Below are 62597 nucleotides of genomic sequence, written 5' to 3'. Positions count from 1 at the left end.
TTCATGATCAATTGATTTGTTTTTGGTGTGCATAAAACCCTAATTCCATTTCTGCAAATGACTACATGCTCATTTTTTTGGGGGCATATGAAATGATCATCATTTCAAATGTGACAGGTTTTCGAGATAAGCCCATCCTTGTATGTAGTAGAGTTAAGGAAATCCTATGGAGATTCTTCTGTATATAGACAGGTTCGCCCTCTCACACTGTGTCTCCCTCTTAGTCTCTCGTAGCTTTCGTCTTTGCAAAACCAGATACTGATGTTTATATGCCTGTCTCCTATGATATGATGCAGTTGTGCGAGAAGTTATCAAATGATTTGGGGGTTCCGCCAAGGACCGGAGCGCTCGTAAGTGGATAGGCCTCTGAGAACGGAACTATTAGAAGCCATCCCTTGTATATGTCTTTTCTAGTTTTCTCTCTTGAGAGGTAGCGTAGCCAAGTAGATGAATTAAAGTGTCCATAGCTATGTAGTACGTTATCATGTTGTCAGTTGTAAGCTAGCGATGTGCATTTATACTGTAAAATGGGCTGCAGTTCAAACATTATATTCAAGGAAAAACATTTATTACACCTTTTCTTAGCAAATTTTTCGCCAAATTTATGATATGTAGATCGTAGAGGATTACTTTGAGCAGTCGGTCTGGCGGTGAATAACGGAAATTTTTTGATGTTATATAAAAAATTTTGGTAATAAATATTTAAGTTTTGCTTTAGCTTTTACTCTTGGACGGCATGTTCTTTCTGATCCCCCTGTTGCTGTGTAAAATCTAAGCTGGTAATAAGTTAGGCTCTGTTATGCCTAATTTGCCTTGACCTTGCCCTCTCTGATTGGGCTTTTCTGTAACCCCAAGTGGACTTTTTGTCCCTCACCTGGATTTATCGGGGCTGTCTTTGTAATGATGCCCAAAAGTAGAAGTTCTGCCCAAGTCTGGTCTTATAATCAGATCTCCTGCTTAATTTTTTCACCCATGAAACCAAACTTCATTCAAATGACAAAGCAGGTCAAATTTATTAGGATGTTCAAGTGTGAGTGATTTAAGTTGATGTGACGAGTTACACATCGAATGGCGCTATGATTGATATGTAATATATATATAAAGAAGACTGACGACGCATAAATTTAAATATTAAATTTTGAGTTAAGATATGATATCTTTTCAATATTAATCTGAAAATGGGATTGGCTCTGCTTTCGTCAAGTGACTTCACACTCCAAAAGAAATGGCTCTTTACAGCAAGACTTATAGGATCACTATAATCGAGTATTCAAAATTATTTATTGCGATAATCTTACTCTTCAAGTGTCGAAATCATTGTAATGTCACTTTTGACTAATGGAGAACAAATTGATCATTAATTCTAAATTAACTTTTTAAGTTTATTTTTGTTACTTATTTTTTTTAAATTTTTTAATTTCTTAAAGAGTATTTAAGGGATTGAATAACAATATCTATATAACCAATAATAAATAATACATCGACACATAGAACCTATGATAATATTAGTAGTTGAACATTAATACAAATAAACAAACTTTTTCCCTACTTGATAAATACCTCGTTGGAAAATTGTGTGACACTCTAATCATGACATGTTTCAGTTAAAAAATAGAGGTATCAATTACTTTACATTGTTTTGACCAAAAGGGGGAAAAAAAAAAACTTTACATTGTTGAACCTTGTACTAGCTACTCCTGAATGAATATTTTCAGAGCAAAAATATTATTTAGCCTAAAGTTAATTAATTAACAATCAACGTCAATGTTTATTAGTTACGAGGCAATATTGTAATGATTTTAATATTTGGAAACTTACTTAAATAAATAATTTAGAAAACCCAATTTTTATTGTAAAATAATTTTTTTGCCAACCGTAAAATAATTTAGATACACTTTAATCCTTAGTTATGTTTCATGAAAATTGTAACTTGCTATAAACTTCATGTGAATTGTTATCATTAATATATTGGTAAAGACCATCTGATTTTTGGCATGAATATACTGGCATCCTCAATAGACATACACATATATACTCAATGACATTGAAGACTGATATATATACAGATATATAATATTGATGCTTTATAAATTACAACTAATGATATGTATTTTAATAACACAAATTAATTATCCAATATCTCCTGTGCAATTTTGATTCGCTACTCTTCCTTCATTTCAGTGGTCCATCCGAGGCAAGCTGAAGCTGTCGCCAAATCGGTGAGTTAGGATTTCCTACCTAGTATTTTGGCTAAGAAGCCAGTCGTCGTTTGAGAATTTAGGTGCTTTTTATTTCTAAATCTAATTAATTAGCTAGTTTACTGCCAAGTATAATGGGAGGACCATATTTTCCACATCAATCTTGATATGCCTGATTTTTATTCATAGTAGGAACGAGTGATATGCCTACTTATGGAGATTTTCGATATCACGAGTGAGAAACCGAAGTGCAGAAGCTCAGACCACTAGTCTCAATCGGAAACCGAGAATGATTTCGCTTCACATGCAGGTCCTTCAGCCTAGCTCAGTGAACCATTGCTTGCCAACCCGCTATGGAGTTGAGTCATGCTCATCCATGGCTGAACTCAAGCAACATCATTCCTTCTTCATTAAACTCGGCCTCTCAACTAACAACGATGCCATGGGACGCATAATCAAGTTTTGCTCTTTGTCTTCAAATGGAAATTTCCCCTATGCTGTCCGAGTTTTCTGCACAACTCCAAACCCAGATGTGTTCATCTACAATACCATAATGAAAGGTTATTTGCAGAACCATCTGCCCAGAAATTGCATTCTCTTGTATTCATTGATGCTAGAAGAATCTCTGGTACCCAATAGTTTTACATTCCCATCTGTTATAAGAGCTTGCTGTGTTGATAATGCTATTAAGGAAGGAAAACAAGTGCATGCCCATGTTGTGAAGTTCGGGTTTGGAGCAGATAGTGTCTCCCAGAACAATCTAATTTATATGTACGCGAATTTTAAATCCTTGGATGAAGCTAGAATGGTGTTTGACAAAATGCCTGTTCGAGATGTGGTGTCTTGGACTACTTTGATTACTGGGTATTCTCAATGGGGATTCACTGACGATGCCTTCAATGTGTTTGAACTTATGCCGGAAAGAATTCTGTGTCTTGGAATGCGATGATTGCTTCTTGTGTTCAAAGCAATCGTTTCCAGGAAGCATTTGCTTTGTTTAATAAGATGGAGGAGGAAAAAGTGGAGTTGAATAAGTTTGTCGCCGCTAGTATATTAACTGCTTGTACAGGACTAGGAGCTTTAGAGCAGGGGAAGTGGATACATAAACATATTGAGAAAACTGGGATCGAATTAGACACAAAACTTGCTTCAACGATCATTGACATGTACTGTAAGTGTGGTTGTCCGGAGAAGGCATTTGAAGTTTTCAGTAAATTACCTGAGAAGGGAGTTTCTTCATGGAACTCCATGATTGGAGGGCTTGCAATGCATGGGAAAGGAGAAGATGCAATCAAACTTTTTAGGGATATGGAGAAGGAAATGATTCCCCCTGACTACATAACCTTTGTGAATCTTCTTAGTGCCTGTGCTCATTCAGGACTGGTTGAAGAGGGGCAATACTTCTTCCATTACATGATTAATGTCCACGATATTGAACCCAAGAAAGAGCATTATGGCTGCATGGTTGATCTGCTTGCCAGGGCTGGAATGCTAGAAGAAGCAAGAAACATCATAGATAATATGCCAATGAGTCCTGATGCAAGCATATTAGGTGCCCTTCTTGGAGCTTGTAAAATCCATCATAATGTCGAGTTAGGGCAAAAGATAGGCAAGATGGTTATTGATCTAGAACCTGGAAATAGTGGGCGATATGTGACATTAGCTAACATATATGCCAATGCTGGAAGATGGGAAGATGTTGCTAACATAAGAAAGTTAATGAATGATAGGGGAGTGAAGAAGGAACCAGGTTTCTCCATTATTGAAATGGATGGAGTTATGAATGAGTTCATTGCAGGTGAAATGGCTCATCCTCGTCCGGATCATGTTCAAGCGCAAGCGATATACGCCAAAGCCGAAGAAATGTTGGAATCGATCAGGTTGGCTGGCTACGTTCCTTGCACTGATGCTGTATTGCATGATCTTGTTGAGGAAGAAAGAGAGAATCCCTTGTTCTATCACAGTGAGAAACTTGCAGTCGCTTATGGCTTGTTAAGGACTAAACAAGGTGAAACTCTCCGTATCACCAAGAATTTGAGAATTTGTAGAGATTGTCACCAAGCAATTAAGCTAATCTCCAAGGTTTTTGATCGTGGTATAATAATAAGAGACAGGAACCGGTTCCACCATTTTAGCAACGGAGACTGTTCTTGCAGAGACTATTGGTAACTGCTTGAAGGGATGTGTTGATAGAACTCCTGTATGTCTAGTTTTATGCCTCACTTAAAAGCGGCATGCATAAAGCATAATATGATATATTTATATTACCACATAATATTCTGGCCAAAAGAAATATACTACCACATAATGTAATATCTTCATATTAGCACCTAAGTGCCACAAGCATATTGGTGCATAATTGTTTTTTGGTCAGAGATCTGGCAATACTTTCCAATTGATAATTAGAGACTAATGCTCTCATGATAGATAAATCACCCAAACGAGTTCTGTCTTTTCTAAGAAAATTTTTTCTATACATAAGGCTTGATTCATACTCAGGACGTCATATTTAAGAAACTCAACAATTAGCATGTATCAAGATTTATTTGTTATTTGTGCACAATCTCATTTTGTTTGTAAACTAAATATCAATATATATTTAGTAATAAATTCAACTAAATGTTAATGTGTACTTAATTATAAATTACTATGATATTATTTCAATAGTAGAGAAGAAGAATAAGACCGGTTTATTTATCAATAAAAAATTTGTCCCATGTAAGGTGATTTCTATTTGTAAAATCGGTGAATTATGTAACACTGACTTAGCTCTTACATGGGTTAGTAAGCTTTTCTTTATGAGTAATATTTGATATTTTTCATGAGGAAAAAAGTTCAACTTCTTCTAAAAGAATAAATGGCCCTTTGAGTTTATTAATTAAATTTTCTTTAGACTCGCTGAGTCAACTCAACCAAATTTCCCATTTAAGTAAATCCAATACTAATCGGTAACAACCTCACCAATATGGGTTCTAAAAAGAATCCTGTTTTATGAACATTTTAAAGCCTTTTATTTAGCCAAAAACATGGTGACTTTGGTTTTTTTTTAAAAATATGGAATAACATAAAATAGACCCATGGAATATGTTGTAATTTATTTTGCATAAAATTTATATTATTATTAACTCTGAAAATATTTAAAAGCTAAATAATGATTAAGTATTAGTAAGGAATAAGGATCTCAATTAATTCCCATAAAAAGTACTCAATCTTGTGAAAAATTAAAATTAAAATGAGAAAATGGGATAACACGGCCGGGTCGAGTTGACTCTTGAGCCTCCTCACCCAGCCATCCACTCGCGACTCACGATTCCCAGGCGATTTCGGCTCCTCCTCCGTCTCCGATCAAACTCCGATCATACATACGCCCCTGAAGTTTTCTTCTTCCTCACGAGAAAGCTTCCGATTCCTCAGAATGTTGCTCTCTGAATTCGGAGAAACCTTCAAGTTCTTTGAAACCTTCGGATATATTAGCCTTCACCGTTAGCTGCTCCTATTTTTGTGATTCTTTTTCCATCCCGTCCTGTTCAGATCACGGCCAATATGTTATCTCAGATCGGTAGGATGAAAGGCTATTGCTCGTCATTTTCTGTGGTGATGACACAGATTATAAATTTAATTTAATTCAATGATTTCTTGCTCTTCTCATTTAATGAGTAAATTTCCAGATCATAAATTTCTTTTTCTTCTTCTTCGAACTTTATTCCTCACAATACCGAGATCATCATGAAAGTCAGTTTTTTTTTTTTTTTTGGGGGGCTCTTTTTTCCTCCTTCAAGTTTGAATTTTTAGTTTTCATTTGTTCTCCTGATTATGCCAGAAATATTAGTAGCTGGCTAGCTGCTGACAATTTGAGCTTGAAATTCATGGATTTTTCATTTTCTGAGTTTAGTGGGATGTATGGATTAGCTTGATTAGCTGGAGAACACACGCTTTGGAAAATAAACAATTGTGAATTTTGTTGCTTTTGGTTTGGGTTAATCAGATGCTAATTGCTAGCATCAAACTAACAGAGCTCCAGCAAAGATGTGAAGGAAGAAAACAAAATAAAAATTGTTTGTTCCTCTCTGAAACAGGTAGTAATCTCTCAGATGATTGTGTCATAAGTTTCATGAGTATTGAACCTTGAACTTCTCGTTCAGTTTAATTATTTATTCAATGTTTCAATAATCTATTTCTCTCTAAAGGCTGAAGTTACATTTGGCGCTTGTTCAAATATCCTCTTTAAAAGATGAAAATACTCAGCAACTGCGGAATAAAACTTAAATGGGCCTCAGGAAGAAGGGGTGCTTATACATGGATATGGCCAACTTTTCAGCTCAGTCATCACAGTTGTAATGATTTTTTAAACCTAACCTTTTTGCTGTTCGCTGGCATGTTTCAAAACTTGTCTCTTGCTTATCATCAAAAGAATTGTTTCAAACTGCCTCTCTATACAGCTGTTAATTCATCTCAATGATATAGGCTGTTTTTCCCTATTTAAACGTCTTCCATCTATTGTCTTTATGATTTCTGGCGTGGTTTATGCGTTTTTAATTTTCTGGTTATACTATTTACAGCTCTGAGATCAGTGCAGCAGTTTGCCTGCTCAAATGCATACCATGATCACTGGAACAGGGAAGGCTCTTAGATTGCTGGATATGTTATAATTGTGGGACTTTTATGTTCCTTGGATTCAGCATTCTTTCAGATGTGAGCAGAGGATTTATGTTTTGGGTAAGTATTTGAACTAATGGCTCCAATTCGCTCCACTGGGTTTGTCGATCCTGGTTGGGATCATGGTGTTGCTCAAGATGAGCGAAAGAAGAAGGTCAGATGCAATTACTGTGGGAAAATAGTTAGTGGTGGCATATACAGATTAAAGCAACATCTAGCACGAGTTTCTGGGGAAGTAACTTACTGTGAAAAGGCTCCAGAAGAAGTCTACCTAAAAATGAAGGAAAACCTTGAAGGATGCCGTTCCAATAAGAAACAAAAACAAGTTGAGGCACAAGCATATCTGAAATTCCATTCTAATGATGAGGAAGATGAGGAAGAGCGAGTTGGTTATAGAAACAAAGGGAAGCAATTGATGGTTGATAGAAATGTTTCGGTAAATTTGACTCCTCTTAGATCATTAGGATATGTTGACCCAGGGTGGGAGCATGGCACTGCTCAGGATGAGAGAAAGAAGAAAGTGAAGTGCAATTATTGTGAAAAAGTTGTCAGTGGAGGTATAAATCGGTTTAAACAACATCTGGCAAGGATTCCTGGAGAAGTAGCACCTTGTAAACATGCCCCCGAGGAGGTTTATCTTAAAATAAAAGAGAATATGAAATGGCATCGCACTGGAAGGAGGCATCGACGACCTGAGGCCAAGGACTTTCCAGCTTTCTATTCAAAGTCAGATAATGAAGAGGAAGAAGATGATCAAGTTGATGATGCTCTGCATCATCTGTCCAAGGAAACTATGGTAGATGTTGATAAGAGATTGTCTAAAGATTTAAGAAAGAACTTCAAGGGATTCTCATCTAGTAGTGGTCCTGAACCAGTATTAAGAAGATCAAGATTGGATTCTGTTTATCTGAAAATGCCTAAGAATCAGACGCCTCAAACTTACAAACCACTAAAAGTTAAGACAGGCCCCACTAAAAAATCACGCAAGGAGGTCATTTCCACAATTTGCAAGTTCTTTTATCATGCAGGGGTTCCTTTACAGGCTGCAAACTCCATATACTTTCACAAAATGCTGGAAGTAATTGGTCAATATGGCCAAGGACTGATATGCTCTCCAAGCCAACTTATTTCTGGTCGGTTTCTTCAGGAGGAAATCAATACAATTAAGAATTACCTAGTTGAATACAAGGCTTCTTGGGCGTTTACTGGTTGTTCTATAATGGCAGATAGTTGGAGAGATACTCAGGGTAGGACTTTAATTAACTTTCTGGTTTCTTGCCCTCATGGTGTTTACTTTGTTTCTTCAGTTGATGCCACTAATGTTGTAGAAGATGCATCAAATCTATTTAGGCTTCTAGATGAAGTGGTGGAAGAAATAGGCGAGGAGAATGTAGTGCAGGTATTTTGCTCCTTTTTAATCTTGTGGCATCCTCCTTCATCCTCAATGTCATCTAGTAGCAGTTATTTATCCTTGTTTTTCTTATTCCCCTTTTTGATATAGGTAATTACTGAAAATACCCCCAGCTATAAAGCTGCTGGGAAAATGCTTGAAGAGAGGAGAAGGAACTTATTCTGGACCCCGTGTGCCACCTACTCTATTGATAGGATGCTTGAAGATTTTATGAAGATAAAATGTGTTGGAGAGTGCATGGAAAAGGGCCAAAAAATTACGAAGCTCATATACAATCAAATATGGTTGTTAAATCTCATGAAGAATGAATTTACTCAGGGACAGGAGCTTCTGAAGCCAGCTGGCACCCGATATGCCTCTAGCTTTGCTACATTACAAAGCTTGCTGGATCATCGGGTTGGTCTGAGACGAATGTTCACATCAAACAAATGGATTTCATCTAGGTTCTCCAGCACAATCGAAGGAAAAGAGGTGGAAAAAATTATCTTGAATGTTACTTTCTGGAAGAAAATGCAATACGTCAGGAAGTCAGTAGACCCAATAATGCAAGTACTCCAAAAGCTTTACAGTGGCGAAAGCTTGTCAATGCCATACATATACAATGACATGTACAGGGCTAAACTTGCAATCAAAGCCCTTCACGGTGATGATGCTCGTAAATATGAACCATTTTGGAAGGTGATAGACAACCACGGGAACTCTCTTTTCTATCACCCTCTTTATTTGGCTGCATACTTCTTAAATCCATCATACCGATATCGTACAGATTTTGTGGCGGTATGTGAGAGTGTTGAATATTTCCTATGACAGCAAATCTTTTCTTCAATTTTTCAACTGAAGTAAATTATTATTATTATTTTTTTATATGACTAGCATTCTGAGGTAGTACGTGGACTTAATGAATGCATTGTGCGGCTGGAGCCAGATAATATGAGACGGATTTCAGCATCAATGCAGGTAAGATATCCTTGGTGATATTTTTGTATGATGACAAAATTAATAGGAGCTTCCTTACTATCATTCTTTTCCCCAGATTTCTGATTATAATTCTGCGAAGGCTGATCTTGGAACTGAATTGGCAATTAGCACTAGAACAGAGCTTGAACCAGGTAAGCTGCTACTTTTCCTTCTAAAAGTTTCTTGTGCAGATTCCTTTATACGCATGGATGGATATGCTTGATTATTTCCATTAGATTAACTTTGAGTTGATTTGTTCTTCTTTTCTACATCCCCAGCTGCTTGGTGGCAACAACATGGAATAAGTTGCTTAGAACTGCAAAGAATAGCTGTGCGCATACTAAGTCAGACATGTTCATCCTTTGGGTGTGAGCATGATTGGAGTATATATGATCAGATATATAGTAAAAGGTGTAATCGTTTATCACAGAAGAAACTGAATGATCTCATCTATGTTCACTACAACTTGCGACTTAGAGAATGCCAATTAAGAAAAAGGTGCAAGGACTCGAGCTCTGTCTCTCTTGACACTGCTCTGCAAGAGACTCTGCTTGAGGACTGGATATTTGATGCGGACCTACAGAGTGCAAGTGGTGATAAGGTACCCAGTTTGAACAGTTTTATATAACTTTCTCAAGTTCTTGTGTTTTTGGGGGGTGGAAGTGAACTTGCTTGGGTGTTAATAAAGCTTTAATCAGAGGCCCATTGCATAATTCCTGCTTTAAAAAAGTGCCAAGTGAAGTCATACCATGCTTTGTGGCATACCATGTGTTAACTTTGCATTGTTGCTGTCATTCATGCAACTTGGAATAAGTTTTTGTGTTCAAAATACCTGACCATCAAGGTTTCATTTCTCCTCAGCAGTGAAGCTTCTGGCATTAATAGTGTATTGAATTCTTTGCCTTCATTTTAGGTCATCGGTTTTGGAGGCGAACAAGACGATGAATGCGAAAATGATTCGATTGATTATGAAGATGGAGCTGCAAGGCCTGTGAAGGAATGCCTTGAGCTGGTTGCCATAGGGGATGTAGAATCATTGGATGTAGATCATGCTAACATGGATGCTGCCACCGACGATGAATCTGATCTGAATTATTTTGATGATGATCTGAGCGAGTAATCAGGTTACATGTATCATTGGTTATTAGCACCTACAAATATGCTGTGAAGAAAAATATGAACGCCTTTCTCCTCATAAGCCATGTATTGAATATCTATTTTTATCTATTGAGAGCAAAATCAGTTACAGATGGAATCTGTCCTCTTTGCTTTATCCCTTTCTGGCTCAAACTACCTCCTTGCAGAAGTCATGGTGTCTGAAGAAGGCTGACAACACGCCACAAGTGTAATAATAAAGATTAAGATTAAGGAGGTGTTTGGGTGATTAAGAAATATGAAATAAATATATGAAAGGAGTTTTGTCTGAAAGAATTTTTTAACAGTGCTTTTGTTAGAATCCAAACACCCCTTAAATCTTTATGAGATATATACTCAAAACCAATTTATACATTGTCATCAACTTGTGACTTTATGACTCGTGATTAAAATATCTCAACTCAACGTCGTATATATTAGGACGAATCACAGAGTAACAAATTATTAATTTCATTTTCTATGCTTTATGGTGTGCTCCGCAAAATAAAAAGAAATATTAAAAGATACAAAATTCCTTTTTGTTAACACTATCAGCTACATAAAACTAGCGAGAAATTCTGATTCAAGTCTCATCAAGTTTTTTAAAAAAAAAAAATAGCGAAAATGAATTTCCATCCGAAAGAATGCTATACAACAAGGAATCTGGAAATAACAAAAAAATCACCAGATTCAACCAAGAGGGAGGAGAGAAGACTTCAGCATCTTGAGTCCTGGGCAAAATCCCATCCAATTTTAAACGAGAATTTGCTTAAATATGTTTTGTTTTTAATCTCAACTCAAATTTCATAATTAGGTGAGCCCATTCTCTCATCCAATGTAAAAGTGTGTGTTTAATCACCCTTGTTAAATCTTCCTTTCCAGTGCTAGTAAGTTTCTAAAAATAAAATTAGACTCTTATTTAATCGAATCAAATTGGGCGGAAGTAATCCTATTTGCTTGTAAATGATTAGCTGAAACGCAGTGCAGTCCTTCTAAAATGGGCCCATTGGATCTTTTAATCAGCCCAAACCTAAGCCCATATCTTTTTATAAGCTCGGATGTTGCAGAATTTGGAAGAATTGCTTGTGCCGTAGTTTTCTTCACCTAAGTCGTCCGCCGGACAGGATGCCGGAGAGCGACCCAGTGGTTGGCCTCTCGTGGCAACCTAAGTTGCCTATTCTATCTTCTTCTTCGAAGGCAGCAAATGTTTCTCAGAGCAAATCTCAACCCGAGGCCAGTAGTAGCGCTATCTGGAAACCCAACTCCGAGCTTGTTGATGGCCTCTTCGTTCCGCCCAGCGACCCCAAAAAATTGAATAAGTTACTCAGAAAGCAAGTTAAAGACACAGCGGGAAAAAATTGGTATACTTCCATTCCGACTACATATTATGTTCTAAATCCTTCTGTATTACTTTGTTATTCCTTTTTTAATCATTGTGATTCATATTTCCTCTTTTGCTTAGGCTTAACTTGGTTATATATACTTGTGATTTGAGACGGAAATTATCGTGTTTTCCTTTTCTTGTTTTCCCCTTTCGTATCTTTGTCAGGTTCGATATGCCTGCTCAAACCATGACCCCCGAGTTGGAGAAAGATCTGAAGCTATTGAAGGTTCTGTTATTTTTAATTTTTGATATCTTCTTTTCTTTTTGATCTGATGTATGGTAGATGTTATGTTATTATAGCCTTCATACTTTTTAAAAGGAATGGTATATGTTGATGGTTACAGTTGAGGGGTGCCATTGATCCCAAACGGCACTACAAGAAGGGTGATTCAAAATCAAAAACGTTACCCAAATATTTCCAGGCAAGTCAATGTTTGCACTAAATAGATAGCCGCAGAATTTATATAACTCGTGGCATCAATGTTATATAACTTGTGCGTTTATATCATTTGAACATTATCAGGTGGGAACAGTTGTGGAGTCTTCAGAGGACTTCTTCTCAGCAAGATTGACAAAGAAGGAGAGAAAGGCAACACTTGCTGATGAGCTGCTTTCTGATCCTGCCTTTTCAGCTTACAGGTAAGCTACACAATGTCTATTTGTCTTCATGGAATGATCTTGCAAGACTTATTGTCTTCATTTTGTATGCATGCTGCGGTGAGTTTACACATGGATATATCAAGATTCACAGCTATAATTTAAATATCAGAATCCATTTGGGAAAATGCAAGTGACACTCGTGTGATCAAAAGTTTGTCAGTTAGAGGGGGAATGGGTATGTAAAATTATATTTTTGTAGATGCTCCACTGCAACATTCAACACGCACTGAACAGTGTCTTGTACCATTATAAGGCCCTGTTTGCCATCACAATTAAAATCACTTATAAGCAGATTTTACGCAAGTCGAGACAAAATTTTTCTCACATATTTACTTCGTATTCTATAAATAACAATTAAAAAGTTACTTATAAGTTATTGCAAACGGACCCTAAGTTGGATTGCTGAAGGTGCGGCTGTTAAGCCTTTAAAATGGTGTGAGCATGTGGGCACTTCTGGTAACGTGTTTTTTTTTTGAAGAAAGCACCATACAATGCTATGGCATTAAATGAATGATACATCTGAAGAGTTGATTGTTGATAGGGTAAAATGGCATCATTGCAATTAATGTAGCCAAACTCGGTAAAATAAGGCTTGTCTTAGTCATTGTTTCAGTCTCCTTTTTTTGGGTTCCATCTCCCATTACACTCGCACCTTTTGTTGTACAAAGGTAGCGTTCTTGGTGTTTTTCCCCTTTTTTTTTGGGCTTATGATTTTTCTCCCTTTTGGTCTTTCTCGGTTTAAGAGGAGTGGAGGGCAAGTCTTTACGCACGGAATGGGTTATTTGTTTCACATTTAAAAGAAAAAATTCTCTTGCATCACGCTTGATGATGGATAATGGTTAGGCACATGGATAACATTTCTACTTTGTTTGCATGGTGCCCAAGTATACCACCTCTTGTATTTTTTGTCCGAAATAAAAAAGAAAGAGGCCTCTCTTAGATAAAGTTCAGATAATTAGCTGGTTAAACATTTGAAGATAAGTACTTAAAGACGGAGTTGCGCATTCAAAGGGTAGGCTTTCTCTTATGCTTGCTTGGTTATTTACTCTTTGGTTGTTTATCATTTACTTTAGGAAGCGGAAGGTTCGAGAGATTGAAGATGAAAAGCGACCAGGTGGAAATAACAAGTGGAAGATAAAGGGTCAGAATACACGCGTGCGTGCCAAGGAAAGAAGGGTCAAGAAAAGAAGGGATTAATGAATTGCCACCATTTCGAAATTAGACATTAAATGTTTCAATGGCATTAAAAAGAACACCATGGTGCTCTTATCATGAAGCAGCACGAAAGGATCTTAGCTCTTGAGATTTTGTGCCCCTCCTGGGATGGTTAAAAAGTCAAAGGTAGGGACATGAATAGCAAAGCATTCCTTCTTGTACGTAGATACAATAGTATTTTGGCCTCTTCAAGGTAGATGCAATAGTTACTGACTGCTATGAAAAATATCATAACTTATCTGGTATATCGAATTTATTTAAACTAGGCCTACGATGCCTGCCGTTTCTTTGGTATTATTTTGTCTTGCTTAATGTTTTCTCAAAAGCACTGTTATGTTTTATTTTAGAACTAGGAGAAGGGCAAGCCGCAGGGTATTCCGTTGTCCTTCTTTGCCCCCGTTGGCATCCCTATGTTACATTATTTTAACAACGGAGTTTTGTTTACCATTGAAATCTGAATTAGCTGGCCAAAAACGTATATATATCAGGATCCTACATAATTTTATTGAAGTTTAGTTCGTCGGTATTTAGATAGCATATAACTAAGATGACATCAAGGTGTTTTTTTTCTCTCTCTTTCTTTTCTTTTTTTCCGGTTGCATAACACAGTAACCATTGCACGTGTAACTGGGGCTGATCGAATTTTCTCTCTCTCCAAACTACTGGAAACAACTTCAGAGAAATGAATACTTTCAATCACTACAAATTAAATCATATTAAATTGTCCTTTCCATCCGCCTCCGGTTGATCACAATCGCTTGGGTGTTTGGGGTTGCTGGACCCACGCTTTTAAAATTTTCAGTATCGGACTAATTAATTGATAGGTTCCAAACATCGCATCTTTCCCCCGAATTCTGTTTCTGAAAAATATCCTAATCCCAACAACCTTTTGTTTCTGAAAACTAGCAATCATATCAACGCCAAATACGACAGAAATTCTATTTCCGATAGAAATTGGGCAACTGCCAAAAGCTCGATGTAACGGGAACGAGAGAATCATTTCTCATGCATAATCGTCGAGCATTGTATAATGTCATATCTACAAGAAAATTACCGATTAGAAGAATGGAAGATTGACAGTAAATTTGTTATTTTCTGGAGTCACAATCCTTTTATCTTGCAAAGTGCTTCCTCCAGTAACTTGTGGTAACTTGGAGTTAGGAGGAACCAGAATAATTACTTTCAGGGCAAAGGTTCCTGAGAACCACCCAAACGAGATAAATGCAGATACGCATCGGTCCCTGCGAATAGACAACCAGAACAGTATTAGAACTCTCAATTGTTGAAGCAAGCACAAATGAGCACTTATATGTCTATCTTATCTTTGGCTCTTGGGGCACATCCATCGGATCTGTCTCAATTTTCCCAAGAAAAACGACTAATGCATGACTGACTAACACAAGGAATAGAAAAACTTTGCATTGAATATGATACTTGCTGTCATACTAATAAAAGTCCTGAGGTTAATAGAATTATGCTATTACTCATGCTTATACCCAACTACCGAGCTGTATTGCTAAAATAAGCAATTAAACAACTTTCATAAGGTCCATGGGATCATTTACAATACGTCAAATTAATGGCATCAGATCTAATGGCCAACAGTCCAACACAGGAGGTGCATATTTGCTGCGAGAACTGAGTAGAAACTACAATAGTTGGACATAGCTGTATCGTATTTAATTGCAATCAGATCAGATCTCAATATGTACCGTATCCCCCAATTTATTATCCAGTGAATACATAAAAAGTTGCGATACAGAACTATAGCAGAATACTGAAAGGAAATCTGAATGAAATATATTGCAGAAGACAACTAGAAATAATTTTGCTGATTTACTTACCATATCCTTCCATAGAGATGATTTGAAGATCACCCCCAAAGTACCGAGCATACAAGCGGCTAATAGGAAGACCATATCCATATCCAGCCATTGTCACAGCATTAGCTGTTCCAATATCTGAATGCTCATCCAATGGGTTTCTAGCAGTACTGTAGAGATATGTAAAAATTTTGGGAAGGCCACTTCTTGGAATTCCACCTCCCTCATCTGAAACCTACAATACCAACCACACCACCTTAACGAGGCAATTTCATGCTGGCACGTTAAACCATCCTTTACAAAAGGCCAAAAGCGGATGATTGTGCTTATTAAGATATGGACACAAAGTACCTTTATGGTAACATCCTCTTCCCCATCAGCCACTATTATTCTGATGGGAGGGGCAACTTTGTCAGAATCCATAAATCGCTCTTGGACAGCACGCAGTGAGTTCTTAACCAGCTCGAATACCATAAGATGCAAGTGAGCGGGAACATACCTGTTAAAAAGACATGAACAAACTATAAAGAAAAGGAACAGAAACAACTTCTTAGCTACAAGTCAGAATGGTATAACCACTCTAAAGTAAGAACCGAACCAAAACGAGAAAAAAAGAAGGGGAAAGAGACATAAGGTTGGAAAAGGAAATGACAAAAAATAACATCAAAATCAAAATAAATGGCTTCAGGAAGGTAAGAACTAAGAATCAAGTTACTCACGGAAAAGTAAAACCAGGATCCCCATAAATCTGAACATCTGGGGCACTGCCATATTCACGATAACATATAACACGAGCATCTTCACTAGCAGTCCTTGCCACCTCCATCGGAGACATTTTTGTATGAATATAACCTACAACATGCGGAGCAGGATTGGGATTGTGCAACTCAACGTGCTGCCCTATATCCCACGACGCACAGATTGAGTTTAGTGGTTAGACCGACAACTTAAATCACTAGACTCAAAGAAGCCAGGTAAAGTGTTGTGTGAACTCACCAATAAGCATACGGATTCCAATTCTTGACATGTAGAAGCGATCAAGGAACTGCTGAATATCATCAAGATCTTCATAAACTATCTTTGGATCCATGCCTTTCTTTAACTGTTGAATGCCTAATGCCATTGTGGGCACCACATTGTTGTGTCTCACCTTGATGGCCTTAATCATTTCAGTGAATTCTTTCTCATCATTCATATTCTTGATCTCAGGAAAAGTTCTGAGATCACGGAAGGAATCTAAGTACCAATCTCGGACCTAAAAACAAAAAATTTAGCACATAGTTCAAAGATCAACTGGCTTTTTTTTTTTTGGGGGGGGGGGGGGTTCCATATAAAAGGAAAACAAGTTTTGCACCACATGCCTACTTTTATTGAATGAAAGTTGGTAAACTTCCGGAAACCACGACTTTAAAAGCTAGAGGGTTAAAGACCAATGAAAATTATTAAAAATCAAAGGAATAGTAACATTCCATTTTTGTCAGTATAAGCATTCAGTCATAGTAGAATGAAACAAACGTGAATTCATATAGAATAATAATTTATACTGTTCTAAGCAAAGAGTATTATGCAGCTTGCCCAGCTTATCTCGAGGATATAAAACCTTTGATTTCAAATTTTAAATGGACATTTAAGATCTGCAACTCATAAAGTTCCATCCAAGTCAAAAACCGTAATCAGCAAAATAATAATAATAAGGTTCAGCAAAGTTTCCCATCTAGCCCATGTTAAAGGCACTCGAGTTCCTTGAAACCAAGTTGAACTTCACATACTCAATTATTCACATGTCAATTGCAAAGACCAGGAAACTATATTACATTATTAACTAAAATACGAATTAATTTTTTTATTGAAAATATCACTTCCGCAAATTCGCAGATAGTTAATCTCTCAATTCTCACGACTCAGTCAGTAAAGAAAAATAAGACCAATAAATTAGTAAAATGAACTACACAAACAGAATTACCTCGTAAGCAAGGGGAAGGGGTTCTGATTAATGAAATTCACAAGAAAACGGAACATTCAATGTAGGAAGAGAGAAGAAATAAAGAGACAGAACAAGCAGTAACCTTCAGGACAGCAGGTTTTTCAGATAATCCATATGGAAGCCTCTCGAGCTCAATAGCTCTTCTAGCAATCCTAATGGGAAGCTCCTTGTGAAGGAACTGAGCGGAAATCAGCAAATTCCTATCAGTGGGTTTGGACCCAAATTCCATCATATACCTCAAGCTCACCCCCGTCTGCTTCAAACAACTCCATCTGTGAACGTCCTCGATCAATCCCTTGGAAAAGGATTGGCAGGCCTTCTTAGCCGCCATCGCTCAGTTCTGTAGCCAAGAACAAGAACAGAAAGGTCCAGTTTGGGTAACGATAACGAATCGGAGCAGCAACAATCAGCATGCAAGCCAAGTACTACAGAATGCAAAAATGACATAGATAAACACGAAAGAATCCCCAATTGCGAGGAAAGGAGAAAGAGAAAGAGTCCCCTCCCGCAGAGGGAGAAATTGACAGGTGACGAAGATGAGTCCTCAAAAAGAAACTATGGTTAGATTTTAACCATACACGGACAAATTGAAATTTCCTTATTCCGGAGATCAGTATTAATTGATGATCGATGATGATGGTTTATGAAGCCGGAAAAACTGTAAGGCTCTGTTGCAAAAAATGTTCCAATTCCAAGTCTTCTAATTTCAAAATGCCTAATTCCCAATCCCCCTTTTCAAGAGGGATCCCTGTAAAAATCAGCACAGCGGCCCGGCTCACCACGTGATCATTCAGATTCTTGAGGATGACATGATTTGACAAGTGGTTCCAAAAGGAGTAGTACACGTGTCAAGGAAGGAGGCTATTTCGGGTCTTTCACCCCCCCCAACACCCGGGTTACGTCGTTTCGGATTTTAACCCGTCGGGAAATGATCGCCGGAGCCTGACAAAAGAAGAAGGGTGTGTTTGGCAAGCATCCCAAACCATGGTTTGAGAAAAATGTTAGCCAAACACCCTTAAAAAAATCAAAACCATGGTTTGGGTTCAAAACCATGGTTTTGGAAAAAGCAGAAATTTTTTACTATTGGAGAAAAAAGTGAGAGTGTGAGAGCCTATATGATATGTATCTTGTTTTTTTTTATAAACATATTTTTTATAAACATATTTAATCTTATATCTTATAATATATATACATATTAATTATTTATTAATTATATTATCTTATATATTATTAATATATGTTAATAAAAATATATTATTAACAATTTTATTCCTTCAAATTAAAATATATCATAAAATATATTTTTTCTATAATTATTATATTAATTTATACCAATTTGTATATATAAAAAGTACTTCTAATAATGACTATCCAAACACTCACACTTTTCAAAATCACTTTTTTACAAAATCTATTCTTTCCAAAATCTATTTTTTTCAGAATCTATTCTCCAGAAGCTATTCTTCAAACCATGATTTGATTTCATCCAAACACATCCTAAATGACTAGAGGACTCGGCCCAGTTAGGGCCCACTTTATTATTGAAAATAACTTCCTCATCTTATTACAATTTACAACCAAGATTTAATTAGATAATTAATTATGAATAATATAAATAAGTAGACTCAAAGTCGTACCGAATTACGTATTTAATGTGATTAGAGTGCTATGATTTTTTTTTTGCTGTCAACCTTTAAAACCAAGTGACGTGACCTACGGTGTCCAGTTCCCCACAAGCAACTACGGAGATAACGTAAAAAGTAAACGTGGTACGCTTCTGAAGATAAGTCTTACCCCCACACGGAACATAAAATAGTACAATAACCCATGCACATAAGCTCATATGAAAATCATAATAATGAAACAGTACAAAATTGAGATGAGTTTTAGTGACGAAGGGCGTGTATTTTTTTTTATTTTTTATGTCAAACACTTGTGTGACATAAAAGAGTCATTGGTCACCCAAGCGTGGAGGGGAACATGAAAAGTGGTCCAGAACAGAAGAAAGGGTTGGTACGCGTCCCTAGGCATTAATTTTTTGGTATGTTCTGATAATTTTATTTTGAATCGGGCACTTGACATTTTTATCTTCTTTTCAAATAGTGGAGGGGAGACGCGTAGTGCTGTGGCGTGCGTATTTACATGATGGTGTCCCAAGTTACCAAGTATGTGTATGGGCGTGTGGTGTCTATAACACTCAATTCAAATATCTTATCTGCAAAAGACCCCACTTCTTTTCCAAAATGTGAATCCCACCCAGGGCCCTCGTCTCTGTTCACATGCATTTATGAAGCACCGCCCCAATTTCTGTTCTTATCAAACAAGATCCAAACTAACTAAAATGTTTGCCGTTTGATGCTGAGAGGTAGTGGTAATAATTATGGAATTAAAAGGAGTAGTACCAGAGTAGGACAAAATGGTTGTAGATGGCAAAGGTCCGAAAACCACGTGTGTGTTTAATTGAACCATAAATGCAATTACATCCCGATCATCAATCACCGACTTTTTTAATTGGTGGTGAATTGAATTCAGAAGTATATTGAAGTCATGCATACTTCTGAGTTCAAAAAAAAAAAATTTGTAGAGGTATTTACAAATTATCTATTAACAAAATTTTTAAATTAATAATAGGATCCTAATTTATAATCTTATAAGTTATAAATTGATTCTCTGGTAAAAAAAAAGTTATAAATTAATTATTTATTGTGACCTGCCAGCCTCAATAGTCACCACTCGTTTTTTCCGTCGGACTCAATACTCACCACTCACCACTTTGACTGATTGGTGTGTGTAGGCCCGTGGGGGGTCCAATCTAGAGTCCGGTTTGGGACCAAGCCGCTCGTGCTGGATTTGGCCCCGCACCAAAAATTCCAAAGGGAAGATTATTATTGTTTTTTTAAAAAATTATTTATTGTTGTAACCCAAAAAAAAATATTTATTGTTAATATATAACATTTCTTATACTTTTTGTGAGTGACCACATGACGTAGATTAAATTTATATTTTAGAATGCCGATATGCAACTAGCCAACTTGTCTATAGTTTGGGGAATTTCGTAAAACTATTAACTAACATATAACAAATATGACATATTTTTTTTAAAATATTATAATCATCTTTCTTAATACCCCGTTTTTCTCTTTCACTTGATTATGGTTGAGGGAGTATCCATAGGGTAATTTAGAGAAAATTGATAAATATAAGAAAATAGATCTTATATCTAAGATCAAAATCAACTCAACAATTTAATCTACGTCATGTGGTGACTCACAAAATGGATCTTATATCCATAGAGTATTTTGGGTTTTTTGACTTTTTGCTTCTATTCTGAAACTATTATTATTTTAAAGTTACGTTGCTTACATATTGGCAATAGTTGTAAAAGTTAGTAATGGTAACACAGTACTTCTCTTATTCTTACTATAAAATTTATTTAATTAATTTGATTAAATTAAGAAAATTAAGAATGTTAGTTTATTTTAAGAAATATAATATGTTTTTCTTAAAATACCATGATCATCTTTCTTAATATTTTCTTTTCTTTCTTATTTGATTATGGTTGAAAGGGTATAAATATAGATAATTTGAAAGAAATTAATAAATATAATAAATATGTTTTATATTTAAGACCAAACTCGACTCAACAATTATATTAAGGGCAAATGGAGTGTTACCAAAAGAGAATTCTTTTAATTTAAAATTGATTAACTTCTACTTCAAATGCTATTATCAGCTAAAAGTGAAACATTAAAATATAACTACCTGGCAGTAATAAAATTTTCCCCTACCCATGACATCATTATCTTAATTCAAATACAAGTGAAATTAAATGGTATTGAAATATACATTACATGCACAAATTAATATGCGACCATGACATGATATTTAATAATAATTATTTTTATAACTCATGGTAGATAACAAACCTAATACCTTTTTATATTCCCTCTGGGGCCCTTTTTCCTCTGATTCTTCGCAGTCCCTTCTCATTTTTATTTTAAAAATACAAAAGTTATTAAAACTTTAATATGAAACATCATATTTATAATTAATGGCGGTTTGTGGTGTGTTTTTTTATTTGTTAAATATGATTTCGTGGGAATAAATTAAGTTGAAAGACTTGCTTAGCAAAACATATTTAAAAAATAAATAAAGCAATTAACCTTGTCGCTTCTAAACTACTTAAAAGCAGCCGTCAATCAATATTCAATTGAAGCAATTAATTAAACGACTTTGATAATATAAACAAATGTTTCGAGTTATGTTAAATTACAATTTTAATGGTACAGAACTCGATTATCCTCTCGTGGATGCCTGGTTGGAGCAATGTCATTATCGTGATCGTCTCAGTTCCATGAATATGATTCAGCAGCTTTTGGATTCATGGGTAATCCCGTTTTGCCTTATCAGCTTTTATTTTAAATTTATTATGGGATATAATATTTTAGTTTTTGTTAGAATTACATCAAGTTTAGAAAAATTAGCGGAAAAAAAAGGGTACATAATTTTTCTTCGTAAGAATTGTCCTATGGTTTAGTTTGATTCATACTAAAAAATAGAGGGAGGAAATTTCAATTGAAAATTTTAAGATCAAAATCTTAGTTATATAAACTGATTAAAGTACACTCATTCTTACGTTGCGTTATACTTTTGTTCCTTATTTTTGTTTAATTTTAATTTAGTTATTTATATTTTACCTATAATTTTATTTTGCCCACTGGCTTCATTGTTTCAATTATAAATTGATGTCATATTTTTCTTTATTTGAAAAGTCTGATATTGTAATTTTATTTCAATGCTACTAACTTAGAATCCAAATCTGCAAGAGGCCATCAAACTTAAATAATGGACTATCGATCAAGCAGCAAAAATATTTTTTACTCTTGCGGTTCTAAATATAAAACCCTTATATTAGCGTGTATAAAAGTTTTATATTTAAGATCAGAGGAGTATTAAATAATATGGTGATGTGAAAGACAGCGAAAGAGCGATTTAATGATTTATAGAGGTTAAAAGCCTAACTTTACGAACAAAAAGCTCTAGAGTGCTTTTGTTTTCTCTCTCTTGGTAATCGTGCGCACCAGCCTATGACGAACTCTGGACACTGGAAGGTCCCGCCGGACCGTCCCAAAGCAGAGGAAAATGACGATCGGAAAAAGAAAACGAAGATGGACGAGATCCTGTATGCCATCATGGATGACCAAATGGAAGAAAAAACAGGTGAAGATCAACCTGGAGTGTCAGCGGGAAACCATAATGGAAAAGAAACAGAGCAATGCTCAGAAATGCCAGGCCTTAAGTTCCCTTCCTATCGAGTGTCTCTGATGGGTTTCAATGGAATCGCCCATGGCAGCAGCCCGATGGAAGAGGATGACTTATTCAACATGGATAAAGAAATTTACTGGAAAATGCCAGAGGAGTCGGAGGAGGTCAAAAAGCTCATGGAAATCTATCCAGTGGTACCCATAACGCAAGAAGAGTTTAATGAATGGTGTGAACCATGGAATTATGCATTAATTATAGCAGTCTTGGGGCGGAAATTTAGCCCCTACACCCTGAAAGAAGCCTTAGAAAGGATGTGGGGATTCTCATCGTTCGAACTCATCGACCTCCCCAACAACTACTTTGTCGTGAGATTCCAAGACACAGAGAACTGGAAAATGCAGTACAAAAAAGTGCTGTGTGATGGCCCATGGGTGATAAGGCAGCACTGTGTGATCGTCCAAAGATGGTCCCCCTATTTAAACGCCTACCAAAATCCATTGGGACGGGTAGCAACCTGGGTTCGCATACCAGACATTCCCATACACTGTTATAACAGTCACTGTATCGCCAGAGTGGGGGATCGGATAGGAAGAACACTAAAAGTAGATATGAACACACTCAAGGACTTCCAGTCACCAAATGCGAAGATAGAGCGTGGGAAATATGTCAGGATTTGCGTAGAGTTAAACCTGCAGAAAAGGCTCGTGCCAAAGATCATTGCTGCTGGAGAAATTTTTAACGTAGAATATGAAGGTCTAAGCTTGATTTGCTTTGCCTGTGGAAGGTATGGTCACCGACGGGAAGCATGCCCCTTTAAATGCAGCTCCAGTGCACCGCATGAAGAAACGATCAAGCCTTCACCGGTAGTGGTTAACCTGACGAAAAATCCGGCGAAGAACCCAAAGGAGGATGACCAGTTCGGTCCATGGATGATTAACCAACGGACAAACAAGGCTCGGTTTTCCAAGCAACTGGAACAAAAAGGAGGTCAGAGACATAACATCAACCCTGACAAAAGTATGAAGAAGGAAACCACTTTCCTGAAGAAAAACCGATTTGCAATCTTTGAAGATAGCTTAGAGGGAGAAAGAAGAGAAGAGCATAATAGTCTGGAGGAACTAGCTAAACCTGCCACCGAGATCAGAGCTGATAAAGCACTGATTATTCAGGAAAAAAGAAAGCTGGCAACAGTGGAAAATGATGTCAGAGATGGGTCTCGAGGTGGACAAAATGAAAGGGCCAAACCTAGGCTTGAATACAAGCCAACTGGGAAGGAAAACAAGAAACCACAGACTGGGCCTATTGTGATATGTGGGCCAGACGAAGCAGTGAAACACACAAAGACATTGGGCCAAGAAGCTAGTATTACGCCCAATCTGAAAAGCCAAGCCGTATGCGGGCTGGGTAACCAATCGACTGAAGATGACCAAGATGCCTCGTCTCACAAGCTAACCCCAAATGTAACCTCCAAGAAGAAAACCAAAGGAACTAGAACCCATGTTGTGGTTCAAGGTAACCTTAGCACGGTAGCAAACCAAAGACAAGACCAACCTCGGCCCAAGAACCCAACGGATGAAGTGGACAAATTGCTAAACACCCCTGCTGCAAATCCGTAAAGCCAACAACTTGATGAAGTGAACTCAGCATCGCCACGTCCCCCAGACTTAACTCCACAGCAGCAGCCACCAGGCCTAACAAACTTGGATTGTGACGTAGACAACGTGTTTATGGATGAGAATGCCACAGTGGTGAGCGAGACGCAAGAGGGTGTGCTTAGCACGTTCAATGAAGCGGTTGATTGATAGTAAGCTTCTAATACTTCTCCTGCTTTCCTATTGTTTAATGATTATTGCAGCTTGGAATTGTCGGGGAGCCGGTGGCCATGCCTTCCCAATTATAGTTAAAGATGTTGTACAGAAATACAATTTGGATGTTCTCTGTCTTCTTGAGCCTCGGATAAGTGGTGTGAAAGCTGATGCCATTAATAAAAAACTGGGTTTTAGTGATTGGATTAGAGTTGAAGCCAATGGTTATGCTGGTGGTATATGGATAATGTGGAATAAAGAGGACGTACTTATAGAATACCTTTTCTCCAACTCCCAAATTCTACATTGCAGAATCACCGACCGTGTTACTCAGCGATCCTCTGTTGTGTTAGTGGTCTATGGAGAAACAACCTTAACTGGACGACAATCCTTATGGACTTCCCTACTCACTCTAGCCCAAGCCACCAATGAACCATGGCTGGTTCTAGGTGATTTCAACACCTATATGACCCCGGCTGATAAATTGGGGGGGGCAGAACCTGCGTGGAACTCAATGAATCAATTCAAAGAAGGGGTAGATGGAGCAGGACTATTAGAGCTACCTTACCATGGTGAGAGGTACACGTGGGAAAGAACTGGCTTAAAAGAAAGGCTCGATTGGGTGTTTAGCAACTACAACTGGCTCTCATCTTTCCCAACTGCAAAAATTCCTCATGAGCTTAAATTCAAGTCTGACCATAGGGTGATTGTTGTAAACTTCTGGCCCCCGCAACAAAGGAAACAATCAAGGAGGAATTTCGTGTACCAAGCAGCTTGGAACCTAGAGGAGGACTTTCCAGATTTAATTTCTTCTGCCTGGTCAAATAAAAACTGGTCAGAAGGGCTCTATAAGTTTCAAGATACAGCAAGAAACTGGAACACAAACAGAGTAGGGAATTTCTCCACGAAGAAAGCAAACTTGACCAAACGAATTGAGGGGATAGAAAAAGTTAAGAGACTTAACACCAAAGCAGGGCTTTATCGTCTGGAGAGGAAGTTGTGGCAGGAATACCATCGAGTTGCTGCTCAAGAGGAACTGTTGTGGTATCAAAAATCTAGATGCAAGTGGCTCCAATGGGGGGACAAGAACACAAGCTTTTTTCATGCCTCCACGGTACTTAAACGAAAAAGGCAACGTATAGAATCCCTCAAAGATGCAGAAGGAAATTGGATTGAAGATCCAGAAACTCTGAAACAAATGGCAACTGGTTTCTTCAAGGACCTCTACACCAGAGATGCTACACTGGATAACGGGAAAAAATGGTTCTCAAACTTCCCACCCCTTACTGACCGTGAACTGAGCAACTTATCAAAACCAGTCAATAGAGTTGAAATTAAAAATGCTGCGTTCACCATGGGCGCTTTTAAAGCCCCGGGACTTGATGGGTTACAAGCTCACTTCTTTCAAACTCACTGGAACAAAGTGGGAGATGTAATCTGCAGATTGGTTGAGGATTGCTTTAGTGAACCAAACAAGCTCACAGAAATCAACCAAACCAAAGTGGCCCTCATACCAAAAGTAGAGAAACCGATGTGCTTAAAAGATCTGAGACCCATCTCCCTATGTAATGTAAGCTTCAAGATCATAACCAAATTGCTTGCCACCCGATTCAGGGAGGTGATGGGGAAATTAATCAGCCATGAACAATGTAGCTTTATAGCTAATCGGTCCAGTTGTGACAACATTATTGTTGCTCAGGAAATTATGCACACTATGAGAGTGGGAGGCAAAAGAAAAGCTTATGTTGCTGTTAAAGTAGACATGGAAAAAGCGTTTGACAGACTAGACTGGCACTTTATTCAAGATACTCTTCAAAGCCTGAACTTGGACTCACGTCTAATCAACCTTATTATGAAGTGCATCTCAACTACCTCTATGTCGGTTTTATGGAATGGCGAAGAAGGGCCTGCTTTTACACCTACAAGAGGAGTAAGACAAGGGGATCCCCTCAGCCCCTATCTCTTTGTCCTATGTATGGAGCGTCTGGGTCAACTTATTAAAGAGGAATGCCAAAGGAAGCAATGGAAGCCGTTCAGATTCAAACGCAGCGGACCAAGCATCTCCCATCTCTTCTTTGCAGATGACCTCATCCTCTTCTCTGAAGCAACCATTGACCAAATAGAAGAGATTAAATCCGTAATGCAATCTTTTTGCGAAATCTCAGGCCATAGAATCAACCTCTCTAAATCCAAAATGTTCTGCTCCAAGCACATTCACTTCAACAGGGCCCTGGAACTCAGTCATGCCCTTGGCATAGGACTTACGGCTGACTTGGACAAATACTTGGGGGTACCACTTATACACTCAAGAATTACAAAAGACACTTATTTTCCCATAGTGCAGAAAGTCAAGAAGAAACTATCCCTATGGAAGAGTAAATTCCTCAATATAGCAGGCCGATCGGTGCTAATTAAATCAGTCCTTGCAGCAATGCCCAGTTACCAAATGCAGTCTACTTTACTTCCTTTGGGTACCCTGAATGAGGTTGAAAAACTAAGCAGAAGATTCCTATGGGCCCAAGACATCGAAGCAAGAAAGATCAATCTTATTGCTTGGGACAAGATTACTCTACAAAAGGAACTTAGCGGATTGGGAATAAAAAATCTGAGACAACATAACAAAGCTTTTATCTTAAAGCTATGCTGGGGACTAATTACTAAGAAAGAAGCGCTATGGGTTAAATGCTTGTGGAGCAAATACAATTGTGGACAGGGAGACATGCCAATGGTGACAAAGAAGCAAAACTCCTCCCCAACCTAGAAAGCAATCTTTAAAGTCTGGGAGACATTTCAGCTTGGACTTGGAAAGAAAGTAAATAATGGAGAAAGTGTTGGTCTTCCAGAAAGTGTTGGTCTACACAAATTCCATTGATGCCTTCAATTGTCTGATGAGGGATGGTCCCATTGAAAATCCGCTGAGAGATGTAATAGCTGAAACTAGGGAGCTAATCTTCAAAGACTGGGAAGTTCAACTTTACCATACTGGTAGAGAATTTCTCCGTTGTGCTGACTACATGGCAAGGAAGGGTCATGACCACCACCAACTAGTGCTTGTGCCGTCGCCTCCCCAAGAATGCCTGGAGATGCTTATGGACGATCAACAGGAGAATTATTAACCCTCAACTGCTGAGTCTCTTAGGATAGTATCCTTTCTGTTTCAAGCTCCGGCTTGCCTTTGTTATGCAAAAAAAAAAAAAAAGAGGTTAAAAGCCTAAATAGAAAATTAAACGAGTGGAGAGGAGTAATAATAAACAAAATTAAAAAATTGGCAAAACAAATAAAGTTAAAAAAATAGACGCAATCAGAATAAGCAAGATAAAAATAGACGCAAGTAGAATAAGCAAGGAATGACAGTCAACATGTTCTGCAAAAATTAGTATTAGTATTATATAATAATTCGAGTTCTTTTCTCGCCACAGCAATGGAATAATTCAACTTTAAATTGGTAATTCGTACCATTGTCCAATGACGAGATCACATATTCTGTACAATTAAAATAACATAAAGAATAAATATGCATTCAACATACAGTGTATTCAGTACCCTGATTTTATGTTTTTGGTATGTCTAGTACTCTAATTTTTAGGTGTTGTTGTAACTATAAAAATGATATAAAAGTGCTGGATGTTTTATAAAAATAAAATCGAGATACTGAATATATCATATAAAATAAAAATCAGGATATTAAATGTATTTAAAAAATAAGATCGGGCCGCGTTATATGTACATCCTTATCATAGATCCTCCTGACTCCTCACATGAAACAAACAGACTAGTTTGCGGGTGGCCTACTCGGGAATACCTGAAAGGAACTCGTAGTCGCAGGCATTGGGGGAGTAGATGTGACATGGGCCTCTTTTTCCATGAAGGGTTCAGACTTATGGTTAACCCATGCTGAGCCCAAGTTCTCCGGCCCATACCAAGGATAGCCCAAATCATGAACCTGTTGAAGTCTATTTTACGCTAGTATCTCATATTCTCTTGTTAAAAGATATATTCACATTTAGTACCTTGTGGTACTTAAAACAGAAATACTTCAAACTAGAGGATATCTATGTTCAGGAAAAAAAAAAAATCAATCTCATGCCTCCAAAAGCTTAACAGTCATATTTGGAGTCTTTCCAAGCAATGAATATTAATGACTGACCATTTTTCGCATGTTGCATAAAGTTGGAGAATATTAACGCCGAAAGTTTATCATAGATCACTCTTTATACTGATTGTGAGCAGCATGATTCCTTACAAGAAAGTCTACCTAATTTTTTTTTAGGTTACCCATCTAGTTTATCGGAGCCTTGCTCCTACTACATCTGGACCCGACCCACGTCGCGCATCTGGCTATGGTGGGTGAGCATCTCAACAAGGATTTTTACATACGCTGAGGCTCGAACTCGAGATCTTACTTAAGCAGTACCAAGCCGCTTACTACTTGGACCAATCCATGTTCATTCTACCTAATTTGATCGTGAGCTCCTCACATGAAGTCTAATGACAATCACAATATTTTGGTCTTTATGAATACTGAGGATTCTTTATTTTAAAAAAAAAAGATTTTATACTACGTAAGTACGTATTGATAAAAATGAATTATATTCTCTCTTAACTTTGTTTTCTAAATATTGTATTATGTATTTAGATGTTGATATAGATATCTATGATTTTAAATTCAAGTTCGCATATGTCTTTGAATAAATCATATTATTTCATAACCTTAATGAATCATATTATCTGTATTATTTATTGAAAATTGTAGCTTTCAGGTGAAATTCATATCACTTACACGAGTCATAAATTTCCGGCAGAAAAAGAGTTGTTAATTATTTCTCATTAATATATTGGTAAATCATAATCTGATTTTTTGGCACATATTCATATTTGATTGATCATATGTACACATTGATGTGCTGGGAAAGAGCAGAAGAAGAAAATATAAAGTGATGATTTAGTACATATTAATTATAATTATTGGCGAAAAGAAAAAAAATCAAATTAATTTCCCGATTGGAACAGGATACAGCTGTTTTTTCCTCGTCTCTACCTATCTTCCTCACTTCCTTGTTCCCCCCTTCCCATGATTCCACGTTACTCAATTCAAAACCTCCTGTGCAATTTTGATTCGCTGCTCTGCCTTCCTTTCTCCCCGCGAACATCAATGGTCCATCCTGGGCAACCTGTTGCCAAATCGACGAGTTAGGGTTTCTGTTGGGTTCAGTTTTTGCCGGGACTTTGGTGGGACACTTTAATCTCCGTCAGCCATGGCCACCAACTTGCAGATGAGCCCTCAGTTGGAGCAGATCCACGGTGAAATTCGTGACCACTTCCGTGCTCTCGCGTATGTATTTCAAATATATTCACTCTTTCTTCACATAGTTGATCGCGCACTCCGCTTAGATTTCTGTGCCACATTACTCGTCATATACTCTAATTCGAGGTTTTCTCCTGGACTTTATGTAATGCAAGGTGGTATCCTTGTGGTGAATGCCTCCTAGATATCAACGCGATTATCGCTTGTATAATTATCATTGGCTTCGATCGAGAAGTTCATCCTTTTAATTCTCAAGCATCTTTTGATTTAGTGTGTAATAGTATTTTGGCTATGAAACAGGTCGTCGTTTTGAAAATTTAGGTGCCTTTTATTTCTGAAGCTAAGTAATTACTTTGTTTCCTACCAAGTGTAATAGAAGTACCTTATTATGCATGCCAGTATTGGTATGCCTGATTTTTTATTCATTGAGGTAATGGCATGGGATTAGAGGAGTAATTGACATGCCTAATTTTCGAGATTTTGGATATCACAAGTGCAAAGGACCCAAGCACATAAGCTCGGACCTCTAGTTGCTCGTTACTTGTTAGCATGCTAAACTTAAAAGCTTTACTTTTGATATCGATTATTATTGAGTAAAAATCAAAGCTGAAGGATAATCATAGCTAGATGTAGGCATTTATAAGCCCCCCCCCCCTCAACAAAAGGAGGCCGTTTTCATTTAGGATTTGACCGGTTCTCCGATCCAACTTTTTGGGCATAAGAAGCCTATTGCGATATGTTTGAGTAAATACTGATAGAGTTATATGCCAGATAATTTTTGTGATGTCATATTTTTGAGTTTGAGCATATACGATGTTGTCATAACTGATGTGGCTGCTACTAGACTATTTTCCTACTTTTCACCCACTCCAAATCGCTTACACCACTACTCTCAACTTATCAGGCACTTATTTTTCCTTATGTTCTCTGCTTGCTTCCCAGTCATTGAAATTGACTTGAGATTCAAACTACATTCTTTCCTTTTTTGTACTTTTGTCCCCATTAGACTTGTATAAATGATTAAGTTGGATTAAACCCAGAGAGCGTTGTAATAGAAACAGAGTGAAACCCCTGTCTTAATTCCCCAGCGCCTCTGAATCTAAGTTTTTAGTGCATTTTTACACCTGTCATGTATGCAATGCTTACACTTTTTATTATTTTGGTGTGACCTTTTCTTAAAAAAAATTTCATGATTGAATTTTTTCCAAGTAAATGTCCATCCTCTAAGAATTAGTAGATACACTTCTTGAATGTAAGCAATTTTATTGAGTCATATATTTACAATTTGCATTTAACGCTCTGACCTTTTGGCAACCAGAAATGGCTTTCAGAAGCTTGATAAGATTAAAGATTCCAATAGACAAAGTAAACAACTGGAAGAACTCACAGGGAAAATGAGGGAATGCAAAAGGTGAGCCATGTATCTACTGATTTTGATGTCTCTTGTTTGCAACTTGAGCTCTAGCTAAATAAGAAGGAAAATGCAGATTTGACATGAAATAATGATCTTTTGAATTTCGCCTAGGTTTGCATTGTGTAAATTATTTGTTTGTTATTGACTATAATAATGTAAGTTTTTTTTATGGTAACATACTCGTGGTAAAATACCTGCCGTTTTAATTGATGATGATGCAGCTGCTGTGCGGCCTTGCCCTTTGTTTAGAGAAATTTTTATATATCCTAGAGGGCCATGTGATTTATACTCTAATATAATAAAGAATACTGAGTCACATCAAATCGAGCTTATATTTCTCTCCATATTTTAATAATTTCTTCCATCAACTGATTACCCATATTTCTCTCGATGAATGGTTTCCACTAATTGCTAATGGGTCCCACATTTTATATGTTGCAAACTTATTTCTGGAAAAAAGGACAATAATTGGGCTTCATGTAGAGTGACTTGGTGTATGATATAGTATAAATAACATGACACACTTGGAGTATGCCTGAATTTCTTCCACGTAGAAATCTTGTATCTAATTCAGTGTTCCTTAAATCACACGCTGGGGGGTCTCTGCTTCCCAGACTTCTGACCGTGAGGCAGGAGTGTTTTGCCACCATGCATGTTCCAGTGGCAAAGCAAATAAAATTCTCTGTGGTTCAGACATATTTTGCAATTTCTTTTGGCATGCATACTGTGATTCATTAAACATGAAGCCTTGTTATGTTGTGATTTGGTCCAGGTTGATAAAAGAATTTGATCGTGAAATTAAAGAAGAAGAGGGCAGAAATCCTCCAGAAGTGAACAAGCAACTAAATGACGAAAAACAATCAATGGTCAATACCAGGGCTTCTTTTTTATTTTCACTCTGTTTTACTTTTGCCGGGAATCTAACCTTGCAAACTTTAGAAGGGATGCAAGATTTTCCATAATTGTGCACTGGCAATCAAGTTCATTTTATTTTTAACTTTTGACTGCATTTTAAAAAAATTGTGGTTCAATAGGTGTCAGGCTTTGTTTTTTTAGGGACTATTTTCAAAGGGGAAAGGATCAAATATATTGCAGAATTTCTTGGTTACTTGCATATTTCTACTATCTCTATCTATCAATTGTTTGGTTTCTGCAAAGTGCAGCACTCAAGAACTTTTGGTATTATCAGTCGTTTGAAAAAGCATGCCAATTTGTGTCTTGTGATTCACAGAAATGATTTTGATGTAATTGGCATTAGGTCTGGCGATTGTTGATTTTTTTCTTGGGCTTGTGTTTATATGCTTTCACACAAACAGCCCAGTCATGTTTTCTTTCATTTTTCTTGCAGATCAAGGAGCTAAACTCTTACGTGGGTTTGAGAAAAACGTGAGTTCACCCACTCACGAATACTGAATAAAATTTATTCTTATGGATGTATTACAAATTGCATGTTTAATACCAATCTTTCATGTTAGAATGCTAAGCTGTCAAAGTCATAGTATTTCTATACTAGTATACTCTTTTAGTTCTATTTATAAGTCATTTCCAACATGTTTCACTTAGACTAAAAAAACATTAAACTTCATTAACTCATTTAAAATTCAACTTCTTTCCAACTTTATCCTTATTTAATATGTATTATGTCCTATGAGAACAGTCAACACAATAATAAATGAATGATAAAATTGTATATTTATATGAAAAATTTCTCTCTGTGTCCTGTACATAGGCTAGAGGAGCGCATGTTTTTGTGAGATTTTGGTGCCTGCCATGCTCTATTGTATAATCACATTATCAAAAAGTGTGAACAAATAAAATAACCTTCATGATTAGTCAAATGACTTGGTTGCTTCGAAAGTTTTAGATGCCATCATTTTCTGTTGATTCAGAATCAATATGAGAGAATCATTCTATATTCACTAGTGCGACTAGCGCACATATATAAGGACTTGAGTACAAACAGTAATCCCAAGAAATCAGGAAAGATAGTGCAATCTGTAATCCCAAGAAATCAGGAAAGATAGTGCAATCTGTAATCCCAAGAAATCAGGAAAAAATAATGCAAATAATAACAAGAGAATAATTACTAAATCTGACTTATTCTAATTAGGTCTAAGCTGGGTTAACTTAAACCTATTGGGCTTAAGTAGATGGCCCAACGTGTCTTCCAACACTCCCCCTCAAGCTGGCGAATATATATCAAGCATTCCCAGCTTGCCTACTAGTTCATCAAACCTCTTCTTATCCAGTGGTTTAGTGAGAAGATCAGCAACTTGTTGATGAGAACTAATATATGTCATGTTGACTATGCCTGCCTGTATCTTCTCCCTTATAAAATGTCTATCTATCTCAATGTGTTTAGTCCTATCATGTTGGACAGGATTATTAGCAATTTCCATTGCTGCTTGGCTGTCACACCAGGTCTGAATTGGAATATTCAGCTTCAGTCTTAGTTCCTTGAGAAGTAAAGTCAACCAGATTCCTTCGCATATACCAAGGGCTAATGCCCTGTACTCTGATTCAGCACTACTCCTTGAAACTACTGGCTGTTTTTTACTTTTCCATGTCACTAGATTACCCCATAGGAAGGTAAAATATCCTGTAGTTGATCTCCTTTCATTAATTGATCTTCCCCAATCAGCATCTGTATAAAGTTCCAGGCCTCTTGAGTCACTTTTTGTAAAGTAGATTCCTTTGCCAGGAGTCATCTTCAAGTATCTCAGAATTTCATAAACAGCTTCCATATGCTCCTCTTGTGGATTGCTTGAGAATTGACTTACTACACCAACTGGATATGCAATGTCAGGTCTAGTATTAGTAAGATAAATTAGCTTCCCAACCAAGCGTTGATACCGTTCTTTGTTCACCGAAACACCATTCTTCTTAACTTCCAGATTAGTTTCTGTGAGCATCGGGGTACCTGAGGGACTTGCCCCTAACATACCAGTCTCTTTTAGGAGATCCAACGTGTACTTCCTTTGTGAAACTACAATACCTCTCTTAGATCTTGCTACCTCCATTCCCAAGAAGTATCTCAAGCTACCCAAATCCTTTACCTCAAATTCTCGTGCAAGTGATTGCTTTAAGTTTGATATGCCTTCATGATCATCCCCTGTCACAATTATGTCATCTACATATACAATCAAAACTGTCATTTTACCTCTATCATTTTTAACAAATAAGGTATGATCAGTTTGACATTGCATGAACCCAAGTCTGATTACAAAGCTGGTAAATCTTTCAAACCATGCACGTGGAGATTGTTTCAAGCCATATAGTGACTTATAGAGCCTGCATACAACACTAGGTTCACTTGGTCTCTTCACTCCTTCTGGAATAGCCATGTATACCTCCTCTTTCAAATCACCATTAAGGAACGCATTTTTAACATCAAGTTGATGTAGTGGCCAATCTAAATTTGTGGCAATGGACAGCAATACCTTAATAGTGTTGAGTTTTGCCACTGGTGCAAAAGTTTCCTCATAGTCTATCCCTTGGGTTTGAGTGAAGCCTCGAGCTACTAATCTGGCCTTGTACTTGTTTATACTGCCATCTGGGTTGTATTTTATAGTGAATACCCACTTAGATGTCACAACAGATTTCCCTTCAGGTAGCCTCATAAATTTCCAGGTCTGGTTTTTATCCAGTGCCTTAAGTTCTGCTTCAATTGCCTCTTTCCATCTTGGGTCAGCTGCAGCCTCTTGGTAAGTGGTTGGCAATACCTCACTGTTGATATGAGCAATAAATGATTTATAGGTAGAAGATAAATTTCCATAAGACACAAACCTCTGAATGGGATATTGTGTGCATGTTCGTTTTCCCTTTCGAAGTGCAATAGGCCAGCCCAAATCATCAGAAACTGGATTCAAATCTGATTCTTGGCGTTGCTGTAGAGTGTCAGGGGTTATATTACCTTCTCCTTCCGGTGTTTGCTGCTGTTCAGAATTTTCTGCCATACTATCTTCAGTTGCATTGTTGATTTCTGATTGTTGCTGTGATCCTTGACCAGATTCTTGACCAGAGGGTGATTCAGGTTCATGTCTAGGTGATTCAGGTTCAGGTTCAGGTTCAGGGGTAGTTCGGGTAGTTCTAAGGTCTGGTTCAAGTGTGTTTGGTCTGTTTTCTATGAGCGTTGGTGAGGGTGACACATATGTTTCCAAAAAGGCCAGTTCTTTCCCATAACTCTCCCCCTGAAGTGGACTTTTGGGATAATAGGGTTGGTCCTCAACAAAGGTAACATCCATAGACACAAATGTTTTCTTTAGGTTGGGTGAATAACATCTATAACCCTTTTGCGTAGGTGAGTATCCAAGAAAAAGGCATTTGAAAGATCTGGGTGCGAATTTATCCCCATGATAATTGTGAACATAGGCAACACAACCGAAAACTTTTTGTGGGATTGAGGAAATCAAATGGGTATCTGGATAAGTGTGAGCAAGTGTATGGATTGGTGAATGATAGTTAAGGGTTCTAGATGGTAATCTATTGGCAAGGTAGGTGGCTGTGAGAATTGCATCACCCCAAAAAATAGGTGGTACATTGTAGGTTAGCATCAATGTTCTAGCAATCTCAAGAAGTTGTCTGTTTTTCCTTTCAGCAGTTCCGTTCTGTTGTGGTGTATAGACACAGCTCGTTTGGTGTACAATTCCTTGTTCATTGAGGTAAGTTGTAAACTGAGAACTTAGGTACTCTCGGCCATTATCACTCCTAAGGATTTGGATGGAGGTTTGAAACTGAGTCTTGATCATTTGGTGAAACTGTTTGAAGATGTGAAACAGATCAGATTTTTCTTTCATTAAGTATACCCAAGTTGTGCGTGTGTGATCATCAATAAATGTGACAAACCATCTATTTTGGGTCAGAGTTAGGATTTTGGCAGGACCCCATATGTCACTGTGTATTAGGGAGAATGGTGAGGAGGGTTTATAAATTTGAGGTGGATAAGTTTTTCTGGTATGCTTGGCAATTTGACAAGAATCACAATGAAGAGAAATATCCCTTTTATTCATAATATTTGGAAACAACTTCAACATATAACTGAAACTTGGATGCCCTAATCTGTAATGCAAAAGCATCATTTCTTTATTGGAAATAGAAATACTTGCAGAAAGAGCCATCTTCTTCTCCTTGCTGATCTTGCCATCAAGGTAATATAACCCTTCACACTCCATAGCTTTGCCAATCATCTTCCTTGAGTCCAGTTCCTGGAAAACACAGTGAGAGGAAAACATGTTAACATTGCAATTGCTGTCTTTTGTAGTCTTGGTAACAGATAGCAGGTTACACTTAATACAGGGAGCGTACAAAACATCATACAAGCTTATTTCAGGGGTAACATGTACAGTACCAATCCCAAGAGCTCTACTTCTATTTCCATCTGCTATTTTAATGTTTATTCCACTGCATGGTTTAATTTCACTAAACAAAGACAAATCATCTGTCATATGATCCGTGGCACCTGAATCTACAATCCAAGCATCAGGTTTTTCTATTTTAACCTTCATTGCTTGAACATATTTACCTGTTTGGGCTAAATTACCCATAGAAACTGTTCTTTCAGGTAAGATATCACCTCTGCTGCATTTCTCAATCAGTTTGCGTAGGTTCTCAATTTCATCAACGCTTAAGGCTCCAGGTTCTCTTGTTTCATTCTCTTGTGGAGATACTGAATATCCTTTTGCATCTGACCGTGACTGTCCTCTGCCTCTTGGGGGTTTTCCATGTAGCTTCCAGCAGTTTTCTCGAGTGTGGCCACTCCTATTGCAATGGTCACACCAACCCTTTCCTTGTTTTCCACGTCCGCCTGAACTATTAGCAGTTTTACTCACTAAAGCTGATGATTCAGGATTAGAATTAGAATACACTCCCTGGGTTAGATTCTTTCGACTTTCTTCAAATTTGACCATATTTAGAGCCTCACGTAAGGAGGGCAGAGGTCTGGTACTCATAATTCTGCCACGGACTTCCTCAAATTTAGAGTGCAGACCAAGTAAGAACTCATAGGTTCTTTCTTTGTCCAGCAGCTTCCTATACAACGCACGATCTGTTGAGCACTGCCAGTCTTGTGTGTCGTAGAGGTCTATTTGCTGCCAGATTTTCTGCAGCGTTGAATAATACACAACCACTCGTTGTTCTCCTTGTTGCTTTAAGTCTTTGATCATACCTTTCAGTTGTAGAATAGCTGCAGTATTCTCTAAGGATGAGTATGTTTCCCTTGCTGAATCCCATATTTCCTTTGCTGTTTTTGCCAACAAATACTCTTCGCTAATGTCCAGGTTCATGGAATTTATTAGCCATGACATTACCATGGAATTTTCAGCATACCAAGTCTCGAACTTGGCATCACTTTGTGTTGGTTGAGCAGCATCTCCAGTAAGATACTTTTCCTTCCCTTTTCCCCTTATGAACATCAGAATGCTTTGGGACCATTGTAGATAGTTGTCCCCATTCAGCTTGTGTCCGACAACGGAGAGAGGAAAGGTCTCACTCGCAGGGTTGGGTCGCACACTGTTGTGCTGTTCTATGTTCTGCGACTCAGAATTAGGGTTGTCGCTGCCTCCATCACTGTGGAGTGCCCGATATCGGCCGAATTGAATTTGATTCTGAGTCATTGCTCTGATACCATGTTGATTCAGAATCAATATGAGAGAATCATTCTATATTCACTAGTGCGACTAGCGCACATATATAAGGACTTGAGTACAAACAGTAATCCCAAGAAATCAGGAAAGATAGTGCAATCTGTAATCCCAAGAAATCAGGAAAGATAGTGCAATCTGTAATCCCAAGAAATCAGGAAAAAATAATGCAAATAATAACAAGAGAATAATTACTAAATCTGACTTATTCTAATTAGGTCTAAGCTGGGTTAACTTAAACCTATTGGGCTTAAGTAGATGGCCCAACGTGTCTTCCAACATTTTCTATTTGCAGAATTGCAAGTTAAATAATTTCAAATAATCAAGAGGGATAATTGTGATGCATAATGGAATAGTGGGTATATTGCATGGTGGGTTTACAGAGTAGTTATGAAGAAGGTTAGTAGTGGCTGATGATGGGGTCGTCATAATAATGTTTATTTGCAAATAAAGCCAGTACTTCTAAGACACCAGAACTATACGTTAATATAGATGCAAGGATAACTGAATGATTAGTAATAGGTAATGGGTAATTATTTGAAGATTCATTATACCCCCATTGTCTAGTTAATGGAATAGTAGGTAGTAGTATTTGAAAATTTGCAACTTTTTATTATCCCCATTTTTATTGAAATAAAAAATAAAGCAAGATGATAAATGATGTTTGCCTCATCTATAAAATAATGTGCATATATCTTCAATTTGAAAAAGTGTTTCTTCAAAATAATATTAATTTATTGGAAAGTATTGGAACTGCTTAAATGTTCAATAACAATTTTTCCTAGTTGCATGTTCAGCTTTCAAAATTACAATAAATTGGATAGATGTGGGACTCGTACATTGCCCAGAGCCTATGAGTCATATTGTTCATAACTTATTAATGGGATTTTGTCTGTGTTAATTTTGGTATTTCTTGAAGAATCAAGTTTACAGGATTAACGTAATGGTATAATCTGTTTCTTAAAAATGAAATTTATTGTTTGGCATTTGAATGATTTATGCGGCTATTTGGATTATTGACAGGTATATGAATACGATTGGCAATAAGAAACTTGAACTTTTTGACATGGGAGCTGGATCTAGTGAACCTACAGCTGAAGAAAATGTTCAATTGGCATCAAGTAAGATGTTACTCCTTCATGTCACAGCTTATAACTCATGGTAGTTGTCTTGGTAGATTTTGTTAATGCAATTGTGTCTCTGGTCCCAAACTGCATTCGATTTGACTAAAATTACAGCAGATACTGAAGAGATAATGGCAATATGGTGCTACGTAACTTGGAACTAGTCTCGCTGTACATCTATGTGTTTTGTGTTGTTACTTGTAACCCTCGAGCATTGACATAATTATGACTTCATAGACTAGTATTTGCAGCGCACACTTCAGGCATCAATTTTTGTAGCTTTGCTACTTGGGGTTCTTAATTGAGGCTTCTTTGCTTGTTTATGGCACATATATATGGTTACAATCTTTTTTGTTTGTCCTGTAGCAATGACAAATCAAGAACTTATTGATGCTGGGATGAAGAGAATGGATGAAACTGATCAGGCCATTGAACGATCCAAGCAGGTGAGTCACGTTTTATTAATATGTCTCTGTTGCTAATGTATACATTGGGTCTGAACTCTATTGTATTGTAGGTTGTACATCAAACGGTTGAGGTGGGGACCCAAACTGCTACTACGTTGAAAGGCCAAGTAAGTTTGATTTGCACAACATACTTTGAAAAGGAGTCCATATGATGGGTTGGTTAGCTTCTGGGTTGGTTACAAGTCTGACCTCATAATACCCACCCCCTCCAAAAATTATTGCAGACTGATCAGATGGGCCGCATTGTTAATGATCTGGATTCAATTCAGTTCTCTATTAAGAAAGCCTCCCAGCTTGTGAAAGAAATTGGCAGACAGGTTGCTTCATTCCATTGCCTCCAAGCAATATATGTTATATAAAGATTCATTTATACTGGTTTCATGATATTTACATGTTTTTCATTCTGTTTACCAGGTGGCTACAGATAAGTGCATCATGCTTTTTTTGTTCCTCATCGTCTGTGGTGTAATAGCCATTATCGTTGTGAAGGTATCTTTCTTTAATTTATTTTAAGAAATCAGTCTAAAGTTCTCTCTTTCTCAAGTAGTCTACCATTAACCAGAAGATATCTCTCAAATAATTTATTATTAGGTGAAAGCAGGGTAAGATACTTTAAAATTCTGTTTGAAAAAGGTGTATTATTAATGAAATTTTTTAGAGATAAAAATTCACTTGTACTTCTTGATACATATGTGAACTCTTGTTTTGGTCCTCCACAAATCATTTCTTTTAATATAGTCTCCCAAAATGACTGCATTGTTATTCATCTTTCCCATTTCCATCCAAAGTGCCATGCCAAACAAAACAGTATGTTGAATTCTGTATGAAGACGGGAAAGAAAGGCAACTTAGGCTTTGACAATTGAGATGCTAAATTGAGAGAGTTAATCTGTGACTACCTATCTTGTGAGGTTCCACAACGTGTTTCATCAAATTTTCATCAATAAGTGATCTGTTCAATTAATTACGAATTGAAACTCCTGATACACGTTTGTTCATGTTGCCTTCCCTTGGATGTTCAATTATGGGTATGTTTTAAACTGGCCTGCTCTTTTTCAGATTGTGAATCCCAACAACAAGAACATCAGGGATATCCCTGGATTGGCGCCACCGGTTCCCTCTAGGAGGCTTTTGTACGCAAGGAGCGGACAACATATTGATTAATTTCTATTTTGAAGGAGCTTTCTCTGTCCTACCATGCTGACTCCTATTCTCAGTTTATTGGAAGTCTGAGGATTGCTCTTTGGGGGGATTAGCTGTATCATTTGATTTTTTTTTCCCTTGCCTGAGTTGTTCTTATCCTGTTTGTGATTTATTTGTAAATCACCCGAGAGCCCTTTTTGCTTTTGATTGTCCATGCTTCTTCGCGTAACACGTCAAAATGTTTCAGCGCTAGACAGAAAGTTCCTTGGTATACATGTCCGTTTCAAAAGATGTATGGTTTTACGCCACCTCCCCCCTTCCTTTTCTTTTCCCCTTTGTTGATATCTGTAATTTATGGCTGTACTCGAATGTGTCTACTGGATCAGTTTTGCACATAAATTACATGCGTTTTCAATGTCTCCTCACTTGTCCTGTATTATATGTATTGAGCTTTTCGTGAGCACAAGCATGGTTGCGGGTTTAACGTTCCGTCTAAGGAGTTTATCCAGGGGCAAGAACATTAGTTAGCTGATTGTATTGTAGATTATATTGTGAAACCTAGATAAATTTGTAGCTAGGGTAAGTACATGAATGATGATTGGGTGAGCTGCACGCTGCATTCTTTTGGCCATTGAGTCGCTTCCATCCAATACTTATAAATTTCGGCCATGCAGCATTTTCCATTTTAATGCAAACCATACGGTATTCATATTGAGGACCTTAGCATGTTAATCCCCAGGGCTTCGCTGATGAGGAAACCAATTTAAAAATATTGCAGGCTTTGATTTTTTTTTTTTAACAAATTTCAATTAAGTAAAAAAGTATTTTAGAACTTTTAAGAAAATGCTTTTAATAGTGTTAAAAACTGAATTAAATTGCAGGTTTTAAAAATAAAGGTTTGTGTAATTGAAAAGGAGGTTGATGTATTTTATTTTTATTAAAAATAACGTAGTTTAATTTTGGCCATATAGGGGCTTAGCCTATTGATTGATGCAATTGGAAGAAAGTCATTATATTTAAACTAAACATTTCTTCTTCATTTAATTTGAAGGTTATAATAGCAAGTGCTTGTACAAGCTGTCAAGAGTAAAGCAGGAAGCAACACATCTATATTGGTGCAAAACACAGCCTTCCAGATTAAGAAAGGCGAATACACTGAAAAAAAGAGTATCAATTAGAGAGAAGAAACAAATGAATATAACTTGGTTCTCCAAGAGAGTCAGTTATAAGCAATCATAAACGGTTCAAAAACTTGAACCAAGCATTAATAATGATGCATCCAGCACAGGAAAGTAGCTAGTAATTACAATGAACAAGCATCTGCTTCCCATTATAAAACCTAACTTTTTCTAAAAAAAGAATGAGGAAATTTTGGGGGGGGGGGGGGGGGTTGCATTTTGACTCAGCCTCCTCGTTTTCCTTTGCTCTTTTCTTTGCTCTTTTTCAACTCAAAATGAATAACTGTATTTGGGTTTTTTCATTTTCCTAGGCTGTTTAACTGCGAGCGTCCAATATGAGATAACCTAGATGATTGAATAAGGGGTGCTTCTTCATCAACATTCATGTCAGATGCAGAACCAATACCTCCACTGCTTCCTCCATTGTCCCCATTGTCATTTGGCACATATATGTCAGATGACTTCTTCTCAAATTTCCAATCCTGCATCAGTCATTTTCTAAGCTTGTCGGTCCAAATATTAGGAATTTTTAAATATAAAATAATACCACTTGCCAAATGAGAGTCAATAGACGTTTTGGTCCATGAAGAACATGAACAATTTCCTTTTCCAGGGTGTTATGTCTTCAATAAACTAGTTAAGAGAAGTAGTCACATAGCCTAACCAAGAGCTGACAAAGCTGTTAGATGCTCTATTGTGATTGAAAAGGGGGAAAATAAATTTAAAAAAAAAAAAAAAACACTGCTTTTGTTGGGAACACACCATGTTGGTACTTGTGTCAATCTACTTGAGTGTTTAAAGGCTAGGTATGTCAGCTCTTGGTCAGGCCATATTAAAGACACATCATTATGAAGATGACTTTATTAAAGACATGTCCCACTGTAGAAGACTGACACGAGAAGGTCAAAATATGCAGACTGAAACAAGAAAAGGCGTATCTATCAAGGACCAAAACATCAATTTACTCAAAAATTTAAGATTATCCTGCATGGCATTTGTCAACACTTGATTTCCAACTTACGCTATAACGCATAACATCACGTTAATTCAACGATACATGTTAGATCTGATAGAATTTCCTAACTTTAAAACATGCTGTTAAGGCGCGGGGAAAAGGAACAAGCTGGGTATAGAGCTGGCAAAACATGTTTAACAAGGCCATAAAAGCCCTGACGAAGCATTGCATAAGTGGACACAGGACACTGACCTTTGTGACTCGATCTGGAAGACTTTCAGAAACTGACTGAGAGGCGCGGACATCCTTAACCTTAATGTAATTGTACATGACCACGCCACATAATGCTGCAGTAAAAAATATATATGTAAGGGGGGAGTATGGTCAAAACTCAGAAGATATTGTTTCAAACAAAACTTACCAATTGCATAGCCAATTATATTCAGCCCAGTTATTGTAGATTCTGGAAATATAACTGTTGAAAGGGCTATTAGTATCCAGTCTTTCAGCACACCGGCAACCCGAATGGTAACTGCTCCTGTTCGCCCAATTACTAAGAAAATGGAAAAATTCAAGGCCAGAGCGCATAGAGCATTGGAAAAGAAGATCCAGAAATTGAACTGAATCTGTGAAACTTCCATTGCAGGCTTCTCCAGCAAATACCAAGGCACAAAGAGAAACACAAAGCTGCATGTCAAAGAATGAAGTTAGCATCTCATCTAGCAAGTGCCATGTATAAGCACAAATTAAGAATCTAATGTTTTTAAATGGATAATGGAATATTCACCCAACAAAACTTATGCAATCCATCAGGTTGCGAATGTAGACTTGACATCAGATAAAAATTTCATAACCAAAAGAAGCCATTAGTATAAGCACATCTACGCGGTACTCTCACATTTGAATCAAGTGCATCTACTTCAATCACACATCAGGATTAATACATAAAGTATGTATAAACAAATGGAGTGATATGCATGGGAATGAATAGTTATTGGTTATTCCCTTAAGTCAAGAAGAACATGATTCATAAATCAATTGGATGGTTATCAATAATAATATTCAGATCAGGTTCAATAAATATAATGGACGGTGTCAAACTCGAACATCTCACATAAGTCCAGTTGAAATCATAGCGGGCTATACCTGCATGGAGCTATGTAGTATAAGCTTGTGATAGGATTTAACGTCAAGCCTTTCTTCTGTAGAAGGACTTGTGTTAGGACCAGCCTTAATGCTTCTGCAAAGATGCCTGTGACCTGGTAAAGTGTACCAATTATATTGAAGTGGATTTCCCCATAGGAGGAAATGACAACTCCAACACTGACCAGCACCATGTTCAAGAACACATCACACCTTGCTTTGTCAGTGCCACACAAAACAGCCACAACGAATGTTGCCACAGGCACTGAAACAGAAAACTTAAGAATTAGGTGAATGTAGCTGAGGCAGTAAGAGAAACATGCCATGTTCAATATAACATACTTAGAGCTTTGAGCATCTGGATGAAGGCCACAGAAATGTGCAAGTAAGCAGTGTTACCAAACCTGCAGCAACCACAAAAATATAGCTGCCATAATTATATCTTCAAAATTAATATTAAAAGAGGTAGGAACATGAAAACCGAGTGCAAATAAAAAAAGGGGATCAATTCAAAATAATTTTTCAATAATATACATAAACAATCAAGGCTTCTGCGAACAATCTTACTGTGGACAATTGGTAGTGACGCAAAGTAAATTCTAGATCATGCGTAATCAGATTCTGGAAGAGCTAAAGGAAAGGATTTGAAGCAACCAACCAATAACCTATTTTGAGGATCCTGACGATAACATTGCATTGATTAGTCCACACTCGAAGAAAGATTCTAAGGAGCCACAAGTTTATTTCAAAGCACCATATTCATTTCACATTAGGAATTACAGGTTGCCTACTTCTGCAAATTTATGGGCATTGTGATGATACCAATCTTACCAATATAGTAGCCAACGTATAGGTGATCAATTACAGCCTCATAAACGCAGGCCACCAAGTAGTTAGTACTGAAATCATCTTAGATAGGTTTACTTGAGCATACTTCTAGCGGTGAAGCTCATGCCAACTCATCCTTTAGCAAAGTTTTCCTAAGTGCATACAAATTAAATGATCTGTACTCTACTAAAGAACATTTTGCTTTGTATATTATAAATTCACTATTAACAGTTTTGGGACCAAACTAAATCTCACCTGAACAAGTTTCTAACCAATTTCAACACTCAACGAAATAGAAACATCAACATCAGGACGCAAATACATTATTGGCATGCTCTATCAACGAATCTGAGCATAACACGTATAATGAAGGCATAAAAGTTCAATCTGCTAAAGCCACAGTGCTTACCAAAGGCTTGAGGCAAAGAAGGCACTAATTGGTACCACACTTGTTGCATATCTGCCACAGAAAGAAATTTTTTTCGGAAATCAGTAAGCAGTTAAACAAGAGAAGGAAAGCATGAGACGGCTTCCAAACAATGGCAAAAGAACACTTCAAACTCACATTTCAAATGTCATTTTCACCGGGGACACAACCTGCATTCATGAACATGTCTATGTCACTCTAGGAACAAGATAAATAATCAGCCAGTAAATTTATCAAGCATGCGTGGTTGGTCACAGAAGTTCACACACTGACAGTGATGGATACGCATAGCATACGGAACATTGACGACAAGGCATAGCAGTGTGCCCAACAAAAGTAGAACATTTGCATGATGAATTCAAGAAAAACTTCCCAACAAGGAGTTCGAAGATAAAAGTGAAGGCACAAAAAGGCTCATAAGAACACAAAAATCAATGACATTATCTCTATATCATGGGTTTGTTTGTCCTTGGTTACTATAAGTTGGAATGCACTTACGGAAAGAATCCAACAGCTGTACCAACTTCAGCAAAAGAAGTGTTTCTTGTATCAGCTATCCATTATTTAATTTGATTGTGTTCGTGGCGAGATAATGGACACTTGGATGGTAATCTAGTGGGTTAATGACCACAACTAAACTATGGTAAGATCTTGCAAATGGATGCTAATATTTCTGAGCATATACTAAATTCCCAACTCTAATTGTACATATTCACAACGAACTGGGTATTACACTTGACCGCCCAAAATCAAATCTCCATGTTTGCCATCCCAGAATATCAAGAGCACGATTTGATACCTACTACTACAGTAAACTATCTTCAATTACCCTTATCTATTACAAAAAAGCAGAATGAAGTAGAGACGGTATTTTCGATTTCCTGCAACTCTTGCATGCACTTAGCGATTTAGAAAGCAGCTGTAAGTTGACATTAGCAAGGCTTAAACTCCCTAAAATTACTCCCATCAGGTTGGTAAAGGTGGTGCAATCAATCTCGAGTAGCATATTTAACAGACAACTCAAAAACTTCTTCACCAAAATGTACCTAACCTAATTGAATATAAGAGACCATGAAAATGACAGGACAGAAGTGATGTGACTGATTGGTTGCAGTATTTAAATTAAGCCAGATGACAGCCACTGATAACCATCAGACGCCAATACAATTAACAGAAATGGATTCGATCTAATCACCAATACAGTTCATGACCTGCCATCTAGGCAAGATAGATAGATATGTATACGCATGTCACCAGTCCAATGCATTAGGGACATGACATAGAAGAAGCAAACATTGAAGTGAACAAGTCCAAAGTATAAATGAATGACATACCTTGAAGACCCGGACAAGAAAAAATGCCACGAGCCCAGAAAACCCCATATGAATCATGGTGAGTGTTATGGGAAACGGAAAATTGAAGTATTTAGGAGAGAGGACCCACTGCAAAAAGAAAAACAAAATCCTTCATGCTTCTACACAAACGTAGGAAAAGAAACCCAGTAAGAGACAAAAGATGCACGGGAATTCCACCTTGTTGTACAGTATGACTCCAGAGGAAAGCAATATGTAGATGAGAAGGTAAAGATAAGTGAGGAAAAGCGTTTTATTCATCATTTTGCCTTGTTTTGGGTTTCAAAGAATGAGCCCCGAAATACCCCCAGAAAAATATACACTTCAGCGGGTCTACAACATCTGACACTTAAGTATACAATACAAAATCGGATATGCTATCCTCCAAGATAAGAAGCTCGATGAGGTTCCCCCTAAAACCACCCAGAAAGATTCACCTCCTGGAGCAGCAAAGTCTACACCTTTGCAATTGAATTAAAGATTTAGACATTTCCAGAAACAGCAACACCTGTTACAAGCGAAAATCGGAATCAGAACATACTAAAATTGATTTGGCAACAAATCGAGAAAGAAGAACGAAAAACCCAAGAAGCCAGATTCAAAGATGAGTGGCCAAAGAAACGGGACAATACCCAGGACAATGCAGGGTCTGATCGGATCTAGGAAAAAGAGCAATAGTGACGAGATCCACAAGAAGTAAGGTGGGAATCCGGAAAATGAAGGGCTTCAGGAAAAAGTCGAAGAGATCCCAAGAAAGGAGGGAGTGGGTGAGAATGAAGCAGAGTTCGTATTAATTCATAAATGGGTGTGTCTGAACACTGTGCAGGAGGAAGAGGAAGGTTACAAGTTTTGGAAGAAGCGATTAATGATAGCTTCTTCGGAACACGTGCATCTATAACTGGGAGGCAGCAGCGTAACGCCGATGAAAGAGAGAAATCTCAAAATCTCCTCCTTCCTCCTTTTCGTTTTTCTTTTTTTTTTTTGGTTGAAATTTTTTTCCACTTTTTTGTAATTGAACACAGTAAGAGTGAATGTCACCACTCATGGGGAAGAAAGAAGAATCTTTTCTATGTTTTCATTTTCAATTTCTATTTTATCCTCATTTTTTGTTTATTGTTGAGTTTTCCATGCTCTTCCTTTCACCTTGGGCTTCAATTTTGTTAAATTTTCATTCAACAGGCCGAAACGGTTGTGCCAAAATTATTAGTCATTTGATTGTGTTTTGTGATTTGGTCTTCGTAAGTTAGATAAAATAAAACTGTAATTCTTTATTTATGCGTGCAAGTTATTTTGATTGGGGAACTAAAACAATTAAACTAATGAACTTGCACAGTCAATTGCATACTCTGTGACCACCTGAATAGCTTGCAAAATTTAGACTCCCAAGCTGATCAACATATACCCTTTTCATTTTTATTATAATAAGCCATGAACTAATTCACGTATACTAATAAAACTAGTGAAAAGTTTTAAATTTATCGTAAAATTTGAGTGATTTTTAACATTATTCTCATTAATTACACTGAATATCAATGCCATATTAATTTTTATTATCTCATTACTCTTATTAAATATGAGCATATATGGAAAAAATATTTGATACTTATTAAAATTAGTAAAAAGTCTTATAAAAATGACTAAGAATTTTTCCTAGAATGGCTCCTATATAATAAGGACCAGGGGAGTATCGTCTTCATCTTATTTATAAGATATTTTCCACATAAGTTATCAAAATTAATTTTTTTAAAAAAAACTTAGTAACTCTGTTTATAAATTTAATAAGCTCCTAATTTTATTCCCACTGAATTTAATAAGCTTCTAGTTTTATCCCTACTGAATTTAATAAGTTTCTTATACTACTTCCGGTGAAGATAGTATAAGAAAGCATTTCCATTAGTAACAATGTAATTAGTGAAAGAATCGAGAATAGGCATGAAGTACAGATGTGAGACAGTCTCACGTTCAAACCTTGCTTGTTAGAGGAGAAAACGTAAGCAGCAGGGTTAATCAACTTAGAATAAAGTTTGAAACTAAGTCCCCAAAGAATAATTTAACAAAAGAGATTCCAAATTGGACCACTTTCTGTCTTATTTTTATTTGTGCGTTTTTTTGTGTGGAAAAAATGGCATAACATACAAATAGTCATTAAATTGGCATGTTTGGAGTTTTGCGTTGGGGGGGGGGGGGAGAGAGAGAGAAATAATTAGCTCAGAAGAATAAATGTGGCATGTGGAAGTGAATAATATTCAGAGTTATGTATCATACATCGTTGTTTCCTGTGACATTACAGGGCTTATCCAAATTAAGGATCATGCCAGTTTATAATTAATAAGCATCACTTAATTGGGGAAATATTTAAATCGCCGCCAATATTAATTGTCAATTGATATGGATATCGTGAAACACATAAATAAAATCTGATTAAAAAAAAAAACAAGAAGAAGAAAGGGAAACGGATGAATTAAAAAATTAACAAAAGAAGTAACTTTCCACGTCTCCCCAGGCACATCACGCTGGTCTAGTGATCTTACCCAATAAAGTTGTTCCCATTTATTACATAATCATCTCTTCTCTGATATCTCTCCCACGCGGCCACGCCCACACACGTCCCATGATAACTTAGGCTCTGTTTGGCTCAATAAAAAGAAAGAGAGTGAAAAGATTTTAATGGAGAAAAAAGAAAAAGAGGAGAATAGAAGGATTTTAATATTATCTTATTTAGAGTTATAATAAAGGAGGGGAGGGGAGGAGTTTTAATATTACCTTATTTTATTTAAAATACGGGCATAATGGTCATCACATGACAAAATATAAGCATAATGATCATAATATGACAAAATATTGTCATTTCCTTCCAAATCCTCTTAATTTTGGAAGGGATGTGAGGAGAGGAGGAGAGGAGAGGAGGAGAGAGAAAATTTTTAAAATTCTGCCCCTTCCTAAAATTTGTGTGTTGCTAAATAAGAAGAAATGATTAAATTCTTCCCTTTCGCTCCCTTCTCCTCCAAATCGCTTGTACCAAACACACCCTTAAATGATTTTTTTAAAAAAAAAATACTGAATTATCTTTTTAAAAGTGATTTAAATACCTCTGATAAGTTAACATAGCCCGAGATTACTAGATGTAAAATGCGCGGTATTAATATTATATTTTAGGTTTATAATCTATGCGTGTTTCTTTTGTCATAACCAAAAGAAAAAAGTTTAAATTTCAAGGCTAAAAATTAACTATAAAATAAACCCAAAATAATTAACCTTCACGGATTCACCTTAAGAATCCACGAGTTTAATTATATTTTTTATTTTTAAAAATAGTATTTATTTTTTTTTTTTTGATAAGTTTATTATTATTATTATAACTGTTACTGAATATGGGCTCGTGGATTTAAGTTTGCGCTCAACAGTTTAGGACATTTCGGGCCTTTATCAGTAATTGGGCTCACTGGAAAGGCCCACCCTGACGGCCCAACAACTTTATTTCGTTCGAGTCACTGTTTATGCTCGGCCGAGTCTCTTCTTTTTTTTTTTTGCAACCAATTTCCGACAAAAAGAAAATTAGAAAACCCACTCGCCATATTAATTAGATTTTTTCCCCATAACAATTAGATGAATCTCACCACAAAGTTTTACTTACACGTTTGTCTGGGAACAGTGAGAGAAATAAGAAAAAATAAAAACAAAAGTCAGAATGAGAATATCAGAAAAATACTGTACATATAACATGGGAATGTGCGACAACAAAAATAAAATATTTTAGGAAAAATGACAATAAAATACCACTTGAATTCCAAAAAGACAAATAAGGGACCTGAATAAGCAAAATGACAAAGAAGGCATCAGGTACCAATATGGGATTTTGATTTTGAATTTTACAAAACACATAGTGGGATTTACAACTTTCATAGTGAGAGTTACTACTTCGTCAATGGGTTTTACAACCTGTTTTGAAGGGCCGAGCAAGTTTTGCCTAATTTTACAAACACATAGTGGGATTTACAACTTTCATAATGAGAATTATTACTTGGTCAATGGCTTTTGCAACCTGTTTTGAGGGGTTAGGCAACTTTTCCGTAAAAAACAATACAATTCCACGCTGAATTTTACAAAACACATAGTGGGATTTACAACTTTCATAGTGAGAGTTACTACTTTGTCAATGGGTTTTGCAACATGTTTTGACATCAAAAATCAAAATTCCAGATTAGTACCCAGTGCCCTATTTGTCATTTTGCTTATTCAGGTCCCTTATTTGTCTTTTTGGAATTTAAGTGGTATTTTATTGTCATTTTTCTAATATTTTATTGATTTTCGTCAATTGGACACTAAGGAGGAGATTGTGCAAGTTTGATTACAGGAAAAATCCCACAAAATTAACTTCCAAATTATTAAATCCTAAATTAAGTTTGGTAACAATTTTTAATAGATTTTAATAACACTAGACTTGTAAATCACCGTGTGTTTATTAATTCGGACTTAATTCTCAGAATATTCTGGCCATTGAAGAATGTACAGATGCAAGTTTGTTTATTCATATTTCAGTTATGGCTGCGTGATTTATTCTACTAAATTATTGAAAAAAAACATTGATAAATGAAAATAAGAGCGATTTAATAAAATAGACGACATAATCTCATGAAAAAGGTATACATGTATTGCTTAAATTATTAATTTTAATTGTAAAAATAATGTTCGAAGAAATGGAAGAACAGATTTCATGGATAACGACATATGAATAATGGAGCTTGTATATATTGATGATGATATTATTCATTTATCAAACAATTAAGAACAAAAGAATATATATTGCTGAACACCCAGCTAACTGGAAATCTGCATAGGCTGAGATATGTAGGTACATATAGTCACCAAAATATAGTTTTGAATTAATTGCAAGGGTTTTTAATTAATTTGACAATTAAAAGTGTTTAATCTTGTTTCCAACTGGGACATCTGCCATATAATTAAGGAGAGAGAACCCACCGACACGTTTCGCGTACAACATGTTCTATGACTGGCAGAAAAACAATATGAAACATGATGTTCTTATAGGGCCATTATTAATTTACAGCCACTTTAAAACAAACTAATTACGTTGGTCTAATAATGTAAGGCCCGGCTAAATACCTTTGGTTCTCAGATTTAAGTTCTAAAGAAGACGCCTTCATAAGAAGGGGAAGTCACAAACGTTAAATCGGATTAGCCGGTTGCTTAGATACCTAATAACAAGATTCAAGAAAGCGTGGGATATCAGATGATAATATGAAAAAAAAAAAAAAAAAGCAACACGAACAAGATTCAAAGGGGAAAAAAACAAAATACATTATAATAATGAGTTTTTTTAAAAAAAAAATTTATAATAATGAATTGCCAATGATAATAAGGCCGCGTTGAGGGAGGCCATTATGTGGTCAACGTCTTGATTAACAAATGCACGCTTTCCTTGACAAGCATTAAAAATTATAACACACAAATCATCCCCTGAATTTTTTTTTTTAAGATGACAAATTTCTTTTATCAAAGCCTAGTTCACTTACAATTCATCTACAGGGATGTTCATACTTCTATTCTTCCTGAGATAAAATGTACTACTTTTTTTAAAATGTTTTTCATATTCAGAAAGTATTAATATTATGAATTTCAGATACCATCCATCAATTAATTTTTCAATTCGGTACTTTTCCCAAACTTTTTAATATTAAAAAGGAGGATGATGAATAATAAATTTAGGGTGTAGAAAAATATAAGAGGTAGAGTAATAAGGGAGGGAACATAAGAACACATGTTGAAATTTTAAAAAAATAAAAATAAATGAAAAGAACCTTATAACCTCAACAGACAAAGCAATCTCAACAACTGCCAACACCAGATCCATAAGCAACAGCTCCTTCAAACCAAATCAATATGTGTGCCTTCCCCTTTCCCCTTTTTCTATTCTAATCATTGCAACTTTGTCAATCTTTATTAAATTATTTTTTAATATTAATATACTTTCATAAATGTACACGCATTTTTTACCAGGAAAATATGACTCATGGTCCCTAATTTTTCATTAATTATTTATTCAGGTTCAGACTTTGACTCAAAATAATTCAATTATTGTAATCATTAGTTGTTTCGAGTTAAAATTACAAAAACAGATGAGTTTAAGGCATAATTTTTTAATTTATAAAATTAGTGAATTTTTATGTTGTTTTGTTTTATACTAAAAACTAATCACGAGTCCGTAATAGTTCATACCAATATAAAATATAAATAAATAAATAAAATATACATTGATGAGCCATCCATTTTAATACTAGTTTGATATAAATACTTAGTTTTTAACAAGGACCAGGAAAGACTGGGGAACACAGGGGTGATGATATGCCACCGGCCGGAAAATGTCAGCCTAAAAAGCTTGTTATTAAAATAAAGGATGTGATTAAACTTCCTGAATTACGCGTTTAATAATTGAAAACATATAATTCCAAGCATATCTATGTTGAATTTGTATGTCATCTAATTAATTAATTAATTGATTAATTATTTTATTGATTGTGCTTTTTGTCATGACTTAACGTCCTTTTGATTTTATTTTGTTGGGTGATTTAGCGGTTGTTTGCTTCTCTCCCTATTTCCCCCCTTTCAAAACTAAAGATTAATTACATAAATGTATCTCTTTTCTTCTCCTAGAAAAAAAAAAATGGTTTACCTAATTACTAATCACTATTAATTTTATGCGTAGATACTTATGTCCATTATTAGTCCTCATAGTTTGATTTTGATTCTTACAATTTCAAATAGTTGATCCTGCTTTCTATGATTTCATAATTTTTTTTGTTTGAGTTTATGTATTGTTCTTATAAAGTTTTGATTTTTGTTCTTGTAGTTAACTTCAGATTAAATTCTTATGAAACTATAATAATTAAAACTAACCATTTGAAACAGTAGGGAGTCGGGGATTAAAACCAAAATTAAATTGAACATCAACAACCCTATTATTTTTTTTTTTGGGTTGTGCGATGCAAACGTGGACCTAGAGGGAATGCACATAATCTGATTATACTACTTCTAATTTTTAATATAAAACTAAGTTGATTAATTTAAAAAAAATTAAAAAATTACTTGATTATAACATATATTATATGATTTTTCTGAAATATTTATGTGTATTATAAAATTATATATTTATTTATAAGTAAGATAAATTAGTTTAAAAAATTATAAATATAATATTTTAAAATAATTTATTTAATGTTTTTAAATTAGTCAATTAACAAGGAGAAAGAACTTCAATTTTTCCCCCGACTCAGTTGACGACTTAACGTAAAGCTAATTCTCTGTATTTAATAAATTTATGTCCCATCAATAGCTTATGAGTAACACATCCGACTTCCTTCCATATTTTCGTAATTTTTTACGGTTAAAATACGTTACGTGCATTTCCCCCCAGATTCAACATGAATCATATTGTCTGTGAATTTTTGAACAATATAATTCCTTTTTTTTTTTCATCATATAGTTTCAATTTCTTTTTTAAGCAGTGTTTCAATTTTCTATAAATATATTATTTTCTCTTGATTGAACGTTCGAGCGTGCATATATTTTAATTTTCCATCCGTCATTCATAAATATAGTTTTCATATTAAAATTCCATCTTATTTTTATTTATACAATTTTGTAACGACTTATTTAGTAGGTTTGGGTGAAAAAAATTACACCAAATCGAGGTCCTATTTTATGAACCCAATCCATCATTTTTTTTTTTTAATAACTCAGAGTATTTTTAAGCTATTTTAAGTTGCAGATTAATTTTTGTCGAGCCGGAAACGATTAAATTCAAAGCCATTCTAATAAGTATGCTTTTTAAGACTCAAATTTTATATTTTCTTTTTTATAAAAATAAGACAGTTTATCATCTCAACCAACAATATATTAATATGATCCGTTGCTTCTAAACAGATTAGCCCATCAAAATTAAAAAAAAAAAAGAATAAACTTGTAATAAAACCACGCAGAAAGACCAGGTCTCATATCACGTGACCTTTTATTTCAAACCCACTGATCACGTGGAAGCCCCTGACTAATTTGCGTATTTTGCTCTAGCCTGCCGTTTTGGCCTCAAGAAACAGCTGTACCGATATGGAATGTTTATCTTCTGAGAAGTTAACTATCTTGACCACCACATTTGTTATAAGATGTTTGCTTTTAATCGATTTAGAATTTTAATTTCAAGCTCAGAAATACAATCCCGTACCATCATTCCCTTATTACTGCATCTGCATCCATAGGATTTGGTCCATTTTGAACTAGATTTTATGTAAATGTAACAAGGATTAAACATAGCCTTCAATTATTATTATTTTTATTATATGATTATCTAATTGGATTATATGAGCATTATGGATCTAATGAAAAATATTTTCCCTTAAAATGTTTTTTTCTATTTACACGAACTCGAAAGTTTATATTTAAATTGTCAAAACCTTTTGTACTAAGATATCGCTTGTTATTAAAATTATGGGCTCTTACAATTTGATCGAATTTTGATTTTAATTTTCATGGTTTCAAATCATGATTTTCGATCCTTATAGTTTTATAAAAACTTGTTTGAATTTAACAGTATATTGAGTATAGAGATTAAAATAAAAACTTATTAAAAACACAAAAACAAAGATCAAAATTCATTAAAATTTTGATTAAGGGTATTAACTTAGGCTAATTCTTTATGAAATTATAGGGATAAAAAATTATAATTTAAAATTATGGTCAACATTAAATTTGGATTAAACTGTACTAACCTTGAAATTATTATCAATATTATCGTCCTCGTCGAAATTAGGAGGCTTTGAACATTTCTCCTCATCTCGAAGCCCCAAACAATAAAAGATGCCTTGCCCACTTGCCATTGACAATGCTATACCTAAGTCATTATTAATGATTACATTAGTAAACTAAACTGTACTATACTGGTTAACCCAACTTAAAATGAACGTGGTTTTCTTTAGTTAATCTCTCAAATTTTTTTCCTCTTACACCGTCATTAACTTTAGCATTTATTCCAGATTTCACACATCACCTGTCTCAGGTAATAATGATTAATGACCACAATTTACTTTTTCTTAATGAGTAACGTTGATGGTTAACTTGCTTAATTTGTGAAATTCAGATAATCACATCATTAGAGAAAGGCTTTTTTCAAATGTCAAGGGTGACTCAGGCCTCTTCATTATCTGTCACCTCCTGGTTCAGTATGAACAACACGTATAATAAAAACAATAAAATACAGGTAAAGAGCGAGTAGGCGCGGAAACAGAACAACCTTTTTTGGGGCTAGATGAGAGAGAGAACAAATTTGAAGAAACGGCGCAGGAAAAAAGCTTTCGTTTTTATGCGTCTCTTTTACTGTATGTAATGTGAAGAAGAACCATGTCGCTTCTCGTCACCTACTCTTGATAATTCCATCTCTTCTTCCTCTTAAAAGCCTCACCATTGCTTCTTCGTCTTCCTTGAATTTCATGTGACCCTTGTTTACTTCCCTCCAGCTTCACAACAGGGTCCGTCTCCCCATTTCTGATTCAATTCGAGGGCCCATTCGTTGTTTTTGAGAAAACCCAGAAAGGTTTATTGCACTGGAAGGAAGAATATGACAATGGGGTTGAGCCGGGCATGCGCTAATGGCTTCACCTCGCAGAGGACTTTTGGGGCTTAAGAGATCTAGTAACTGCGCTGCTTCAGAAAGTTTGTGAGTGTATTGCAGGTATTGATTTGAAATTTCTTAGTAAAGGTTCTCTTTGTAATGATTGTTTCATTGATCTCGTCACACTCGATGGGAAATCCTAGGGGGATGAAACAAAGTCCAATTGAGCAAACCGATTTTCCTGCACTGTCCCCCCTCCCCCATTTGCAAAGTGAATGAAGTTTCCAGGCTTGCATTCTTGGTTTTCAAATGTTGTCGAGGGCTAGCTTTCTTGCCACTGTGCGCTGTTGGGCATGTGCGATTTCAGTCTTTTAGAATAATTGAAATCAATTGTTGAAGTTTTTCTTGCGCGGTCTGGTTCATAATTCATATGTGCTGGATTGGTCTGGGATTTGAAAAACATGGTCACGCGTCTATTCTTTTTCACTCTTCTTTGGGGAAAAGTACTTGACGATTTAGCTTCTTTATGAAATTCTGGATTATTTACTCTGTAAGTTTCGTTCAGGAAAAAAAGAAGAAGCTTCAGAGGGTCAGAAATTTGGCACAAGAGTTTCGTACTGAAACCATAGTCTTGTCTTACAAATGCGAAATTTTGCTACTTGATTTGCTGCATGCATTAAAGTGCCTTCTCATATTTTGACATCGACTTCTGCAGACATTTGGCATCAGCAAAATGGCATCTGGTTTGAATTCGGGGTTATCCAAGAAAACTTCTGTTTTTGGTCTACAAGCGTGGGAATTGATGGCAATGGCTGTTGGGTTGTTCATTATAATCATTCTTGTGGTTCTATCAATATGTCTTACAAAGCGAAAGAAATCCAGAAAAATCAACAGCAGCATGCTCCCCTTTAGCCATATGTCATCAGTTTCAGAAGAGATCAAAGAGATTAGAGTTGATCAAGTTTCGGCAAATAATCATCTGCAGGATGGTTCCTTCACGAGTTTGAATGACAGGTTTAGTGACCAGGAGTCTGCAAAGGCTTTAATCCAAGTGAAGAATGGGGATAATCTCAATAATAGTCAGTCAGGCTCATTTAATCATTTAGAGAAAGATGGTGTTGGCTCTCAATCAGGCGACGACAGTGGCTCTAAGACCAATTCTTCATACAGCCCCTTGTCTGGTTTGCCTGAATTCTCTCAACTAGGCTGGGGTCACTGGTTCACATTAAGGGACCTAGAACTCGCAACAAACAGGTTTTCAAGGGACAATGTAATTGGGGAAGGTGGTTATGGAGTTGTTTATCGAGGTCAACTAGTCAACGGGAATCCTGTGGCTGTTAAGAAGATTTTCAATAATGTGTAAGTAGACGGGAGTTTGTTTAGCTTTTGCAGTCTTTTCATTTTAAATTTTGATGTCTGCATACTCAACAAATTTCTCTGACAAGTGTTATGTGAATCTTGCAGAGGACAGGCGGAAAAGGAATTCAGGGTGGAAGTTGAGGCTATTGGTCATGTGCGGCATAAGAACTTGGTCCGACTTCTTGGATACTGCGTTGAAGGCACTCACAGGTAGAGTGTGTATATCTTGAAACCAAGACAGATAGATTACCACTGACGGCATTTTTTGTATCTGCAATTCTGTATTCTTTATGCGGCTGTTTTGCCTCTGATTTCATCTTCATTTGAGTTCTATTTGATTAACACAATCCTGTAGGCTTATGATAAGATTAATATTTATTAATCCCAATTTGTGTTATTGGAAAATTTGTTACTTGCTTTGGTGATTTTATGTTAAAGTTTCATGTGCTTCCTCTAATCTCTGGTTACCAGTTTGTATTATTTCAGTTCATGATATTCATGATGAATGCCCTATGAATTTCAGGTTGCTGGTTTATGAGTATGTTAACAACGGCAATTTAGAACAATGGCTACATGGAGCAATGCAGAAACAGGGGTATCTTACTTGGGATGCTCGGATGAAAATTCTCCTTGGGACAGCTAAAGGGTTTGTTCATTTGTTCCATATCTGGTTACTGCATTCCCTGATTAACTGTCTCTGATGTGTAATTATATGTTGCAGGTTGGCTTACTTGCATGAGGCTATTGAACCAAAGGTGGTACATCGTGATATTAAGTCAAGCAATATTTTGGTTGATGATGACTTTAATGCCAAAATATCTGACTTTGGGCGGGCTAAGTTGCTGGGTTCTGGGAAAAGTCATATCACAACTCGAGTAATGGGTACTTTTGGGTAAGCTATTCTCTGTTTAATGCAATTCAATTAGAAGTCTGCTAGTTTAAGACTTCTTGGCATTTTTATTTTGAGCCTGTATTTTCCTTACAATTGTTAAGGGTGGTGCAGTGATGAAAGTCCCATGGTGCAAACTAAAATTTACATAACTAATTTCTATGTTAACTTTCATCTTTATAGCAATCTCATGCTTATAGTCAAATCTAAATCTAAAATATGTTCATGCCAAATGGAACTACTGAGAATTACATATTTCTTTATGGTTGTCTGTGGCTTGCTAACTGCCTTCTTTCCTCTCTTGTGTTTGCATTGCATTTTCAGATATGTGGCTCCAGAATATGCTAATTCTGGCTTACTAAATGAGAAGAGTGACGTTTATAGCTTTGGTGTGTTACTCCTTGAAGCCATTACCGGAAGAGACCCTGTGGATTACAGCAGACCAGCAGATGAGTATGTTATTTGTATTTCTTATGTGCTACTTAGAATGGAATGAATCATATTATTTTGACTGATGGACTATCCTTAACATTTTGCAGGTAAATTTGGTTGACTGGCTCAAGATGATGGTAGGGAATAGGCGTTCAGAAGAGGGGTGGACCCAAAACTTGAGACTCGCCCATCGACAAGTGCCCTTAAACGGGCTCTTTTGACTTCACTGAGGTGTGTGATCCAGATGCCGGAAAAGGCCAAAGATGAGTCAAGTTGTCCGCATGCTTGAATCAGAAGAATACCCTATACTCGAGAGGTTTGACTTCTGATTCTGATCTTTTTTCAAAATCACACGAAGTTTACAGTTTTGTGTTGCAGTTGTTTTTTGAACCATATCTGGTTTATTGCAACAATAACAGAAAAATTTTACTTGTGGCATAAACTATAATTGAGGAGAACATGGCTTAGCTCATTTGGCCGAACAGATCTATGTCAGGATTTTGCATTCCCCTTTTGACTTCCCGGTCTCGTATTTCCATATGAAACGGATTCCTCTCTCTTTCTTTTCTTTGCTGTAATTATGCTTTAGTAATTATACTCAAGTACTCAACAGTTTCCATATCTTTTTGTCCTTTTAAAGTAGGGACGTGAATGTTACCTTCTCAAAATCACTTTGTTATTTTTTTTAATCTATTTCATTTGTGTACAAAACAAGCTTCCAGTCCGACTTCATGCCTCCCAGGTTATATATTTTGGGACTGGCCCTTCACTATTCCAGGCATGCTAATGGTGTCTACCTGATATTCTTGGACTAATCTATAATACTACCATTTTTTATCGCAATAGAGAAAGCTACAATGAAACATCCATATGAGACCGTTTCAAATCAAAGCATGATGAATATCGGTGACATTTCAGGATAGAAGGCGGCGAAAGAGTCAGGCAGGAATCGTGGAGAGTTCTGATACAGAAAAGAGTGACAATCCAGATAACAGGTCAAATGAGAGAAGGAACCAGAGGAAATAGATGATGCAGCATGAGGGAATTGACGATACAAGTGACAGGAAAAATTTTGCTTTCTTCTGAGTTTCTTTAAAGTTGTGGTGAGTCCTGGAGCAAGGACGGTGGCATGCTTATATACATATATACATATATATAGATATATAGATAAATATATGGACACCTGTTGTTGGTACGGGCATAGCTTTGGTAGAAGTTAGAATGTTGGCTTGGGCATTGTGTTTGAATATGGCACTCAGCGGCTCCCTTGCACTAGCGGTGTGTACAGTTCATTGCTATATTTCTTTTCCTTATCTTTCTTCTTTCTTTAAATTAGGCTCATCAATCAATCGCTCTTTTGCAAGTTAACAGAGAGCTTCTTTAGCAAAAACGAGAACCAACACGAATTGTTTTTTACTTTGTATAGATGAAGTGAAGCATTCTTTGTTTCTTTTTGGTATATATTGCACCTGTGTTTAATACGCAGATGCATGTACACATGCTTACCCTTGTTTGGGGCGGAAATAAAAGTTTTTACATGCACGTATGGCTAAAAGGCCAAGTTTTTTTCTTCCAATTATTTAGTTATTTTGAAATGTTGATTGCATTTTTTATTAATAGCGGGTTTGTTTGAATTAATGTTTGTAAAAGTTATTTTTATTCCAAATAATTTTGCAAACTAAGGGCAAAAATTAATTAGTGTAATATGATTTATATTTGGATGTATTTTATGAACATATTAGTTTGATAAGAATTTGTTTGGATGATATATTGAGGTCAGTTACAGAAGGTTTAAAATTGAAAAAAACCGTACTGTGAAATTCCTAGTTAAGTTGTCTCATACTATAATTGATAGCTTTTATATTTGATCAACCTTCACTTCGGTGTCCAGAGGCGAATAGTGATGAAAGGGTTTAGTTTTAATCTTTTGCTTTGCTTTGAGTAATGATATCTAGATTTTCATTAAAAAAAATTTGAAGAAAAAAGCTCAAAGTCAAAATGATCGAAAGCTATTCTAAACAAGTTCAAATTGCCAAATTTTTGAAGTCATGTAATGAAGGTTACTCTATTAAAAATGTATTTGCATATACAAACAAGAGAGAAGGGGGAATTGCAATGAAATCTCAAATACAAAATATAATTACAAAAAAATTTAGTAACAACAAAGTAGCCTATAATGACAAGTTTTAAAATAGTAAACAACAATTTCTCATGTTATTTAGACTTATAATAATTATATTTTTTTTCTTATAACTTTATTGTAATTCTCCCTGCAGACAAACTCAAACTTCGGTCATCATGCCTAAATGGAATCCACCCGCCTCCCTATTCCAGAGGTCTAGCCTCGTGCTTCTTTTTTTTTTAATAAATAATGTTCCATTGATCAGATTCATGGTGTATTAAAAATCGAAATTATTTCATACAAATGGTGATTGAACAACTGTTTAGACATCTAATTGTTCACTCACTCATGTGCACATATTATTTTTTTGAGATTAAAGACTTGAAGTATTATATTCTAACCATTGAATTGGTAATCTCTCTCATGATTAGTCAAATGATACAAGATAAAAAAGTATTGTTAATTTATTTTTAAAAACTTATTTTTATGACGCGAAATTTGAATTTATTTTAAATATACCAGGCAAATGAGAAATTCTTAACACTATATATATTTACACTGGCTCTTACATTTTTAACTTTGTATATAATAAGAGTATAGCCCATACACCCCCACACAGCGGAGAGTTGAGGGGTACTGGTCTTCATATATTTAGAGGGAGATTCCGGTGAGAGGATTGAAAAAAGATGGAATATAATTGGATTCTGCAAGTATCATCAAAATGATGCTGCCAAACAAATCTCAGATACCCAGTGTAAAGTAAATTTACCTCCGATCTTTAATATAAGGTTACGTTTGGTAGAAAGCATTGGAAATGAGGGGTTGGGATTGAGATTACAATTAAAAAAATCTATTAAGAGAGTGTTTAGTATAGAGATTGTTTGATATATGAGATTAGCCAAAGCTATGTATGTGGGATTGGAGAATACCATGGGAGAAGTCCTATTCCCCAATCCCACCTTATGTGTATACCTAATCCATATAACAAACAATTATTCATATTAAGTACTATTTTAATGATTTTTTTAATTGTAATCCCAAATCAATCCTTCATTTTCAATGCTTCGTACCAAACGGGACCTAAGAGTAGTTAAGAGATTAGATTGGTTTTAAATATAAGAACTCAATTTATTTGTCTTTCATCTTTTTTCAAATATTCTTATTAATTGTAAGGGGTTCTATCAAGGGATAATTCCAATCACCATTGAAGAGGATTAGTTTAGGAAAACTAACACATTTGTGACAAATAATCAACTTAACTAATTTTTTAATATCTCTAAATTAGTTATCTAGTTTTTATATTAGGATTGAAGATTTGTGTGGTGGTATGCTGGCGTAATAAACGAAGAATGTAACTGAAATTTAAGACTCTGTGCATGAATTTCTCATGCGTTTTTATCTGATGAGGGGTTCAAATAAAATTGTGGTATGTATGCAAGATCCTATTCTTTAATTTCTCTCTCTCTCTCTCTCTACTTCTTCTTTATATAGTCTCAACGCAACATATGACCAATAACCAACCTCCATCTGAAAACCATGAGATCCATCACTTTGATTCTTAAATTGATCGGGCAAAAAGCAAGAAAACTAATTAAAGGGCCCCCACGTGCTTTTTGCACATTTAGCAGAGCTGGAATCTAGAGTATTATTGAGATAAAGGTTTAAAAAGATATTCTCCTGGGTTGGACAACAGATATACTCATCCGATTCT

The 62597-nt window shown here is 36.1% G+C and overlaps 5 protein-coding genes and 2 pseudogenes across 8 annotated transcripts; 5 read left to right on the top strand and 2 right to left on the bottom strand.

The window, feature by feature from the left end:
* The first annotated feature begins 2369 nt into the window (after positions 1-2369).
* On the top strand, positions 2370-4633 carry LOC114747172 (pentatricopeptide repeat-containing protein At5g66520-like; annotated as a pseudogene).
* Positions 4634-5465: 832 nt separating this feature from the next.
* Positions 5466-10477, top strand: LOC114747174 (uncharacterized). 4 transcript variants are annotated; one of them, XM_028935465.1, is made up of 7 exons: positions 5466-5757; positions 6758-8253; positions 8356-9042; positions 9139-9222; positions 9299-9374; positions 9501-9823; positions 10136-10477. In XM_028935465.1, the coding sequence occupies exons 2-7, from the start codon at positions 6931-6933 to the stop codon at positions 10340-10342; spliced, it is 2700 nt and encodes an 899-aa protein (XP_028791298.1). In that variant the 5' UTR covers positions 5466-5757; positions 6758-6930; the 3' UTR covers positions 10343-10477. The 4 variants fall into 4 exon arrangements, with proteins under 4 accessions (XP_028791298.1, XP_028791301.1, XP_028791299.1 ...); XM_028935468.1 differs by having other exon boundaries at positions 5466-5792; XM_028935466.1 differs by lacking the exon at positions 5466-5757 and adding an exon at positions 6007-6532.
* A 963-nt stretch (positions 10478-11440) lies between these two features.
* Positions 11441-13927, top strand: LOC114747173 (rRNA-processing protein fcf2-like). The gene is made up of 5 exons (XM_028935464.1): positions 11441-11717; positions 11906-11966; positions 12085-12162; positions 12264-12379; positions 13474-13927. The coding sequence occupies exons 1-5, from the start codon at positions 11482-11484 to the stop codon at positions 13595-13597; spliced, it is 615 nt and encodes a 204-aa protein (XP_028791297.1). The 5' UTR covers positions 11441-11481; the 3' UTR covers positions 13598-13927.
* A 607-nt stretch (positions 13928-14534) lies between these two features.
* Positions 14535-18074, bottom strand: LOC114747168 (pyruvate dehydrogenase (acetyl-transferring) kinase, mitochondrial). The gene is made up of 6 exons (XM_028935460.1): positions 17505-18074; positions 16435-16693; positions 16158-16338; positions 15790-15937; positions 15460-15673; positions 14535-14856 (listed from the first exon to the last, which is right to left on the bottom strand). The coding sequence occupies exons 1-6, from the start codon at positions 17751-17753 to the stop codon at positions 14798-14800; spliced, it is 1110 nt and encodes a 369-aa protein (XP_028791293.1). The 5' UTR covers positions 17754-18074; the 3' UTR covers positions 14535-14797.
* An 11457-nt stretch (positions 18075-29531) lies between these two features.
* LOC114747169 (novel plant SNARE 12-like) lies at positions 29532-41007 on the top strand. The gene is made up of 10 exons (XM_028935461.1): positions 29532-29824; positions 31116-31208; positions 31984-32077; positions 32560-32597; positions 38873-38970; positions 39340-39419; positions 39491-39547; positions 39665-39757; positions 39855-39929; positions 40499-41007. Exons 1-10 carry the CDS (start codon positions 29748-29750, stop codon positions 40601-40603), a joined length of 810 nt encoding a protein of 269 aa, XP_028791294.1. The 5' UTR covers positions 29532-29747; the 3' UTR covers positions 40604-41007.
* A 917-nt stretch (positions 41008-41924) lies between these two features.
* LOC114747170 (probable sugar phosphate/phosphate translocator At1g48230) lies at positions 41925-47341 on the bottom strand. Its single transcript, XM_028935463.1, has 10 exons — positions 47098-47341; positions 46646-46973; positions 46448-46555; positions 45252-45283; positions 45096-45146; positions 44201-44262; positions 43862-44123; positions 43137-43402; positions 42968-43062; positions 41925-42242 (listed from the first exon to the last, which is right to left on the bottom strand). Exons 2-10 carry the CDS (start codon positions 46727-46729, stop codon positions 42060-42062), a joined length of 1143 nt encoding a protein of 380 aa, XP_028791296.1. The 5' UTR covers positions 46730-46973; positions 47098-47341; the 3' UTR covers positions 41925-42059.
* An 8455-nt stretch (positions 47342-55796) lies between these two features.
* Positions 55797-59847, top strand: LOC114747171 (probable receptor-like protein kinase At5g18500; annotated as a pseudogene).
* The last annotated feature ends 2750 nt before the right edge of the window (positions 59848-62597 follow it).

Source organism: Neltuma alba, unplaced genomic scaffold (genome assembly GCF_004799145.2).
Source record: "Neltuma alba isolate B1F8T4 unplaced genomic scaffold, ASM479914v2 tig00005236_pilon, whole genome shotgun sequence".
NCBI lineage: Eukaryota > Viridiplantae > Streptophyta > Magnoliopsida > Fabales > Fabaceae > Neltuma > Neltuma alba.
Note: the sequence above shows the minus strand (reverse complement) of the source record. Positions and strands in the feature narration are given on the sequence as shown.

Coding starts and splice junctions, on each gene's coding strand:
- LOC114747174 (XM_028935465.1), top strand. CDS start 6,931: ATGGCTCCAATTCGCTCCACTGGGTTTGTCGATCCTGGTTGGGATCAT. Junction 8,254..8,355: donor GCGAGGAGAATGTAGTGCAG/GTATTTTGCTCC, acceptor TTTTTGATATAG/GTAATTACTGAAAATACCCC. Junction 9,223..9,298: donor GGATTTCAGCATCAATGCAG/GTAAGATATCCT, acceptor TCTTTTCCCCAG/ATTTCTGATTATAATTCTGC.
- LOC114747173 (XM_028935464.1), top strand. CDS start 11,482: ATGCCGGAGAGCGACCCAGTGGTTGGCCTCTCGTGGCAACCTAAGTTG. Junction 11,718..11,905: donor GACACAGCGGGAAAAAATTG/GTATACTTCCAT, acceptor TATCTTTGTCAG/GTTCGATATGCCTGCTCAAA. Junction 11,967..12,084: donor AAGATCTGAAGCTATTGAAG/GTTCTGTTATTT, acceptor TGATGGTTACAG/TTGAGGGGTGCCATTGATCC.
- LOC114747168 (XM_028935460.1), bottom strand. CDS start 17,753: ATGGCGGCTAAGAAGGCCTGCCAATCCTTTTCCAAGGGATTGATCGAG. Junction 16,694..17,504: donor AAAAACCTGCTGTCCTGAAG/GTTACTGCTTGT, acceptor TTTTGTTTTTAG/GTCCGAGATTGGTACTTAGA. Junction 15,674..15,789: donor AAGAGGATGTTACCATAAAG/GTACTTTGTGTC, acceptor TTGGTATTGTAG/GTTTCAGATGAGGGAGGTGG.
- LOC114747169 (XM_028935461.1), top strand. CDS start 29,748: ATGGCCACCAACTTGCAGATGAGCCCTCAGTTGGAGCAGATCCACGGT. Junction 31,209..31,983: donor AAAATGAGGGAATGCAAAAG/GTGAGCCATGTA, acceptor GATTTGGTCCAG/GTTGATAAAAGAATTTGATC. Junction 39,930..40,498: donor TAGCCATTATCGTTGTGAAG/GTATCTTTCTTT, acceptor GCTCTTTTTCAG/ATTGTGAATCCCAACAACAA.
- LOC114747170 (XM_028935463.1), bottom strand. CDS start 46,729: ATGATGAATAAAACGCTTTTCCTCACTTATCTTTACCTTCTCATCTAC. Junction 45,284..46,447: donor TTCTTGTCCGGGTCTTCAAG/GTATGTCATTCA, acceptor TCATGAATGCAG/GTTGTGTCCCCGGTGAAAAT. Junction 42,243..42,967: donor TTCCAGATCGAGTCACAAAG/GTCAGTGTCCTG, acceptor TGACTGATGCAG/GATTGGAAATTTGAGAAGAA.